Source organism: Geotrypetes seraphini, chromosome 6 (genome assembly GCF_902459505.1).
Source record: "Geotrypetes seraphini chromosome 6, aGeoSer1.1, whole genome shotgun sequence".
NCBI lineage: Eukaryota > Metazoa > Chordata > Amphibia > Gymnophiona > Dermophiidae > Geotrypetes > Geotrypetes seraphini.
This window is the reverse complement of record NC_047089.1, coordinates 79,255,812-79,327,900: the sequence shown is the minus strand read 5'-3', so window position 1 is coordinate 79,327,900 and position 72,089 is coordinate 79,255,812.

The following is a 72,089-nucleotide window of genomic DNA, read 5'->3' as shown; positions in this document are numbered from 1 at the left end:
CACCGTTGTCTATGAACCGGAAGGAAGAGACTAACAAGAAGATGAGGAAAGCAGAAACCAGAGTAGACAAAGGTAGAAGAAACATTTTCTATTTATTTATTGCTTTAGGAGACATGTGTCACTGTTTCTGTGGTATTGCATTGTATGCAGAGTCCAGCTTCTTGCTAGTTCAATTTAACCTTTGTCTATGTATTTCTATTTTATCCCCCTTTTACAAAACTGTGGAGCGTTTTATTAGCGCCAGCCGTGGTGGTAGCAGCTCTGTTGTTCAGAATTCTATGAGCTTCAGAGCTGTTACCACCGTGGCTAAAATCCACACTACAGTTTTGTAAAAGGGGGAGGGGTAAGTTTGTGATGACATTCCATACTAGGCGAAGGTGTTTTCTGTGTTCTGTGTGTTCAAAAGACTTGGTTTTCTGTTAGGATTGACTGCAGGATTGATCTGTACTAGTCTGGCTTGTTAGTTTTACAATGGGTGTATTGCTGTTGTACTTCTCACTGCAATATGTAAGATGCTGCCTTTTCCTAGGTACTCATGTGTGACGTGTGGCTTGTTACTAAAAATCATGTTTTTCGTACAGATGGGGGGGGTGCCAAAAAATGATGGGCCCAAGATGTCACACATGCTAGGTACGCCACTGTGCTAAGGCCCTCTTTTGCAACAGTTTTAGCCACTGTGGAAACAGGATTCTGAGATAGATGGACTGGTCTGACCCAGTATGTCCATTCTTATGTTCTTATGTTATTTGACCCTTTAGAAAGCTCTGTTGCAACTCATTCTTACTAGTATGGCGCTAAGCACAATTCTGTAAAAGTTAGGTGCACCTTTTATTGAATTGAGTTTAGCGCCATACTAGTTAGTGTCTAATTTTTAGGCTCCATATATAGAATTGGGCCCTTAGAAGCCAAGTTAACTATCATTACAGCAAGGAAGTTAAGGGGTCCTTTTACTAAGGCAAGCTAATCGATTTAGCATGCGCTAAATCAGTTAGCACATGCTAAATTGATCAGTGTGCCTTAGTAAAAGGACCCCTAATGCCAAATAGGCATGTAACTTTTGTGGACACTATAGAATGAGTGGGGAAATGTATAGAGAAGAGGCAATGCTTCAAACATGATAAACATGAAAGCTCTATTTGAAGACAAGCAGCCAGCAGGCGGGAAGTGATTTTTAAAAAGAATCTACTGCAGGAGAGGTGCTTCTTAGAGTACATTCGATTCTTCATTCCTTTTCAAAAGAGACTAGAAGTACTGGTAGGTGTTTTCCTTTTTACCAATAACAAAAGATGAATGGATATGATGATTTGAACTGAGAAAGTTGCACAAGTTTTATTGGCTGCTTTAGAACACAGCCCAGAGATGTGGGGGAAGGTAAAGGGCTGTATTAAGTCACCTGCAAAAGTGATATGCACTACAGCCAGAAAACTTCTTACAAATATCTGTGGGAATTGAGAAAGAATAGAAGAAAAAACAGAACTGTCATAGCTGGGTTATGATACTCAGTGGCGTACCTAGAAGGGAGCGGGGGGGAGGTTTGCTCCGGGTGCACGCCCCAAGGGGGTGCACAAGACAGACCTGAACGGGGATGACGGGGGACCCACAGGGTTAAATACAACTCAAGCCGCGCGGCTCGTCTTCTGTTCTTACCTGCCCTGCCGCGCACACAGACCCGACCGGAAGTCTTCCCAGATGTCAGCGCTGACGTCGGAGGGCAGGCTTTGCTTAAGCCCTCCCTATGATGTCAACGCTGACATCGGGGAAAACTTCCGGTCGGGTCTGTGTGCGCGGCAGGGCAGGTAAGAACAGAAGACGAGCCTCGCGGCTCGAGTTACACCCAAACCCGGAAATAAGGCAATACATGGGTTGTTGGGGTTTTTTTTTCCCAATCCTTCCCTCAACCGGTCAAGACTTTAGGATGTCCACAACAAATCGGTACAAGATAACTTTTGATTGCATTTATGTAGTTTTCTTATATTATATGCATATAACTTGTTGTTTTTAATGTTTTGCATTGTTTGTATTTTAATTGATTGTTGTGAACTGCCTAGAACTTTTTGGGTATGGCGGTATATAAAATTAAATTATTATTTATATGCAGATGATTTATATAGCTATTCATTGTGGATATCCCGGCTGTAGAGAACCCCCCTCCCCATAGAGTTTAAGAAGCTCTGCCCTAGTGGGTTGCAATAAAAACAAATGAGGGATAAATACAGCCCAGGCATTTCACAAACTGCCGGTCCCAGGACGCGAGTTCAAATCGTGCCCCCGGTCTCTGCCAGGGAGGGTGCAGGTCACGCCACCCCAGTGGAAGCTAAGGCTGCGCCCCAGATGAGGTGGTGCGACGAAGGCTGGAGGAGGAGGAGGGACGGCCGGATGGCTGAGAAAGTTGCTAAGATGAGGGCTAGGAGGCAAACATGGTACACAAAAGGGGGGGAGGGAGTGCATTTTTGGACATAAGGCATGAAATTGGGAGAGAGGATGGAGGAAGGGAGGGAAAGAGATGGGGGAGGGAGTGCATTTTTGGACACAGAAGGCATGGACTTGGGAGAGAGGAAGGGAGGGAAAGAGATGCTGAGCTGGGGGAGGGAATGTGTTTTTGGACACAGAAGGCATGGACTTGGGAGAGAGGAAGGGAGGGAAAGAGATGGTTGTGTACACGGGGAATATAAGAAAAGAGAATTTTTGGTCATAGGGAGGGAGTGAGGTACAGACAGTGGCATACCAAGGTGGGGGGGACGGTCCACCCCGGGTTTACGCCCCAAGGGGTGCACAGCTGGCCACACTCCAGTGTTCTCCCTAGGCCGGAAAACTGCGGCTCTTTAGCCATTTGAGTGCCACCACCGCCATTGGGAACATACGCTGAGAGATTGGAGAAACTGGGTCTCTTTTCCCTGGAGAAGAGGAGACTTAGAGGGGATATGATAGAGACTTATAAGATCATGAAGGGCAAAGAGAGAGTAGAGAGGAACAGATTCTTCAAACTTTCTAAAAATAAAAGAACAAGAGGGCACTCGGAAAAGTTGAAAGGGGACAGATTCAAAACGAATGCTAGGAAGTTCTTCTTTACCCAACGAGTGGTGGACAACTGGAATGCGCTTCCAGAGGGTGTAATAGGGCAGAGTACAGTACTGGGGTTTAAGAAAGGATTGGACAATTTCCTGCTGGAAAAGGGGATAGAAGGGTATAAATAGAGGATTACTGCACAGGTCCTGGACCTGTTGGGCCGCCGCGTGAGCGGACTTCTGGGCATGATGGACCTCAGGTCTGACCCAGGAGAGGCATTGCTTATGTTGCTTATGTTAACAGGCCGGCGCCGAGTTCTCCTTGCTTTTCCCTTTGGGGCTGACCAACTCTAGCCGCCCGCGTCAATTCTGACATCGGAGAGGACGTTCTGGGACAGCCAATCGCTGCCTGGCTGGCACAGAACGTCCTCTCCGACGTTAGAATTGACGTCGGGCGGTGAGAATTGGTCGGCCCCGCGGGGAAGAGAAGCAGGGTGAACTCAGCGCTGGCCTGTTCCCGATGGCGGCAGTGGCAGCGTTTTCCCAATGGTGGTGGCATGGGGGAGGGAAGGGGAAGGTAGGGAGAAAGAAAGAAAGGGGGGACAGGGAGCCAAAAAGAAAGAAAGGGAGCAGGGTGAAACAAAGAAAAATGGGGCACGGAGAGAGAGAGAGAGAAAGACAGACATAGAGAACGAAAGAGGGCATGGAGAGAGAAAGAAAGAAGGGGGCAGGGTGAAAGAAATAAATGGGGCACGAAGAGAGAGAGAAAGACAGACATACAGAAAGAAAGGAGGTATGGAGAGAGAGAAAAAGAAAGAAGGGGCAGGGTGAAACAAAGAAAAAGTTTGGTGAGGGAATGAGATATGGAGGAGAGGAAGCATACAGGAGGCTGAAAGAAGGGAAGAAATATTGGATGCACAGTCAGAAGAATAAAGTGCAACAACCAGAGACTGATGAAATTACCAAAGGTAAGAAAAATGATTTTATTTTCAATTTAGTGATCAAAATGTGTCCTTTTTGAGAATTTATATATGCTGTCTAATTTTGCACTGTGACCCCCTTTTACTAAACTGCAATAGCGGTTTTTAGCGCAGGGAGCCTATGAGCGTCGAGAGTAGTGTGGGGCATTCAGCGCAGCTCCCTGTGCTAAAAACCACTATCGCGGTTTAGTAAAAAGGGAGGGGGTATATTTGTCTATTTTTGTATAGTTGTTACTGAGATGACATTGCATAAAGTCATCTGCCTTGACTCTTTGAAAATCCCCGGAATATAAATAATTAACATTTTTTCTGCCTACAGTGTGCTTTGTGTTTTTAAAATTTTATTGTTGGTAGATCATTTTGACTTGGCCACAAAGGTAAGGGGGAGGGAGGGGAGCTGCTGAAAGACATCTAGTAATCCTTGCAGGCTTGGCTTTGCAGGGAATTATTTTTGTAAAATCATGTTTTGTTATGTGACTGGCATTATTTAGACTTTAATTTCTATGAATGAATAGAATGAAAATGATATAAAATTACTTGCTTGTTTTTATGTGCGTGCACTGAAGGAAAGTGGAGAGAGAGTGGGCTGAGGACGCTGAAGGGAAATGGGGAAGAGAGAGTGGGGAGAAGACGCTGATTTATAAATTGACAATTGTACAGAATATTGTTTCTTTTTATACTTTAATATAATAAGTTCAATATAAAACAATTCAAGGCTTGTGTGGATGGAATCAGGTGGTTTGCGGGGATGGGGACCGAGCTTACGGGGATTAGTCCAATAAAACGGTATTTTTTAATTTCTCGTTATTTGTTTTATTTTTATTTGCTAATTTGTAAAGTGGTGATTGTTATGTATCAGTTTTTTCAAATTTACATCTACTGTCTTTATATTTTGCACTGTATTAGAGGACATGTGTTACTGTTTTTGTGGTGTCGTGTTGCATTGTATGCAGAGTCTGGTTTCTTGGTGGTTTAGTTTAACTTTTGTCTACATATTTCTATTTTTAGCTTGTAATTATTCCATATTGGGTGAGAGTGTATCTCTGTTCTGTGTGTATGAAAAGAACATAGTTTTCAGTTGGCACTGACTGCAGGATCAATTGACTGTGCGGGTTCTGGCTTGTTTAGTTTTACAATGTATGTGTTGGTGTTCTAGTGCTCACTGCAGTGTTTAAGATGCTGCCTTTTCCTAGGTACACTCTTGTTGTGCGATATGTGGATTGTTACTAAAAATCATATTTTTCATTTAGATGGGGGGGTGTCAAAAAATGATGGGCCTCGGGTGTCACATATGCTAGGTACGCCACTGATGATACTGGAAAGCATACTAGAGACTCTGAAAAAGTAGAGGAGTAGCCTAATGGTTAATGCAGTAACCTGAGTACCAGGTTTGATTTCCATTACAGCTCCTTGTGACTCTGGGCAAGTCACTGCCCCAGGTATAAAATACAGTGGTACCTTGGTTTGCAAGCATGATTCATTACAGAAGCATGCTCGTAATCCAAAGCGCTTGTATATCAAAGCACATTTCCCCATAGGAAATAATGGAAACTTGGAAAATTTGTTCCACATCCCAAAAACTTTAAGAGAAAATACAGTACTGTACGTACTTGTATTGCAAGATCTCACTCGTTTTGAACCATCACTACTCTGCAGGTGAATTGGGCATGATGCTTTTATTACGTTCAGCCGCGCTCAGCGTGAGATGTGCATATTTTGTGCGTGCTTGAACTGCAGGTGCATGTATTATATTCAGACACGATCAGTGATGCGACACGTTCAAGTTCAAGTTCAGGTTTATTTTGATTAATCGCCTATATAAAACTTTCTAGGCGATGTACAATAAAATACAAGTTATAAAAAACATAATATCGTATTAGTATTACAAAACATCCAAAACATCATCACAAGTAATTATTAATTAATTAAATAAAATAGAGAAGATTTCTCTTTACCTAAAAATTAACAAAACATAACAGGAGGAAAGGAGGGAAAGGGTTACAATATTTCTCTTAATAAAGGGGAAGAACATATGGAAGGGAAAGACAATATAAAGGAGGGAGAAAAGAAAGGAAATTAATCATTAAAAGCGTCGTTAAATAAAAAAGTTTTCAACAATTTTTTAAAAGAAATAAGATATTTTTCCTTTCTGATAAAAAGAGGCAAGGTGTTCCAGAGTTGGGGAGCTAGTACAGAGAACATATCATTTCTCCTTGTTCCAACAATTTTTAGTGAAGGGACCAATAATAAGTCTTGCTGGGAAGATCGAAGGAGTCGAGTTGTACAATAAGGGGTTATCATTCTAGATATGAATAATGGCGTATTGAACAATAGTACCTTGAAAACTAAGAAAGCTATTTTAAATGTTATCCGATGATTGATGGGCAGCCAATGCGACTTGATAAGAAGAGGAGTAACATGATCATATTTTTTACGTATATATTGTGTGACACGTATATATATTTGACGTGATGCACATATATGTGCTCGTACTACAAGACAACGCTCGTTTATCGAGTTAAAATTTAAGAAAATGTTTTGCTCGTCTTGCAAAACACTCGTAAACCACGTTACTCGCTATCCAAGGTTTGACTGTAAGTACCTGTATTTAATATGTAAACCACTTTGAAAATCACAAAAATGTGGTATATCAATTCTCATCTCTTAAGCGAGTTATTTGAAAAGTCTTTATCCCAAAGAAATGCTTGCACTGTGTTTTCCTGTCACTTTGTATAAACTGTGACCTGGATTTTCCCTAGGAGTGAATGAGACTCCACAGAATAAAGAGACAGAAATACCTGTGAGGGATTCCTTGGAGCTGAGTAAAAACTGTGAACTTAAATTGCCTTGAGTGTGCCCTGAATGCTGTAGAATAAAAAGAGCAGTAGAAGCTGGAACCATCCTAAGTGCATTTGACTCTCATGCCTGTTACAAAGTAGAGAATGACACGAGGACAAATTTTCTCCAGCCCCAAGGGAACTCATCTTCCCGTCCCAAAGAGTTCTTTTCCTGTCCCTGTCCCATTCCTGCAAGCTCTGTCCTCACCTGCACAAGCCTCAAACACTTTAATATCATAAGTGTTTGAGGCTTGTGTGGTTAAGGCAGAGCTTACAGGATTGGGGCAGGGACAGGGACATCGACAAAACTTGCGGGTATGGGACGGGAAAATTGAGTTCCTGCAGGGATGGAGAAAAATTAGCCTCCCTGTCATTCTCTATTACAAAGTACAAGTAAGGCTGATATGAGAAGGAGCCTAACTACTGCTTCAGACCTTAGAGAAAAAGAGCAATTAGCCAAATCAATCACATCTGTCTTATTTTCCATTGAGAATGTTTAGGAAATATAATTACTCATTTTCAGTTTCTTATTGCATAAAAGTCTCTTGGGATGAATACACCATTCAGCGAGATGTTGCATTCTGCTTTCTCGGCCATCACTTTCATTCAGAAATGACCTCTTTTGAGGTTTAATTTGTCAAAATCAGGAATGTGAGATTGGAGGCAATTCAATAAAAAAACACAAAAAGTTAGGCATAAGGCCCTGATTCTGCCTAAAGTTAGTCGCTGATATAGGACTGAGGGGCTGATTCTCCGAATGGCATCCATCTCGCCAGCCAAGGCGGAGCATGGGTATGGTTTCATCTGGAAGTAGCCTTGGGCAGGCTTAAGTGGTGGTAAGTGTCTTTTTGGAGGAGCAGTGATCAGGTACTCAAGCATTTTCCATGTCTGTCCCGCTGGGCTCACAATCTAACCTACCTGGGGCTATGGAGGACTGAGTGATTTGCCCAGGGTCACAAGGAGCAATACGGGATTTAAACCCACAACCCCAGGGTGTTGAGGCTGTAGCTCCAACCACTGCGCCACACACTCCTCCAGACAGTCAATAATAGGGTTGTGGTTTAAAAAAAAAAAAAAAAAGTATGGCTGGGATATATTTGTGTGTGAAACCACCACAGGTGGTGAGACCATTGGTGAGACCGGCCAACACCACAGGTCTCAAGGAGAGCAAGAATTTGGATTAATATTGAGTGTAAAGAAATTGATCGAATTGGGACAGATAGCTAGGTCGTTACTGACTAGCTGTCAGAGTATGTGGTTGGAAGAGGCTGCGCTGGAATAATGGGAAAGTAAAATTGTAATTTCAAATTGTTGTAATTGTAATTTAATTTGAAGTGTTTAATAAAGCTGCAGCCAAATGGTTCTATCCACATTTAAATTGTTAATACTGTTATAGGAGGTGTGGTTATGATTTTGTTAAGGGAAGCGATAGAAGCAATGTGAGTGCCAAATGTTAAACCTTTCATTTATTTTTGGAACAAACACAATAACATTTAAAAACCAGGTATTATGCTCACAATTTAGAAATTTTGACAAATATGTACAATTAAACAAAACTACAATAACATATCACAAAAAGATATAGATTAGCAAAGAAAAATGTTCTGATTCCAGTATACAACACAAGAATATTATGCAAAACCTGTAAAAGTGAGGAACAAAAAAACAAAAATACTGTAAAATACCACTTATATAGAACAATACACATCAGTATTGTTAATCCCTTACACTGTAGGGCTTACTCTGCGGCCTCAGAGATGGAGCCTACGCACAGCAATACAGTCACAAGCTGAGACGATCCGCGTAGATGTAATACTCCTGCTCCAATCATTGGCCAATAAATACTTTTTATACTTTTTTTGTGCTATTTTTTTAAAATTACATCTTCAGTAGTGATTGGTGAAGGGTTTATAGTAGCTCTAAGATAAACACTATATTTAAAAAAATAGCACAAAAAAAGTATAAAAAGTATTTATTGGCCAATGATTGGAGCAGGAGTATTACATCTACGTGGGTCATCTCAGCTTGTGACTGTATTGCTGTGCGTAGGCTCCATCTCTGAGGCCGCAGAGTAAGCCCTACAGTGTAAGGGATTAACAATACTGATGTGTATTGTTCTATATAAGTGGTATTTTACAGTATTTTTGTGATTGTGACATATACCGCTGGGTTGTATGATTATAGGGAACAAAAAAACAAACCATAAAACAACAACTTTGCAAAATTATGTCAAGTTACTAAAACATTCTAGGGCTCATATTCTATAAATGGCACCTTAAGTTAGGCCTCACAAGTTGAAAACGTCACTTAAAAAATAGAAAAAAATGTAGGCACCTACTGGCACCTTTGAACATGGCACCTGCTTTGCACCTATGGAGGCACTTTACAACATCTAACACCATTGTATGCATCATAAAGTGCCTCCATAGAGGCGATTTATATAAAAGGTGCCAGAAATGTAGGCTTTGAAAACCTTGGCCTACATTTCCGGTTCCTATCTTTTCTAAAGCTGCAATTCTATAAACAACATCGTAGCGTAACTGATATGGGATCGGAGGCCATTTTTAAGGCGGCCACTGACAACGACACTATTTATAGAATCTGGGCCTAGATGGTTTTCAAAGTTGATTACTTATTACAAATTACAAAAATGTTTGTCTAACATTGTATGGATTCTACAAAACATGCAAAAAAAAAAAAAAAGTGCAATTTTCACAGCTATGCTGTTTTGCAGTATGAACTGGAGTAGAGAAGTAGTTTAGTGGTTAGAGCACCAGGCTTGATATCCAGGAGTGCCTTGTGATCTCAGGCATATAACTTAACCTCCTATTGTCTTAAGTATAACATTAGTTTATGAGCCCCATAGATAGGGTTACCAGATTTTATTATTGTAAAATCCAGACTCATGACCCTGCCTGCCAGGCCTGCCCAGTTCCATCCAACCCTGCCCTGTTCCACCCATCATGCCCCATTCTGTCCAAGGCCTGTCCCCCTCCAACTTCTTATTGTGCTCAGAGCCATGTCAGGAGGGCATCTGAGCATGCACAAGTGTGATGTGATGATGTCACATGCATGAGCACATGCATGTGATGTCATCAAGTTGCATCCGCATATTCACAGATGCCATCCCGATTTCAAAACCTGGAAAAAGTGCCGGGTTTTGAAAAGCCATCAGGATGCCTGGACAGTCCTCTGAAAAGAGGACATGTCCAGGTAAATCCAGATGTCTGGCAACTCTACCCTCATGGGTTGTGCTACTGGGGATAAAGGTAAGAGCAAAATAAACAAACATTTTTGCATCCCAGTGCTAAATATTTTGCATCCACAAAGAGCTCTTCAACAACAAATACAAGTATTTTTTGCTTTATAAGCCGCACCCGACCATAAGACATACCCACCTGTAGAGGAGGAAATCCCAAGAAAAAAAATTCCCACCGCCCTGCCCTGTACCCCCTCTTGTAGTCTAGTGGTGGGCTGGGACAGGGTCTTATACAGTACAGTGAAAAACCCATAGGCAGCGTAGGTACTCCCCCATAGGCAGTACAGGCACCCCCCTGTAGGCAGCACAGGCACCCCCTGTAGGTAGCATAGGCATCCCCCTAGGCAGCACAGGTACCTCCCCTGTAGGCAACACATGCACCCCCCCCCTTAGGCAGCTGCCCCGATACCTTTATTAAGTCCATTGGAGCTTTCCGCGCACCTGCCTGTCTCCCTCGCTGGACAGCTGTTCTTCTGTTTTGGCAGAGTGGTGCAGAAGGCATGCACAAGCTGTTCATGTTCCTGCCTAGTCCAGCGCCGCTCCCTGAATGGCTGCCGTCAGTTCTCTCCATTCAGGGAGTGGCGCCATTTAGGGAGTGACACTGGACCAGGGAGGAACAAGAACAGCTCGCGCCTGCCTTCTGCACCACTCTGCCTGAACAGAACAGCCATCCAGCAAGGGAGACAGGCAGGAGCGCGGAATGCTCCTGCTGATATAGCGCTGGACCCAATGGACTTTTAAAAAAGGTACGGGGTGGGGGGGGAGTTATTCGCTCCATAAGATGCACCCTTATTTTCATCCACTTTTTTTGAGGAAAAAAGTGTGTCTTATGGAGCAAAAAATACAGTATATCTAACTGGAACACGACTGATAACATCCTTTTCCTCAACGTGAACTCTATTGCCTTCTATTCAACAAGTTCCTATGCAAGTCAGTCTCTTTAGGACCCATAACAAGAACACTCATTTTATTTATTAGTTATTTATGTCGCATCATATCAAATATTTTGTTAAAATCTAACTACATCACCACATATGACAAGAGTCCATTCAGGAACATATGGAACATTCCTGGTTTTGAAATCCAGGGTTTTGGCCAGTGGAGCAAGTTTCTTTTTATGTTTTCCCTGTAGATGTATTTTGCATTTTCAGGGTAAACAATATATATATTTTTATTATTCTCATCTGGAGAAATTTCTATTGGAACATGAAAAAGGTAATTAAAATCAGCAGGGTATGAAGAATATAAGGGTCTTAATTTTGTTTGTTGGGTAGTTAACCTGTTATTTTCTAATAGAATTAATTTCTTTAGATGTTCTCTCACAATCTCTCCATGATGTAGACTTTAGAAATAATTTTGTTTTTGGTCATTGCTTTTGAAAATGATTTTGTCCATTTTTCTTTCCTTGTACATGCATACTTTTGTAATTATATAATAATAATAGAGATTAAAAAAAAAAAAATATCATATCTAGCACTCTTCCTCGATCCAACTCTGTGGTCACCCAGCCAAGGAAATTAATCAGATTTGACTGATAAGACCTTCCTCTAGTGAAACCATCTTGGTTCAGGTCCTGTAATCCATTTATTTCCAGAACCATAGCTCCTACTGGCGGGGCAGAACAAGGGATGAGGTCAGACAAAGGGTGGGAGATAGAAAGAAGAATAGAGGGTAAAAGTCAAAGTAACATACGCAGAAGAAGCATGAAGCAATAAATAGAGGAGGTAATACGTGGGCGCTTATCATTGAAGAAGGGCCTGGATGCTACAGAAGTTCAAAAGATAGACCCCCCCTCCCTTTTACAAAAATACAATAACGATTTTTAGCGCAGGCCGGCACACTGAATGCTCTGCGTTGCTCCTGACACTCATAGAGTTCCTATGAGCGTCGGGAGCAGCCCAGAGCATTCAGCTCATCGGCCTCTGCTAAAAAACGCTATTGTGAGGGGGGGGGAGGGGGCAGGAGGACAGTTCAAAGCAAAGCAAGCCAAAACCATAGTAATGCTACTTAATTCCCTCCCCCTCCCCAAAAAATAAAAAATAAAAATTATTGTAGCAGGAACAATAACAGTATAGCAGTCCAAGTAAAGGTGATTGTTCTTTTTGAATCAGTGGAAATCATCCACTTCTAACCCATAAGAAGAGCAGCTGACCAGCAGAAATGTATACAAAGCATGCAAATAATGTGGCATCTGTGTCTTTATGCAGCTGTGCAATACACAGAAAATGACTAAATTCAAACACATTGTGGTGTTCAATTGGTGGCCTGCTAAGGGTATCGCTGCCTTTTTTTTCTTTCCTCTTTTCTTGTCCTGATGTGATGTCCCTTCTGCTTCTATTTCCTATCTCCCCTTTTTTTCAACCTTTCAAAGTCCTTTAGACCATTGTAGTCTTATTAGAATGTTTATTTTCTTATTTTTTTCTCATCTATCTCTATTTTATTTTTTCATTACTCTACTAATTGTCATTTTTCTAGGTACTTTAGTTAGATTGTGAGCCTTCGGGACAGTAAGGGAATATCTAAGTACCTATTTTACTTATATTTTACTTATAATTTTAATGCACCCTTATTGTCTGTTTTTTTCTGTAAACCGCTTAGAATCCTAACGGAGTTTAGCGGTATATAAGAAATAAATTACATTACATTACATTACATTACATATTAGCTCACTGAGTTAGGGGCAGCTTGTTTGAGGAAGAGGCAATGTATCCCCCAAACTATGCCCATGGAAAAACACCGTCAATTTGAGTCATTTATCTAATTTGTATTTTTGTGCACTGTGATATAAGCAAAATATTATACATGCTACTCTACTCTGGTATAACTAAAGTATGAATGGTGAACAAAGAGACCATTATGTTTATGCAAACATTGAACTATAATAACTTGAAGCCTCTAAGAGACTCAACACCATTTCGGGATTTTAAAAGAAGGAAAATTAATCCTAAATGCAGTCCTATTGAAAAAGTACTAGTCAAATTAGTTTGGGGTCCATTGACGTCTTTTGTACATTTGCTATAGTTGTCCTTTATCTTTATTTTCCGTTGTTTTTCACCCACACATCCAGGGGGGGTGGGAACGGGAAGGGGGTATAACATTTGTTTTGGTATTTTTCCTGATGGTAATGATGGATGGGGGAGGGAATTTTTATCTTTTGTATAGATACTGATTGATTATAAGTGCTTGGTTGATTATCATTATTTGTATATAAATTGTATTGCACTTTTTGTTGGCATTAAAAACTAAATAAAGTTAAAAAAAAAAAAGAAAAGAAAAAATACTAGTCCATACTTTCCTGGGAAATGCAGGTATTCCCATCAGATTACTTTTTTTTTTCTTTTTTCACTGGTAAGATAATACTTTTTATAGCTGTCTGCTTTTATTACAGTTGCAAATAGCTCGCTGTCTGAGGTCTCTAGAACAAGATAACATCTGACAGTTCTCTCTCACAGAGTCTTCAGCTTCACAGAGATAATGTTCATACTGAGCTGGTCTGCTAGATTCTGACCTACCACTTACAGCCAACAAAAGGTATTTTTGTAAATCTCTTGAAATTCTGATTCAAAACACCTGAGGCTAGATGAGTTGCAGTATCGGAATACCTGCTTCCAAGAACTCTACCCCAGGGACCATTCTGAAATGGAATTCTTTCAGTCAAACTACTTAGCATACTTCTCACTGGGGCTAGCCCACTGTGTCTACTAATATGGGCTTCTTTAAAGTTACAGTAACTCTTGGCTACCTGTTTCAATATAAAATATGTGTTTATACATAAATTTGTGGAACATATGCAGTATATTTTTCCCACAAATATACAGTATGCATGGTATGATTTTTATACTCTACACAGAAAAAACAGAGTGAAGATTTAGTATAAATCTTAACAAGCCCATATACAGTATATTATAAAACTTGTAATTCAAATGAAAATAATGTGAAAGCATTAATCAAAATTCTGATTCTCTTAATTTAAGAAATGAAGGAATTTGTTTGAAGAGATTAAATGCTTATAAAAAATCTTCCGCATAACCCTTCTGAATGGAAGTATTGCAAGCACTGATTTCTTGTGAATTTAATAATGAAATGGAAATGAATACTTGGCATAACATGCAAATTAAAAAGAAAATAAGCTCTCTGCATACCTTTGTAAAAAAAAAGTATATGATGTGATACCTGTCAGGCATCTCAGGCATAACACTCTAAACTTACCCAAAGGGCCTATGGTAACTCAAGACTATTTCTACTTCAGTGTATAGGGCTCCTAATTTTGTTATTTTGATGGACAGAAGGGATATTGGTGGTCTGTCGACCAGCCTAGCCCATTGCTTCTGACCCAATGGTTAGAGTGGCTTATGGGTCTGGGTCCTCCTCTCTATGGTTCACTAGCCCATCCCCCCAGGCTACTTAAGACACCTGTATGCAGCTCTACTAAGTTTTCCTATACCAGGTGCTGATGTTCCGGAGATAGGTATGTACGTTTTTATTCTATTTGTGGCATTGTGAGGGGATCAGTGATCACTGGGGAAGTGTGTGTGTGTGTGTGGGGGGGGGGGTCTTTACGTTGTCTCTGCAGTGGTTATGTGGTCACTTTGGATACCTTTTGGGCACTTATATCTGCTTTTACATTGACTAACTCACAATATATAAGTTTCATCCAGGATGGATACCTTTTGGGCACTTATATCTGCTTTTACATTGACTAACTCACAATGTATAAGTTTCATCCAGGAAGTCTTGTGAAATCATGATGTGAACTGGAACCCCAGCATTGACTCCACAGAGCAATTATTTGGAGAGATCACACTTAGCCCAGACCAGAGAGTGATCCCTTTGCAGCTGCAGGCCCAGAGTTCCCCTGTTTCAGCACTGGTAGCAGAGATGCGAGAAGATGCTGCAGTTTTAGGAAGGAGCTCAATTTTGAGAACTAGGCTGCCTGGAGAAAATGAAGTAATCCGGATGATATTTACCCTAGCTGAGAAAATCCCTGAGCAGGATTTATGTTGGTAAATTGTTGGTTAACAGTTTGCCAGAAGGTGATAGCTGGATTTTAAGAACTAGTACAAACCCTCAAATGGGTTCCAAAGTTTGGCTGTTCCAAGCTTAATTTTGCTTGACCCACCGTTGTTAATCTAGAAACAATTTGGGATGCTATGAGTTAACAAAACTTTTACTCAGAAGGTTAAGAAACTGGATGCTATCACAGTTCAATATACTTTTGGATTATCTCAGATTTCACCAAAGTCAACACTATGGACGTTTGTGCAACCTCTTAAAAACATGCAGGCAACTTTGATTACAGCTAATTGACTTGAAAATGAATCTTTGGAGAAATCTGCTCAAAGTTGTAATCTTTGTTAAATTTTCCTAAAACGCCTTACTCCCTCTTCTACGAAACTGTGCTAGATGTTTTTAGTGCAGAGAGCTGCGCTGAATGGCACGCGCTGCTCCTGACGCTCATAGAAACTCAATGAGCATTGGGAGCAGCGTGGGCCATTCAGCGGGCCTCTCTGCACTAAAAAACGCTAGCGTGGTTTCATAGAAGAGGGGGTTAGTTTCATTAAAGGAAGCATTCAAGAAATATTTGCAAGAAGTACTGAAACTTCCAGAATCCAATTTTCCACTCATTGCCCAAATTTATTATTTGCCATGTAAGAAAATAGAATCACATCAATAAGATTTAAAATTGACATTATTGACATTATTTTCAGACAATCACACCTTAAGTTGTTCTTTAGAAATAGAAGTTATTTTTATCATTTAATATATGCATGGGGTCCTTTTATTAATACTGAGGCCAAAGTGGCCTTAGCATGCTTTTTATACATCTTTCCCGCGTGCCAAGGCCACTTTTGCTGTGAATATAAAATGTCTGACATTTCTATTTTTCCAAGCAATGGCCATGCGCTGATTATGCCCATGTATGCCCCTACTGACACCTATTTTATAGGCGGTAAGGGCCCATGCACTACTAACTCCATGCTAATCCATTAGTTTTGCAGCAGTACCTCACAAGCTAATTGATTAATACTGTCACACCCACTCTCCACCCTCAAACATTCCCCCTTAATGAAAATTCAGAAAAATATTTTTAGTGCATGGTATATGTGCACAGACAGGAAAACCCACAGTAAGCCTGTTCAACACAGTTTAGTAAAAGGTCCCCTATGTTTCCTGATATAGCTAGGGAACTCAATTTCACCAAATTTTGTCGCTGTCCCTGTCTCAATCCTATAAGCTCTGCCTTAACCACACAAAATTTGAGACAATATTAAAAGGTGCCTATCTGTTTGGGTGACCATGACATGGGGTGCTGATAAAAGAGATAAATAAAATACTTGCACGACAAAAACTCATCAAGCCAAGAAGACAGATATACCCAATATCTAAGATTATCATAGATGTAACAAAATAGAAAAGGTTGGCAGAGAATGGTTATATTGTAAAGCCAAATCCTCAAACCCCCTGAAAGGGTGCACAGCAGAGACAGCAAGCCCAAATACCAAAGGCAAAGTGCCAAGATCCCACAAACGCAAAAAGGAGTGTCCAAAAACACACAAAGTGGAACCAGATCTTGGACCCAGGAAAGGGATATTAAAATTGCTTATTTATCCATATAAAGTAAAACATACTCTATTGAGCAGTCCAATAATCCAAATAGACAAGCTGTAACCTAAATCCTACACGAGCCATGTTTTGGCAAGAAAATTTTCTTTATCAGGTGTCCTTTTATCCATTGAAAACTAGCAAAAAGTTATTTGAGAAATCTGAAACTCCTGTTCAGTTTTGAAGCCTCTTACAAGAACTAATTGAAAAAAAAAAATCCTATTCCTGGGTCTAAGATCTGGTTCCACTTTGTGTGTTTTTGGACATTTCTATATTATAAAGCCAAACATACTACATCTTCCCAAATTAATTTCTGGTGTTTAGCAATGGATCTGATTTGATCACACTTTGAATATAGGGATTATTTGTGCTTAAACCCTGTTTTCTTGAAGTTAGCCACCATTTCTGATTCCACCACCTCCTTTAGGAGTCAAGTCCATGCAGTCACCACTCTTTTCTGTTTCTACTCTGTGAATAGAGAAGATATTGCTGTTTTGTTCATTGTTGGAACTATTTATTTTAAAAATATGTAAACCATTTAAACCTAAACAGTTTACATATCATTAGATACATAATTCAATAAAACAAATAAAATCAAACAAACATGAACATAATCCTCAGAAAAATCATAAAAAGCCCAGCAGAAGAACAAGCATGAAAATCAATTTCTAGAAAAATGCATTAACAAATAACTGCATTTTTAGTAGTTTTCTGAAATTTCCCTTGTCATTACATATTGTCACAACCCTAGCCCTAAAGCTCGGCTTGTGCCAGGGAAGTCATCTGCTAACCCCAAGATTACACTAAAGAGGGCCAATCAATGTGACCAGGTAAACTCTAATGCTCAGCTAGGAACAGAGTTTCAATTGAGACACCAGGTTACTGAGCCCTGGGGAGGGCAGGAAGAAGGTGAGAACAGCCCAGAGCAGCAGGAGGGACATCACATAAAAGAACAGCCTAGGAGACAAACTCCTAGGACAGGTAGTGCACAGCTGCAAGCACTGATTAAAGCCCCAAAGAAAACTCAGTGTAGGCAACAAACCGCACTACCCCCTTTCAGGTTAGGGTGTGGTCAGTTGCACGCTTTAGTGATTGCACTGAGGAAGTCTAGGACAGTCTATCCTGGCTCTGACCAGGAAAGATCCTCCCAGGACCGGGCTCCTGACTCAGCCCTAGGACAGGATGTTGAAATGCCAGAGGCAGCTCCAGTCCCTGAAGCCAGCCAAACAGCCAACCCAGAACCCATGGAATTTCTGGAGACTGCTGTGGAACCACAAGACTGCTTAATGGATGAAAGTTAAGTGCATTAACTTTATTTTTTTTTCTTGTGGTGATTTTCGTTGTTTCTGAATTGCTACAAACTCCATGGTGAAGATAGGTGAACTGTGCTGAGCTCACAGCCACAAGGGAACTTGTTTTTGGACTTTAAAAGCCCAGTATATTTTGTTTGGCAAGTTTTTGTGTTCTGCCTTTTTGCAGAGTGTTGGAGACTTATTGAGTGCTGATTGTGTGAAGGAACAGTAGCAGGGAGAATCCACTATCCATCCTTGGGTTGGGATTGTGGGGCCAATTTTTGGCAAGCTGACTAAAGGCTAATTTAAGGTGGATTCAGCTACTCCCATCCCCCACCTGTGTGCATAGCTGGTTGGGCAGGCCAGTTACCAACCAGGCCTCTGCAACGTTTGCTCTCAAACCTAGGAGCAACCTTAGAAAGAACTCTGAACAAAAGAACTGGACAATTTTTTAACTGTAGGCTGTTTTCTTTTATTTGCTCAGACATTGGGACTACTAGAACTGAGCTATTAAGTACTGTACAGGATACTTACCTGCTTCTACCTGCCCCGAAGGTGAGAGCTACATTTTGAAAGCCCAGGTTTATTTTTATTTTTTTGTTTCTTTGAAGTGGACAAAATAACCACAGATAAAGTGTTTCCTTATCAATAAAGTGAGGCACCATTTGATGCAAGGACTTTATTAATCCTGACCAATTGATTATTTTCTTATTTTTAGCCAGCAGGACCTTCAACTTATTTTGAAGGCACGTATAAGTCGGTCGTGGCTGAGCGGCACCGGCAACGGCACAATATGCACGACAGAAGAGCGGGGCTTGGGTGTGATTGTGTGTGATTGTATGTGATGATCTTAAGATAGCCAATAAGGTTGAAAAAGTGACAGCGAAAGCTAGAAGGATGCTAGGGTGCATAGGAAGAGGTATGGCCAGTAGGAAAAAGGAAGTGTAACTTTGTCAGCCAATTGGAGTCTTTCACCAGGATTTTCTTCTGTGAACATAGAATACAAGTATTTGTTTAGCGCATTTGCTTTTTTCTCATCACTCTCCAAATAGTGGTTCATAACTCCTTTCAGTCTTGCAATTCCATTTTTCATCTTCCTTCTTTAACTAATATACCTGAAAAAAAAATTGGCTCCCTTTTTTATATTTCTAGCCATTTGTTCTTCTGTTTACGCTTTCGCCAGATGTATCTTTTTCTTGGCTTCTTTCATTTTCATTCAGTATTCCTTTCTGTGTTCCCCTTCATGATTAGTTTTATATTTCACAGATGCAAGGCCTTTTGCCTTTATTTTCTCTGTAACTAGTTTGGAGAACCATATTGGTTTTCTTTTTCTTTTCTTTTTCTTTATTTTCCTCACATAAAGGTTGGTAGCCATTTTTATTGTTCCATTCAGCTTTGACCACTATCTTTCCACTTCTCTTATGTCCTCCCATCCAATTAGCTCTTTCTTCAGATACTCCTCCATTTTACTAAAGTCCACACATTTTAAATCCAGAACACTGAATTTTGTGTGGCCTCCCTCCATTTTAGTTGTGAGATCAAATCAAATTGTTTGATGCTCACTACCACCCAGTTAGACACCCACTCGGACATTAGAGACCCATTCCCCTTTATGAGCACCAGATCCAGTACTGCTTTTTCCCTCATTGGTTCCATCACCATTTGTCTGAGCAGAGCCCCTTGTAGAGCATCCACAGATAGAACTTTACAATTCATATCCAGCAGGTTGAAATTACCCAGCAATAGCACCTCTCCTTTCTTTCCAAACTTTTGGATATCTGCAACAAGATCTTTATCAATTTGCTCCACCTTTTTAACCATCTCTGTCCTTCCAAAAAAAAGATTATAGCCTGGTATGTTGACATCCCATCCATGGAAATTACTGAACTAACCCTATATATGTGCACTGTCTTTTAAGTTAACCAGTTATCTCGGTGTACTACCCAATTAAATGCTGCTGAATATCTGTGACTTGCCAGCTTAGTGTAATTAACCAGACAAGAACCTCTCTTGCTTGGTTATCCCGTCCCCTCCCCCCCCTTTTACTAAGACACAGTAGAGGTAAATGTGCCAACACTCATAGAATTCCTATGAGCGTCGGAGCAGTGCCAGAGCATTTAGCGCTCTGGGATGTGGTAGAAATCTCTACCACTGCTTAGTAAAAGAGAGTCTATATTAGGACAAAATGTGTAATATATTTTCTAAAAACTTAATAGTACAATGAAATAGGTTTTGGACTTAATTCTATAAATGGTGACTAACAATTTTTTTTAATTAGTTCATTTGGCGCTGTTAATTGAACTACCTACACCTACCTGAGCCTACCTTAAAAAAGGCATGGTCAGGGGCAGAGTTTGAGTGGAGATTACCTTAGGTGCCAGTAGGCATCTATATTATGCAGAAGTAAATTAGGACAGGAAATGCCTGGCCTCATATACTGGTGCCTAACATTATAATGCCTACCAACACCTAAATCAAGTTAGGCGCCACGAGGTGTGATTCTACAAACGGTGCCTAACGGATGATTGACAACCGAGTCTAGTGGTTAAGTGCCGCTAGGTGCTGTTTTTAGAGTCAGGGCTTTTGTTCTTTGAAAATTAAAAGTTCAGCTTCTACAAAATAACTATAGGAGTCCAACCATTTCTTATCATCTGCTTGATTCTTTTTTTTTTTCATTCAGCTTGCCTTTTAATTTGTAGAATAAGGTAAGGTATATTCAGATACAGTCAATATTTTCCTGTCCCCAGATGTCTTTCAATCTAAGGATCTCAGTTACAAACTTATGTTACAAATTTCACACCAAATTCTATGAAAGGCATGGAAATTTCTGCTTCCAAAATCGCATGCTACTCTGAGATATACATGCAATGAAATTGGCTAATGAGCCAATCAGCGTCCATAAATGGGTGATAACAATTATTGGCATTAATTGGCAACAATTTGGATTTGCACACACATCTTGCTAAGCATTATTCTATAAAGATTCATGCATAAATCTTATAGCCAGGAGTATTCACTAAAGATGCACACAGTATTACTGAATATGAGGGATCTGAATTTAAATTGCACTCCAGAATTTGCACCTTGTTTCAGTTGATATAAATGCTCACACTCAAATTTTGGTAACAAAATTGTCTCTAAGTGCTATTCTTTAAATGGTGCTTAACTCAGAGAATTGTTTATAGAATAGCGCTCAATTTTTTTCAGTCTTCTTCAAAGAAGGACTTTTCAAGCTAAAAAAGAATCTTAACACATTATTTTATACAAATGTTCTAGGAAGATTCAATGAATAGCCAAAAATGTGAATTCAAGCATCCAGAGATCAGCATTTTGACTTATTCCTCTTCTAGGTGATCCAGCAAAAAAAAAAAGGAACACAGTTATTTTTCATAAGAATTGCATTAAAACAGTAGGAAACAGCTCTGTCAGAGACCACTTATTGATTTATGCATGTGCTCCTTTATTTAATTACTTCTTAAAAAGGAAAGTTTGAACTAAATTATAAACTCACAATTAAACTAAGAGTGTACAGTACAAGCATTGTATTTGAGATACAATGATTAAACTTATTTCTAGAGATTTATATGCATAATAAATGTTGGATATGCATCCTGCTGCTTTTCATTTCTTATCAGCTGATCTATTAAAAATCTGATATGAATATATATGTATGTACCTTATTGCTTTGCTACCAATTACTACATATGTTTTTTTTACCCCAAACTTTACTCAGAAAGTGTTTCATGGTGTAATTTTGGGAGCTAGGGGTTGCATTTCTCCATCAAATACTGCAGAAGAGTGTCTCCCTCTTCCTTCCCTTGTCTGCATGATCCAGGATCTTGCCCCTCTCTCTTCTTCTTCCTCTTTAAGCATTGCTGTTTTTGCCCCCCTCCTCCCATGGCAGTTGGCACAAAGCCTCTTGCTCAAACACTCAGACAGGATCTGCTGGTCCCACTTCCACAGCAGCTGGAAATGTGTGTCAAAAGAGGTAGTACTGGAAAAGCCTGGCTGAATATTTGAGCAGGAGACTGTCAACATTTCAAAAAGCAGCCAGTATAGTCATGGCAATGGGACGGAGCAGTGAGAGGAGGACAGATTTGAGGGTGGGGGCAAAAAGGAGCAAAATATTGGATCACATGGGGAAGAAAAATGCTAGACCATTTTGGGGTGGGAGAGGGGAGATACTAGGCACTGGTGAGGCAGGAATAGGAAGAGAGACAGGATATGCTAAATTTGGGGGGGAACAGGGGGAAGAGTCAACAGTCTGACAGAGACAAATGGTACATTGGGGAAGGTGACTGGGAGGAGGTTGACTGGCATAGTTAGGGGATGGAAGAAGAGGATGGGATGCTTGAGCTGAAGGTTGAGATGGGATAGAGGCTGATTTAGAGAGAAGGGTCAACTGGTGGAGGAGAAGGGAGCTGAAGACTTATGCTGAGTTTCTATACTGATGGTAAAAGAGGTTTGGGGCTGATGCTGGCCCTGCGAAGACTGAAGGCTGGCATAAGCAGTAGGCACTGAGTTGAGAGAAAGGGGTTGATTTAGAGAAAAGGGTCTGATGACTGGAAGAGCTGACACAGGGGTCTATGCCCCCTTTTTTATTTTCTCCCTTTTATTTTTAATTTTAGATATGTTTAATTTTTAATTTATTTTAAAACTCTTTTTATTATAAACCGTTTAGGTACCTGTTTGATAAACAGTATATCAAAGAATAAAGAAACTTGGAAACTTATGGATTGCGTTGAGAGAATGGGTTTCTGGAAGAGAGGAGGAGAAGACTAGCAGGTAAGTAACAGAATGGGGTTAATGCTGGAGGAGTGAGAAAGAAAAGGAGAATAGACAGTGTAGCTGGGATGTAGCAAAGCATATGTAGTGAAGATGGAGAAGGAGGAGCATAGGGATAGATACTGGGGTAAGTATGAAAGACAGGGTAAATGAATATGGGAGGAAGAGGTAGGAGGAAGAATGTTGGGGAAAAGCTAAGGAGGAAGATATGTAAAATGGATGCTAGTGATGGGGGTAAAGACAGGACAAAGGATGTTGTGGAAAGAAGAGAAAAAGATAGAGGATAAAATACAAAGAAAATGGTGATGTTTTTGTAGGAGGCGATAGAAGATGGAAATGGGGAAATAAAGGAAGGGCAAATGGGAACCTATATAATAGAGTAAGATATTTAAAAAAATGACTGGGCACGAAGGAGGGATGAGTGACAGAGAAAAAAGGGGTTGGTGAGGAGATAAGAAGCAGAAGTAGCTGAGATAGGGTAGGGTATGAGTATAGTAAGTGAAAGTATGGAAATAGAAGGTACACAAAAGATGGGAATGAGAGTCACAGGTAGAAATGAGAGGACTAGAAAAGTAAGCATATGAAGTAGAGGGATTTATCACTAGATGGGGGAAAGGAGAACTAACATCTAGCTAAAAGTGAACAAAAAAAGACTGCAACAGGAATCAGTCCGATTCATTTTCAATCTGGAAAAATCAGATCATGTCACTCCTTAGTAGCAAAGATGACATTGGTTACCAGTCAAGACCAGAGTTTGGTTGTATATGCTTTAAAGTCTTACATGTTTTAGCATCCAATTATCTTGTGGATCCGTTTTTATTCATTAATTCACAATGACCAAGATGTAATTGTCATTTGTTTGCTTTTACATCGGTAAAGGGTCATTTATACAATGCTTTTTTCAATGACTCCTACCTTTTCAGGCAGTTTCTTGTGATAAAGAGTTTATAAATTTGTTAGTTAGTTCTGTCCCTTGTCTACCCAGTGATACAGAAGGAGAAATTTGGTTCTTACCTGCTAATTTTCTTTCTGTTAGCTTGTAGACTGGTATAGTATAGGGAATTATTGAAAACCTACTTATTTAAGAACTTTTTGTAATTTCTAGGTCATTTTTATTGTAATTGTTTCATTTTTCTTTGGTAAACCACATAGAACTCCTAAGGTACTACAGTTTATAAATAAATGTTTATGTTATGTTATGTTATATTATGTTGAGAATGACACAGGGACAAAATTTGTCCCTATACCTGTGGATAACCATGGGAAACCATCCCATGTCATTCTTTAGTGTCTATCTCAACCTCAGTCCTTCTACACCAACATTCTTCATTGCAAGACTTGAGAGTCAGTGACTATGCCCATTTGCACACTGATTCTTTTCTCTCTCCTTAAAAATGACATGGGGATGGTTTCTCATGGTTAACTTCAGGGATGGGGATGGTGACACATTTTGCCCCTGTGTCATTCTCTTTATAGGGTGGCAGGTCTCACCAAATAACCAACTACCAAGTCATCAAGTACCAGTTCCTCTGCCCCCAGCTATATTACTAGCTGGCTCCTAAGTAATGTTCAGATTACTGGTCCTTGCCATGTTTCTAGCTAAGGACCACTTGAGACTAGCCTGGCATCCCTCTGAGCCAGTGATCTTTTTATCTCTCAACTATGAAGACTACCACCTGAAGGCTGCTCTTTGGCTATTTAGCTCCTTCAGCTGTCATGCTTGGATTAGGCAACCCATCTCCACACAATCCACTTTCCCCACAATCAAACCCAAATATCACACTCATCCAGACCCATCCCTCTCAACTCCTCCCAAACTGAGGCAAGGAATCCTGGTCTAGGCTCCAAATTATTTCCACCTTTCAGGACTGCATGCTCCCAGCCCTCTCCGTATTCGGAGGGGATGTGGGCAGAACATAGCCGTGAATACCGAAAAACTGCAAATAACTTTTTTCATGTTATTCATGTTTTTTGGGTAAAATAGACCTGAAAAAGATAATAAACCATGAATAACCCGACCTGCAATTTGCTCCGTACAATGCTGGGAGCAGCGATTTCTTACAGGAACCACCAGGAGCAGCGTCGGGTTTAGTGATGAAAATTAGGGGGCGGAGTCAGCAGCCCAAAAAATAATGAATAAATGAATCCACAGATACGGAAACTGCAGATACGGAGGGAGAAGTATATACATGCAGATACATAGTTACCCAGATATTCAATCCCAGGGCTGTATCTGGCCACCGGCATTGAATATCCAGGTTAAAATCAGCCACCAAAGTGTTAGCTGGCAAAGTCATCAGTTGGGTGGCTATGTGTAGCAGCCAAAGATAGACCTGCTTTTTAAGTGGGGGGTCTATCAGCTATTATCCTTAGATGGTCAGCCAATGAATATTGGTAGTTACAGTCTATGTCACATGCATAGCCAGTCACCGGCCAATCCATTCACTGGGATATTCAATGGGAGATAACCAGCTATCTTCCACTGAATATCGGTGGTTAGCAAGCTTAGTGGTATTTGGCAGGCCAGAAGCTGTTCCCAACCAACTAAATACTGCTGAATATCGAGTGGACTGTCTTTAGTCTCATGATTCATATCCTGCTCTCTGAAAACCACGATATGTTTAGTGATCATATGCTATGATGAAATTACAGTTAGTTAAGTGACTGCTTAAAATTATTGCTATGAAAATATTAATCCTAGAAATTATATAGTTACACTGGTTTTGCTAAAGAATTCAATGCTTGGAACAATTTGGCCTCATTGTTCTCATACAACATAAATTATCATTACAGCATAATCAATATAGAGTTTACCAGTACACACATGACAATGATCTATATTGTAGTTCATACTTTATGCCTCTTAATTAATTTCACTAGAACACACTTGGGACCACTTAATTGGCCGTCTAAAACGAATTAGTTCCGTAGCAATGAATGCACCCAGACTTTGACAAGATCTCATAATAGCAAAGTACTCCTGTTACAGAGTATCTTGTAAGTGTCCAGTTTACATATTACAAATATCACAGATACTATTTGCAAAACAAAAAAGTCGGCTTTCTCAGAGCAACCTTATTTTTACATTTACTAAACCAAGGTGTCCTTTTACTAGAGCACATAAAATTTTACAGTTATTACAGTTATCATGTATTAATACCGGAAATTAATATGTGCTAAGTTCAAATTTACTTCCCCTTTTACAAAACCGCGCAAAAGATTTTTAGTGCTGGCTGGCATGCTGAATGCTCTGAGCTGCTCCAACCCTCATAGGAACTCTATGACCGTCGGAGCAGCACAGAGCATTCAGCATGCCGGCTGGCGGTAAAAACCTCTTTTGCGATTTTGTAAAAGTGGAGGTTAATGTGGCACCTATTAGGGGAGTGTCCTGCATTTTTTTGGCAAGTTGCATGTTAATATATCTAATAGCACAATCTACCCTACCCACACCCCACCAGCCACCTCTTTTCCCCACCCCTCCTATCTGCTTGTTGTCTTTCACCAACGGTCTACTGTTTGTACCCTTCCAGTCAGTCACCATGCCCTATTTGCTGCCTTGTCTCTCTGTCTGTGTGTGTGTGTGCACATGTTTTATTCTTTTGATATCTGACCAGGTTCTTGTGACCTGGATTGGCCATTGTTTGAAACAGGATAATGGGCTTGAGGCACCTTTGGTCTGTCCCAGTATGGCAACAAAGACACTCAATGAAGTTACATGGAAAAACCTTTATAACAAACAAAAGGAAATATTTTTAACTCAAAGAATAGTTTAGCTCTGGAACTCATTGCCAGAGGATATCTATTCTGTTACTCCCTCTGTAATTCCCTACCCCAAATTGTCCTGTTTGATTAGATTCTAAGATCTGTCAAGCAGGGATTGTCTTTCACATGGTTAATGTAATGCACAGTTGGTACAGGCATATGGCAGAGCTATAGAAATGATAAGTAGTAGTACGTGGTAACAGTAGTTAGTTGAGCTGGGTTTAAAAACAGTTTGAATAAGTTCTTGGGGAAATAATGACTTGGATAGGTCTTCCAAGGGGTAGATTTAGGGTGGGATTCCCTCATATTGTTGAAGCTTCAGAATGGGGGCACTTGTATTAGACAAGGTTTGAATAGAGAAGGGTTCCTTAGGAGGGGTTCTTTGTGGGATTGCTTAGGCAGGGGTTTACTTTGGGGTAACTTTGACCAGCCCCTTATGATGTGGCTCAGAAGCATCAGGCCACAGCTTTGCAGCCTGATGTTCATAGAATAATGATGTTGATAGAATATTTGCAAAGCGGCTCTCAAGCAGCTTTATGTATATATCTGTGGAATTAGAAACATGGGGTATTGAGTATCATAGGTTAGTTACTCCCATGGTAAATCAGGGTACAGTAAAAGCCCAACTGTTACCCCCCACCTTATTAATTTCTCCCCTACAGGGAGGCGTGCAAGAGGAAAATAGCAGAATTTTATTCCAAACATTTTATGGATTGCCACTATGTGAAAGTGGTAATAGTTATCTTATGTTGTATTATTCCATTCCTCCTTCTTTATGTGTCTCATAAGTCAATGCATACTGATTCTTAAGTTTTATGTATGATTTATTATTATTAGTAGTAATGATTTTATCATGTATTATTATTTCCTTTTATCTTATTTATTATGGCCCAGATTCTATAAACGGTGCCAGTATCGGTAGCTGCTTAAGAAATGGCCGCCAATCACGTGTCAATCATGCACTGGTGCTGTTTGTAGGATCATGGCTGTTTTTTAACACAGGCACCTTAAATGTAGGCCAGCATTTAAAGGCATTTAAGGCATTGGTCTCACTCCTATAGAGGCATATAGGGATGCCTATGGACGCCTAAGGCCACGGTACAAACCATGCCTCTGCTGGCCCTAGGAATCCATAGGCATCCTTATGCACCTCTATATATATGGGACTGGTGTCTTAGAATGGCACCTTCAGTTATTTTTAGAAATGTGCCCCCTGATTGGTCAGTTAGGCGGCAGTAGGGCACCTACTGTCACCCAACTGCAGTACATCCTGTATATAATTTTGGCTTATGTATTTAGTGATGTTTATTTTTGTGTTTAAGAGCTGTCCCTGATGCAGCCATATAGTCAAAATGTGGACATGTTGAGCTCTGATTACATTTGTTTGTTTATTTATTTATTCATTCATTCAATTTTCTATACTGCTCTCCCAGTGGAGCTCAAAACAGTTTATATGAATTTGTTCAGGTACTCAAGCATTTTTCCCTATCTGTCCCAGTGGGCTCACAATTTATCTAATGCACCTGAGCAGTAGGCTATCAAGTGGCCTGCTCACGGTCATAGGGGACAATGTAGGCCTGAACCCACAATCACAGGGTGCTGAGTCTGTAGTTATAATCTCTGGACCATACTCTCAGACAATACTTTGTTGACATGCAGCCAGTGGACAGCACACAATGCTGGTACGATCGGGTCTTGTATGTGAAGATTCTTCAGGAGTCGGATGGCGGCATTTTGTGTTTGAAGTTGATGGATATTTTGCCCCGTGAACCCATTTAGGATTAAAGTGTTGAATTGAATTAAAGTCTTGAAATTTACCTCCACTATATCTACTCGTCTTCTATTGCTCTAAAGTAAATACATCATTCATTTTTGTTGTTTAACAAATCAATTTCTTATAAGATCTTAAGAATTAATGAATGTGCATTTGTATAACTGAACATAAACCAAAGATAATTTATAACCTGAACAGATAAGGCATTTAAGTAATAAAGAAAATTTCCTATTAAAGTAACCTAATAATTTTATTATCTATCTACTTTAAGCAGCCATGTGGAAGTGTGAATTCACTAACAGAAATTCAAAAGCCAAAGTGATAGCAAATAAGACCAACCCGGTAAACTTCTGGTGTGCTCATATACACTTACTTTTCCTAACCGCAGTAGACCTTCATACTGCGGGCCGGCAAGGTAAATGCTTCAATGTTCCTAGGAATTGAATGAGCGTTGGAGCATTTACCTTGCTGGCCTGCAGTAAAAAGTTCTACTGTGGTTTAGTAAAAGGAACCCATAATGGCATATATGCAGTATCAGTTTATTGCAGTTTCTTAAAAGTCTGTGGTCAGGTAAAATAGTTTAACATCTCTACCTCTTCTCCTAGACACAAGTTACTATAGGATTGCCTTAAGGCTAAAGAAAGAGTTCCTCAATATTTTCATCATCTTATCTTGGAAGGTTCTACCTTGACTATTCTTCTAGTGATTTAAAAATAGAATGAAAAAAAAAAAGAAAACAGGGAGCAGAGTTGTCAATTAATCTTCAGTACTGTCTTCTGCAAGTACACCAGCATAATGAACCTTGCCATGATACTGAACTACAATATACTGTACTTGACATCTGTCATGCTGTAAAATTCATGCAATTCATATCTGTCTTCCATTAAAAAAAAATCATCCTACAAAGATGTTCTCTCCTGTAAAAGTGTCACACAAATCATTGACATAGTGTCAAGGTACCTCAGCTAACATCACATAAAAAATAGTAATTAATTAATTTGTTTTTTTTTTCCTATTTTTCTTAATCTTTTGGGTCATTTATTAAATAAAAATAAATCCTTTGAAAAATCTTTTTTTTTTTAAACATATGTTTATTGAAAGTGAAAAGGGTCACAAGCGGACAGATTATAAACTCAGAAAAAATACAAAATACAAAAGAATCCAGAAAGAGGAAGTGTTCAACAAAAGCATTGAGTCCCACAAAAGAGCCACCCAGTCAGGAGACCCAGAATTGCAGTATGACAAAAGGGAAAAACAGGGCCCTGCGCTAGCTGCTAATACAAAATAGAAAGGGAAAGAATCAGAAACAGCAATTGGAGGATTGTCATTTACTAACAGAAATGTAGACAACTTCCAATACATGGCAATGCCATAAATTAAGAAATGAAACTATTTGGTTTAATTGCAGGATATTGGAACAAGACTATGGGCTCCTTTTATGAAGCCGCGTTGGCGGCTTTAGCGCGTGTGACTTTTAATCACGCGCTATCCCCCGCACTAGCTGAAAAACTATCGCCTGCTCAAGAGGAGGCGGTAGTGGCTAGTGCATCCGGCAGTTTAGCGTGTGTTATTACGTGCATTAAACCGCTAATGCGGCTTCGTAAAAAGAGCCCTATATATTGTAAGTGCAACAGAAAGATTTTTTAAAATATTTCACTTCAGTAAGGGGACTTATTTACTAAATCACATTAACTGTCAATGAGGCTTTAGTTTGTACTAATATTTAATGTAAGTGTTGCTGTTAAAAGTTAACCGGGCACTGTAGCAGTTAGATTCATATTCCACGAGGGCCAATCAAAAATTAAAAGCAATTGTTAAATTATGCAATAACCGGAACAGAAATAGTGAAATGCAACATGTGTACTTGCACATTGCCTGTTTGATAGTTCGTCCACCCACAGTGCAGCGCTCGACTTTTAGTTGTGTGGCAGCCATGAGGTCAGAAACATAGACACTTCATTGCAAGATTGCACCATCGAAGAATAACGTGCAGTAGTGTGGTTTCCTTGTGCAGAGGGAGTGAAACCTGTGGAAATTCACCATCTGATATTGACTCGGTATGGACATAGCACCATGAATCAACGAAAGGTTTATAAGTGGGTAAAAAAAAAAATGTTAAAGCGGGAAGAACAGATGTAACAGATTAAGATCGTTCTGGTTGCCCATCAACATCATGCACACAAGAGCATATTGACAGTCTGAATGCCTTGATTAGAGAAGACCGACAGATAACAGAGTCTCAACTGCCTGCAAATTTGGATATCAGCTATGCATCTGCATTTGCCACATAATGCATGACTTGGGATACAGGAAAGTCTGTTTATGATGGGTTCCCAAACTTACTGATCTGCACAAGCAACAACGTATGGACATTGCTATGCAACATAACATAACTGCATTTATATGCAGCAAAACCAGGTGGATCCTTATGGTTGACAATTAATTAAGAAGGCTGGACATCAGACAGCAGATTATAAAATAGAGTATGTATTGTCAGTTATTAAAAAAAATTCATATAAGTTCCTGAGATGGTATTCTGGAGATAACCGTCATCGGCGATGAGACATGGGTACATCACTGTGACCCAGAAAGCAAAATCAAAGCCTGATGAAGTAAAGGAAACTCATGTGGCTTTGGGAGGAGCCAAAAAAACTTATCCTCTGCAGAAATGTAGAAGTTAGTGAAACAATACAATAAATGTGACATCTTGCAAGGGGACTATGCGGAAAAATGATATGTTCATTGCTAACAGTTATTTCTGTTAAGCTGTTAAATGTATTTTGTCTTTACTTTTTTATTTACCCCTGTATATACTGTATGTCTCCTAAAAAATTGGCACCGACTAGTGTGTCACTAAGCGTGATTCTATAAAATTAATGTGCAAGTTAAATAATCACGCAGCACTGTGTGATAATTTTTAAGCACACTTTTTTAGGCCAAGTTTTTCTTGGCCTAAATGCGTGTGCCTAAGGGCTCCTTTTACTAAGATGCGCTGGCGTTTTTAGCACGCGCTGCATTGCCACGTGTGCAAACCCCGCGCTAAGTGCCAAGAACTAACACCAGCTCAATGCTGGTATTAGCATCTAGCGCGCGTGCTAAAACCGCTAGCGCAGCTTAGTAAAAGGAGCCCTAAGTTGTGCGCCCATCAGCGCATATTCCATAAACTTGCACATAACTTAAAACAAAACCCATGATCACACCCTTTTCATAACCTTTTAAGGTACATGCGCTGAAACTGGTATATACTTTCTGAATTATGAGCGCAACTTTTCATTAATGCTAATTAGTGTCAATTACGATGTATTAATTGCCGATTACTGGTGCCAATTAGGCCACTTCTTGTAATCAATTTAGTTGTGCACATTTATTAGCTAGGTGCACCATTTCTAGAATTTGGGGGTTAGTGCACATCAATTTCCTTGTTAATATCCTAACAAGTATCTAAATGAATAACGTTATCTGCCATTCCCCCCCCCCCCAGTTAGAGGATGTAAACTCAAAAAACACCATCAACACCTTCTTTCACATAAGAACATAAGAACATAAGCAATGCCTCCGCTGGGTCAGACCCGAGGTCCATCGTGCCCAGCAGTCCGCTCATGCGGCGGCCCAACAGGTCCAGGACCTGTGCAGTAATCCTCTATCTATACCCCTCTATCCCCTTTTCCAGCAGGAAATTGTCCAATCCTTTCTTAAACCCCAGTACCGTACTTATATATACTTTTTACCCTTTAGTAGCTGACAGGGGAGGGGGACATTTTTATACATTTGGTGGTCCTGTCATTGTACTAAATTATTTTTGATTCGTGTCACAGCATCTGTTGGACTGGATTGCAAGCCCAGTAGTACTCCCCAAGTTGCTTATTGGGCCTAACAAATGCAAGGCCCTTGCAGTGGCAGAGTCGATTACTTCACCAAGTATTATCGGCAGCTAAACGTTCAATTGTGGACAAAAAAATTTGACCACGTAACTCCTCTTCTGATAAAAGCCCATTGGCTTCCCATTTATCACCGTGTCATTTATAAAACTCTATTATTGATTTTTAAAACAAGAAACACTGGACAGCTAGAATTCATTAATAAATTTTTGATACCGTACTCTACATCGCGTTTTCTTCGTTACTCGGAGCAAAATTTATTAGCAATCCCATCCTTGAACCATATTAACACTAGAAGAAACATTATCTTTTCAGTAGTTGCCCCAACCCTCTGGAATTTGGCACCAAATATTCTAAGAGAGATAACCAATCTTGAGAAATTTAAATCTTTTCTTAAGACATTCCTTATCAAAGATGCCTTTCAAGTGTAAATGTCCTTTTAATTTTCATTAGGCAGCATTATGGGTAAACGATCTAGAACAATTGCTTTCGCCCACTACTTATGAGGAATTCAGGAAGTGCCTAAAAACATATCTGTTCCTGAAGAATCTAGACAACTAACCTGTATGACTCTTTCTCTTCAATAACGGTTCCCTTGACCTATTAACCACTTTCTTTCACCTCTGGTAAGTTCAATCAATTTGTACCATCTTTTAATCTTTGTAAACCGCATAGAACTTCACGGTCCTGCGGTATATAAACTGTTATTATTATTATTATTATGATAACAAATAGTAAAAAACTTTTCTCAGTGGTAACAGAATGGCAAAATATTGGTAAAACCCCAAAGGTTAACACAGCAGTTTTAGGTTTCTATACATTAAGGGATTCTTAGGCTAAATCGTAGCATTCGCTGATATTAACACGTACTAAACGCTGCATGTCCTATTTTATGCCTGTGGGCCACGTGACATTTATAACATGATAAACCCCCTCCTTTACAAAGCTGCACTAGCGTTTTTAGCGCCGGTCGTAGTGGTAACAGCTCAGATGCTCATAGGAATTCCATGAGCCTTGGAGCTGTTACCATGGCGGCTGGCACTAAAAATACTTGCACGGCTTTGTAAAGGAGGGGGAAAATGAAATAACATGCACTATGCTTTTGTAAAAGGCCTTCAAAGTTGGGGATTAACCTGCCTTAACCTCCCCCCCCCCCATTTTACACATGAGGTTTTTAGCACTTGCCAGCATGCTGAATGCTCTGATGGTCACAGAGTTCCTATGAGCGTCGGAGCAGCACACAGCATTCAGCGTGCTGGCTGGCGCTAAAATCCTCTTGTGTGCTAAAATCCACACACAGCATACAACATTATATCTCTCTTAGTTATTTCCCCACAATCAATGACCACCTGGAAGGAACCCCTCCCAATTTTCAGAAAGCTACGACCCCCAAAACCCCTTTTCCCCCAACCCACCCACATAACACAAATATCCCATCAGAGAAAATCACTCCCAAAGCCCAACTGCAAACAGAGCCAAACAATCCCCCCCCCCCCCCCCCACACACACATTTGCTACAAAGACCCAGTAGAACATAGGGAAGGGCAGGTAAAACTGAATGCCATAAACTACCTTTTATTTCCTCTTTCGCTACAGCTCCTCTTACTGCCTACCCTCCTCACACCCCAACCTCCCACCCACAATCTCCACCCAATTCTCCCGCCTGAATCAACCAATCACAGCCCCTTTCACTCCCTCCAATCACACATAACTTAAGCTTTGTTTCCAACCCTTCCACCTTACTTCTACCAATCCATTCATTCCTTTTGTCACCTAACTCCTAATACCCTGTCCACTTATCCTAACTCCCCCTCCCCTCCCCCGTCAAAATTAACCTTTCTCCTGCTGTGCTCATCCAATATAAGATCAAAGGGCTTTCCATAACGAATCTTAATGCTGCATAATATTTTATTCATAAATGATGTGTACTATTTTGCAAAAGAGCATAGTAGTGGGGGTGGGGGGTGGAAGACACTTTGGGGTTAATTTTTAAAAGGGAAAAACATCCCCAAAATGGTATAAAGTGTCATTTGGACATTTTGTTTGCTGAAATGTCCAAGTTCCCAATTTCAAAATACATTTTTAGATGTTTCTTTATGCTGTTTATCTGCAGTGCATCTAAATATCAAAAGGGCATGTTGGGGGGCATGTTTTGGGCAGGATTAGGGTAGACTTATAATTTTAATGTTTTTCTGCAATAATGGAAAATTGCAGAAAACATCCAGGTCAAAACTTGGATGTTTGAGGCTAGACCTGTTTCAATAACAAATAAGTACTAACAAGATGGCTAAACTGATCAGATGACCACTGGAGGCATGAAAGCATGACCCCCCTTACTCCTCTAGTAGTCACTGACCCTCTCCCACCCCCTAAATATGTGAATGAAACAGAACATAACAGCCTGTGTGACAGCTGTAGATGTTATAGCCAGTGCTATTAGAGCAAGCAGGAGTAGTCTAATTGTCAGTTCAGTGGAACACGGAGAAAATGGCTCAGGCCGATATCCCACTCTAACTAGTATAGTTGTGGTAGAAAGTGTGAGTGCTCCAAAACCTATGGTACTAACATATAGGTGAAATCTGCAGGCATAAGGGCTATTAGAGTGGTATAAAGTTGGGCACATTAGGTTTTGTGTGGGTTTTGAAGGGTTTCCTATACAATGTAAGGGGATTATAGTGAGATATGTACCTGGAATTTTTTATGTGAAGTCCATTGCAGTGCTCCCTAGGGTACTCCACTGCTCTGCAGGGATGTCTATATGACCAGTCTATTAGGAATGCTGGCCCTTCCTATATCCTAATAGCTGTTTTTTTGTGTTTTTCATTTAGACTTTTTTTTTTTTTTCAAAAATGTTTCAAAAAGATAGATACATTGAGGACAAAGACATCTAGGAAATGACCATTTTCAAAACAAACAAAAAATAGACATGTTCCTGTTTTGAAAATGGTCATATCTGCATCTGGATTTTTGGACATTTTCTACAAAACGTCTATACTCAGATTTGAGTATTATATCGCAAATGCCCCTCTTTATCTTTTCTCTGTCATTTTGGGTTAAAAATGATATGAACCAGCATGGAAAATGTAATTTCAAATAATGCAGATCCTAAATATATATTGTCAAAAAGGAAATTAAATAATAATTCATAATAGATTGGATATCTATATTATGTTAGGTGCCATCATGTTTGATCCCTATTGACTTGATGGATATCAAGTTTTATGTGGCAGGATACAGAAGAAGCTTACTGGGCCATTCTTCTGCAAAGTACAACTTCAATGTTGTAGCACACATGATCTCCCACTTCCAAAATTGCCCATTTACAGCTGCTCAGATGGGTTTTCATCATTAGTATGGCATCTCCACTGAAATCTGTCTGCCTTGGGAGGTCCTGCTGGTAGTGAAACTACTGACACCATAGCTTTCAGAAGCCCCAGTGGCATGACAAGCCCATGTACTATTACTGGGGGACCTATGTTATACATGAATTGATATGTCTGGTAAAAAAACAACAACCCAAAAACAGTGAAATTAAAATGAACTATTTTATCGCTTACAGTATGAGAATGAAATATACCATTACCACATAATAAAAACATATGAACAATATAAGGACATAATAATAGTCATATTGAGTCAGACCAATGGTCCATCTAGCCCAGTATCCTTTTTCAAACAGTTTCAGGCTTATTAAAAGCTTGATATACCACCTTATCAAATATCAAAGTGGTTTTACAGAGTAAAATTCAAAATAATAATAATAAAAAGGCATTAAAAGCATAGTCATAAACCTCAACAGAGAGACAAAATAACAGACATGACTTACTGGAACGAAAGGAAACGGGACAGAACTACAATATTTAGATAGGAAAGATCAGGAAGGAAAAAAAAAAACAAGGAGAGGGTTGAGAGCACATCAACCAAGAAATCCAGGCTAATGAAGGCTAAAAATTTTTTTCCATAACACATCCCTACCTTTTACAAAACTGCACAAGAGGTTTTTAGCACTGGCCAGTGCACTGATTAATCTGTGCTGCTCCGATGGTCATAGAGTTCCTATGAGTGTCAGAACAGTGTAGAGCATTCAGCGTGCTGGCTGGCACTAAAAAAAACCTCTTGTGCAGTTTTGTAAAAGGGGGAAAATATTCCATGCTACCAGTCCCAGACCAAGCAGTGGCTTCTCCCATGTCTGTTTCAATAGCCGACTATGGACTTTTCCTCAAGGACTTGTCCAAGCTTTTTAAACCCAGCTATGCTAACCCCTGTTACATCATCTGGCAATGAGTTCTAGAGTAGAGAGTTACGCGGGGACATAAATCCCACCCGTCCCCGCCAAAGTCTCACCCGTCCCCACCCGTCCCCGTGAGGAATCCCACCCGTCCCCACCCATCCCCGTGAGGAATCCCTCCGTCCCCGCCCGTCCCCGTGAGGAATCCCCTCCGTCCCCGCCCGTCCCTATAAACTTCAGAAATAGTTATTTCATTTAATTATGCTACTGAATTAAAGGCTCTGGTAGAAACCCATTTACAAATAAGCAAAGAGACTTTATTAATTTGGAAATATTAATTGGGAAGAATACATACTTTGTAAACGGGTTTCTACCAGAGCCTCTAATGTTTATAAATTTTTATCACTAAATGTGTCAGGGAATTCAATCGTAACGTTCTATGAAACATAGGACTTGTGTTCTAATTTGGTTTGTTATCAGCTGGAGTTTAGCCTATCACGCATCACGTTTCTGTGAAAACGTCAAGTCGCCCGGTTCGTTCGTCTTTTTGTTCGAGCCGGGCACATCTCGCAGTCCCAGAACCATTTTGAGAGGAGCCAGCTTTACATTTGTTGCGTTGGAAGAAGCGGGAGACTTTTGGACATTGGATTCTTCCCCTGAAGTAGCCTTTTAGGCGAAACAGAAAGACTTTTCATGTAGGGACAAGGAATTGAGAATATTTTGAGTCACTTACATCTTCAGATGAGTGGATGTTTTTCTCTTACTTTTGTTCTAAACCCCACGCTTCAACAATTGCTTATACCCGTAAAGTTGAGCTGTAGCCCTCGCTAATTTTTTAGTTAGTTTGGGATTCTGTTCATGCCGTAGATATGTTCTAATATATTGAACTCTGCTTATATTGCTCACACAAAAAAACCCTTGAAAAAAATCTTTGAAAAATCCTAACTGTGCATGAATGAAAACTACTTATTTAAATGTACACGGAGTTTTTTTTATAAATCAGTGATGATGAGAGTTGGCTCGGGTACTTGTGTTGTCCCGGCCTCTCACAATTGAGGTTTATTTTTCTCCATTGTTTTATACTTTGTTATATTGTTGGTGTGACGCTAAGAGTTTCTGTTAATGTGGTATGAATGATTCCCTGCTACTTAACACTATTCTCAATACGTTTCATATACATTCTAATATAAATTTTTATCAACACAACTAATATACTACTTTATCCTGAAGCAAAAAAAAAAAAGAAATAGAATTCTTTTCCTACCTTTGTTGCCTGGTTTCTGCTTTCCTCATGTTCTCATTCAGTTCCTTCCATCTACTGTCTCTCTTCCTTCTGCGTCTTCAATTTGCTCTGTTACTGTGCCTCTCCCTTTCTCCCCCCTTCCAAATTGGTCTGGCACCCATCTTCTTCCCTCCGCTCCCCCCATAGTCTAGCATCTCTGTCTTCTTCCCTGCCAGCGTCTTCTCCCCACTCTCTCTTCCCCATTTCCTTTCAGCGTCCTTCTCCCCCCCCATCTTTCCCATGTCCTGTCAGCGTCCTTCTCCCCCCTCTGTCTTCCCCATGTCCTTTCAGCATCTTTCTCCCTCTCTGTCTTCCCCATGTCCTTTCAGCGTCCTTCTCCACCCCTTTGTCTTCCCCAGTGCTTTCAGCGTCCTTCTCCCCCCTCCTTCTCTCCCGCTCCGGGTGCAGCATAGCCGGCCAGGTCCCCTTACTTTTGTGGCGCTTCCCCGACCGACCGACAACAGCCCCGGTCTGACAAACCTCCCTGCCCTTAACCGCGAATCTAAATTTCCTTCTTACAGCTGCTATAAGAAGGTAATTTAGATTTGCGGTTAAGGGCAGGGAGGTTTGTCGGACCAGGACTGTTGTCGGTCGGGGAAGCGCCACAAAAGTAAGGGGACCTGGCCGGCTGTGCTGCAACCGGGGCGAGGCGGACCGCCCCCCTCCCTTGGTAGCCACTCGAGCCGCGAGGCTACTCCTCCTTACCTACCCTGCCTGCAGCACAGAGCCGAACTGAAGTCTTCCCGACATCAGCGCTGACATCGGAGGGAGGGAGGGCTTTGTTTAAGCCCTCCCTCCCATCCGACGTCAGCGCTGACTTCGGGAAGACTTCCGTTCAGCTCTGTGCTGCAAGCAGAGCAGGTAGGGAGAAAAGCCGCGCGACTTAGTACATCCAGCCCCGCAGGACCCCGCTACCCTCGGAGGCGTCCCCACGGGATTCCCGCGACCCTAGGCGTCCCCACGGGATCCCCGTGACCCGAAGGGGGAACCTGCGGGTCCCATGGGATTCCCGTCATCCCCGTTCCCATGCAGCTCTCTATTCTACAGCTTAGCTATTCTTAGACTGAAAATTATTTCCTTTTTTGTTTTAAAAGTATTTCCATGTAATTTCATTGAGTATACATACTCTGGTCTTTGTATTTTTTGAACGTGTGAAAAATAGATTCATTTTTACCAGTTCTACACCACTCAGGATTTTGTAGACCTCAGTCATATCCCCCCCTCAGCCATCTTTTTTTCCAAGCTGAAATACCCTAACCACATTAGTTTTTCCACTTATGAGACAAGTTCCATTAGCAAGATTTTAACAATATTTTTTTAAAAAAACAACATTTATCAATTTGAATTACTGTGCTGAAAGAAGCAGCTCAGATATAATGATAGAATGGCAATGTACTGTCTTTTGCTAACATACGAGTATGTCAGTGTTTGACCTTTATTCACTCTCTTCTTGTATTTTACATTTCAAATGCTGACAAATGATATAGATTGCTTTTACATCTTTCCTACAATGTTTCTTTGCCAGAAGATCATTTCTGTTTTAATGTCTCACTTGTTGATTTTACTATGTTATTTTTCTACCTTTATTTAATGCCATTCTATTTTATCAGTTCATATGAATCAATTTCTGTTTGTTTGGAAAGAGTTGTAAGGGAAGCTTCTAATCTATGAAGGAAGGCAGACACAGTAATTAATATGAGGGGATGCTGAAAAGTCCTCAGCCCAACCAAGAAGAGTATGACGTGGATATGGTTCACTCAGTCATAGAATTTCATTTCTGCAAATTGGCACTTAATGAAATAAGATAACACTCTTTTCAGCTCCAGTGGCAAACTAACGCACAGAATTTAGGAAGTTGGTTGGTTGGGCTGAGAACTTTTCAGCACCCCCTGTATATCTTGCCTTCTCAATATCACAGGACATCACAATAATGTTTACATTATTTTAAGATAAAATTCTATAGCACACTAATATATAGTTTAAAAAAAGCAATATATAATTTATACTTTCAAAAAATAAACAAAACAATCATTAGCCCTATAGTATAAAATGCAGATAAATAAGACACATTTTAGACCTTTATTTATTTATTTATTTTCAAACTGAATAACCTACCAAATCACCAGGGGTATTTACAAGGTACAGTCAAGCACTTATAACCAAATGGTCTTTACACAATAAATAATAAAATAGGCAGCAGAAACTATCACAAAAACTAATAGGAATATGCCCTTCTAAATAAATGGGACTTTAAAGACTTGCAAATATCAAGGAAATCATACACGCCACATAATCCCTCAAACCCCATACATGGTATTATTGCGCCTTGGTCTCATCCTGAGATTCACTGCCTACCCGGAAAATGTAGACTGAGTTAATGTCACACTTGATCATATCTTGTCACTCTCTGGTTCCTCTCACTTTCTCTGGGCACTCAGGTCGCCGCTAGTCACTAAGGGCTCCATTTACGAAGGTGCGCTAGCGTTTTTAGGGCTCCTTTTATCAAGGTGCGGTAGGTGGTTAACGCGCAGAATACTGCACTTTCAACCGCCTGCCGTGCTAGTCGCTAACGCGTCCATTGATGAAGCGTTAGTTTTTAGGCTTGCCGCGGGGGTTAGCGCGTGATGAAATGTCCGACGCGCTAACCCCCGTAGCGCACCTTGATAAAAGGAGCCCTTAGTGCATGCACTGGATTAACATGTGCTATAGCGCGCGCTAGCTGAAAAACGACTGCCTGCTCAAGAGGAGGCAGTAGCGGCTAGTGCGTGCAGCATTTTAGCGTGCACTGTTCCACACGTTAAGGTCCTAACGCACCTTCGTAAAAGGAGCCCTAAGGCTCAGATTCTATAAATGGTGGTGGTATCGGTGCCCCCCCCCATAATACACCTCAGGCACCCCCCATCAAACTTTGATGCACAAGGGGAAATTCTATAAGAGGTACCTAAAGTTAGGTGCCTAACATAGGGGTCCTTTTATTAAGGTGTGCTAACCAATTTAGCACATGCTAAAGATTAGTATGCCCTAAATGCTAATGCGCCCATAGAATATAATGGATGCTAAATTGATTAGCATGACTTAATAAAAGGAGCCCTTAATTAGTAAATTGGCTTCAATAATAAGCTTAGTACTTCGACATCTTGTGGTGAAAATTGAACCTTTCCCAAGACATCCAGGATGGAACTTAACCTTCCAAAGCTAGACCTGTTTTAAAAGCGTCTAGCAATTTTTAAAAACGGGATTATACAGTTGAAGGAGATTTTTGAACTTGATATGATTTTTAACATTTTGCTGTATGTGGAGTTTTTATTGACCTATGATAGAAAGTCAGCCTGCAATATTAAATCAACTGCTATTTTTTTTAGTACTTTGATTTTATTAAGATTTTTTTCTCCACAAATTTATTAATTACATTTTCGAGTTCTTCCCTCCTTTGATAATTAGTAGGATTTCTTAAATTTTGATTTTCAATGATTTTACTTACCCCCAATATTAACTGGGCAAATATAACAGCAGGGTATGCTAGGAAGGTCAAATTCTTTATGGAGAAGCTGATTCAGGAACAAGCAAGAGGGGAAACAATTCCAGACTTAGGGGTCCTTTTATCAAGCTGCGGTAGGGGTTTAACATGCGTTAAACCGCCTGCCACGCTAGCCGCTAATGCCTGCATTGAGCAGGCGTTAGTTTTTTAGCCGGCCGCGGTGATTAGCATGTGATGAAATGTCCGACATGCTAACCCCGCTAGCGCGGCTTGATAAAAGGACCCCTTAGTCCTTAGTGGAGCACATGATTTGGTGCAGGAGATAATGGTGCTTGGGCCGCTTGAGAAGAGTGATCATAGTATGATAAGATTTTATATAATTTCTGGAGTATGTACACATAGGAAATTCAATACGTTAGAATTTAACTTTCATATAAAGAATGGTAGAAAATGAAAAAATTAGAGGAGCAATTGTGAAGGTCAAAAATGTATATATCATTCTGGAAGTCCAGATCAGATATATTCCATGTATTAAAAAGAGGAAGGAAGTCCAAATGACAGCCAGCATAGTTAATAAGTGAGATGAAGGAATCTAACAAACCTAAAAGAATCTCCTTCAAAGAAAGTGGAAGGATCCAACTGAAAATAATAGGAAACAGCCAGTGGCGTAGTAAAAGGATGGGTGTTGTCTGTGGGAGCGCCGGTGCCTTCCCTCCTCTCTCCATGCGTACCTTTTTACACGTTCACTGACGCATGCAGCATCTTCCACTTGCTTGCACCGGCCTTGGCTCCCTTCTGACATCACTTCCTGATCATGGGACCAGAAGATTACGACAGAAGGGAGCCTAGGCCAGCATGAGGAACAGATGGCAGATGCTGATTGCGCCAGCAAACATTTCAAGAGCTACGCAGGGGCAGAGGAGCATTTGGCAAGGTGGGGAAGAGTATGGGGTACATGGCACGGCAGTACTGGGCACCACTACCCCTGGCACCAACCTATCTTGTTACGCCACTGGAAACAGCATAAAGAACGACTGATAAGGAAGACAAAGAGAACTTGAAAATAAGGTTGTGTTGGAGGCAAAAACACAACATAAAAAAACTTTTTAAGTATATTAGAAGCAATGAATTGGTAAATAATCAATTCAATTGTTAGATGACCAAGGAGTAAAAGGGGCACTCATGGAAGACAAGGCCATAGTGAAGAGATTAAATGAATTCTTTGCTTCGGTCTTCACCGGGGAAGATGTGGGGGAAATATTAGCACCAGAAATGGTATTCAATGCTGATATGTAAGAGAAACTGAAAGAAATCTCTGTAAACCTAGAAGATGTAATGGGGCAATTTGACAAACTGAAGAGTTGTAAATTGCCTGAAATGGATGGTATACATCCAAGATAGAATTGAAAAATGAACTTGCAGAACTATTGTTAGTAATATGTAATTTATCTTTAAAATCCAGCATGGTACCAGAACATTGAAGGGTGGCCAATGCAATGACAATTTTTGAACAGTTTCCAGAGGTGTTCCGAGACTGAGAGACATATTATGAAAAACAGGGGTAATCACACAGGAAATTTAAGGGTTGCAGGTGCCATAAACAGACATAAAGATGACAAGCAAATAATGGAATAGACATAAAGATGGCAAGTAAATAACAGTACAAGAAATAACACAAAGTCTTAGAAGTCTTAATTTTGTTAATGTCTGTAAAAATACTTTTGTATAACATGCTTGCTGATATGTATTACATATTTTTCTAACCTATGTAAATTAGTGGGATATATCATGACTCTATAAGATGCTCCAGAGTTTTCTCTGCTTTGACATGCAGCTCCTGATTGGATAAGGCCCGACTTAGTGCAGGAAGAGGTGGTCGGAGCATACCGCGAGTGATTTCCTGCACTCGCGGCGCTCCGGTTGCTCTCCTGCTGCCCTGTCCCGCTGCCCTCTTCAGGCTCCCCCATGAAAAACCAAATTTGCAGTTTTTTGAGATTTGCGGGGGGTTCCTGGAACGGAACCCCCATGAATCTCGGAGGAGTACTATATTGTATATACTCTTTTGTTAAGTTTGTTGTTCAGATACCTTCAGGTTTGGGAGGTTTGTTGGGTTGTAATGATTTCCATTGTTAATCTATTCTGATGCATTTGTGCATGCGTTCTCTGTGCCACTCTCAATAAAAACACTTAGGGTTCCTTTTACTGAGCTGCACTAGCGGTTTTAGCGTGTGCTTAGCATGTGCTACATTGCCACATGTGCTAGACGCTAATGCCACCATTGAACTGGCGTTAGTTATAGCTGCATAGTGTGGGGTTAGCACGCGTTACATTGCCATGCACGCTAAAAACGATAGCGCAGCTTAGTAAAAGGAGCCCCCTAAGTTAGGCACAGGCGGGTACAATCTAGGTGCCTACCAGTGCTTAACTTTGGGTGGCTTTTTTTTAGAATCCGGCCCTCACTGCCTACAAATTAGCTGACAGATGCACTAATTTTTATTAATGGCAGAACAGTGATAACAACACTAATGCATGGCCATTAAATCAGAAAATGGAAAACTGTCCATTTTCTCACATGGCAAGAAGTGGCTTTAGCATGCAGAGAAGACCCACATAAGTATATGCTAAGGTCACATTTTGCTGCATCTTATTAAAAAGATCCCTAAGAAAGTTATCTTGCAGCTGGAGTCTAATGAAATGTTCCTCTTGGATGCTGAGTACAGGGATACCCCAAGGTGGAAACTTTTTCAATATATTTGGGAACCTTACTTAGAGACACTCACACTTAGAGAACAAAGTATGATTTTAAATTGTTGATTTATGCGGTTTTTAATATCATTCCTGTTGGAACTTCATCTGACATCTTAATATGTGAATTTCTACTTCAGTTTTATTGTTTCTCAGGAGATTATATGGATAGTCGGGTCAAGAAAGGGGAGAAAAATAGATAAGCAGCAGCTGGTATTAAGCAATTTTGTCCTACATGTTCATATTGAAAGAATATTGAATGTTCTTTACTATCATTCATGTTTTCTTATAGTAGAAACTGTATTGGTCTTATTACATCCCTGATATTAGATATGATGGTGTGCAGATAAGAAACTACTGTACATTTCCTATTGACTTGATAATTTGTCATTCGTGAAAGTAACAGTTTCTTTTCCAAGATGTAAGACCTTGAATCACTTCAGTATAGAGAAATTCAGTACCACAGAAATTATAAAATGGATGGAACATAAGAACATAAGAATTGCCGCTGCTGGGTCAGACCAGTGGTCCATCGTGCCCAGCAGTCCGCTCACACGGCGGCCCTCTGGTCAAAGACCAGCATCCTAACTGAGACTAGCCCTACCTGCGTACGTTCCAGTTCAGCAGGAACTTGTCTAACTTTGTCTTGAATCCCTGGAGGGTATTTTCCCCTATGAAGAAAATGAGAATATATTAGGGCATTTCAGCTAAGAGAAGGGGCAATTTAAGAGAGATATATTGGAAATTTTCCTTATTGCTACAGGTGGCACCTATATGGCAGTATAGTAGAGTTTAGGAGGGCTCATAGTTTCCACCATAAATATAGTGGTTAGAGTGGCTTTTGGGCTTGGTCTCTCTTCTCTATGATTCACTAGCTCACCACCTGGCTACTTAAGACACCTGTGTGATACTCTACTTGGGTTCCCTATACCAAATGCTGCTATTCTAGAGACAAGTATATACTGTTTAATATGGATGTTTGGGCAGTTGAAGGGGGTATATGACCACTGGGGGAGTGTATGGGGTCATTACGTAATCCTTTCAGTGGTCATCTGGTCAGTTTGGGTACCTTTTTGGCACTTAGTTGCTTCTAAAACAGGTCTAGCCTAAAACATCCAGGATGTCTTGCAAAAGGTTTGATTATTACTGCAATACGTCCAAATCTAAAGTACCACAAAGCCCGCCCAAAACACGCCTCTAACATGCCCCTTTACCATAAAACATCTACTTTTTTGTTTCAAAATTTGGCATTAGGATATTTTAGTGAGAAAAATGTCCAAGTGCCAACTTATTCGAGGTTTTGGACATTTGGGAATTTTAAAAATGACTCTAATAGTCTCATAAATGTTGTTATACAAGGGTCCCATTAGTTTAGACTGGTGGGACAATAACATTAGATGAGCATGGTCATTGGAAGAGGTTAGGGATTAGGTGGGGGGGGGGAAGAAGATAGGACGAAGTAAGAGTGTGTGGAAAGAAGAAAGGGAAAAGGGGATTTAATGGTGATCGGGGCTGTGAGGGTATGGTGTAAAGAAGTATGATTGGATAAAAGGGGGAAGGTTGATTGGTGGAGAGCGTGAGGAGTTTGGGCGGGAGTCTCATTTTTGGGAATTGAGGGGAGGTGGGAGGTTTGTTTGGTGGGTGGTGGAAAGAATTTTTCCCGCCCTGCCCACCCGTTTTGATGGATAGTGGGGGGATTCTTGGTGAAGGGTATGGGGGTAAAGATGTATATGGTTACGGGAATAGGGGTTAGGAAGGGAGGGCGGTCGCAGCTTGATGGTGGGAATGTGGGGCCGAATGGGGAGAAAACAAATAGTATGAAATGCGGCTGGGGGATTGAATTAATATATGTTGAAGGGGGAATTGAAATGGATAACTCATGGGCGACACCGCCATGAGGTGGGGAATCAATGGGGAGCACTCATGGGCAGCACCGCCATGAGATGGGTGGGGGCGGTGATCTGACAATACCGTAGGTCATCATAGGGATGCAGTTGGAGGGGGTTGATAAGAGGAAAGAGCTACATTTGTTACCGAATAGCTCATGGGAAAATGGGGCTTGGGGGATTGCCGCATTGGGAATTGTGAAATGTTCAAATTTAAAGTATTGAGTTGTGAGCATTGTTTAAATTATTAAATAAAGCTGTGGCCAGTTATTTATGCCACAAGAAGAGGTTGTATGTGTTTTTTATTGAATGTAATAGACAATGTGTAAGATGACTAATTGCGAATTCTAATGTTAAATTGTCCATTTCTCACAATCTATTATCTAAAAAGCACAGTCCAAAATGGATTAACCTAGTAGTTTATATCACTGGTCTACTCAACGTTCTTCTTGCTATCAATGTAAAATAATTATTAAAAAATAATGTTTAGGATTAGGGTGGAGGGATGGGGTATTATCTGTAATCTATTTAAATAATTCTTGTAAATAGTTTCCATTTGAAAATTCAAATCATCATCAAACTATGACCATACTGTATTATATTAATCTTATTATTAAACTGGTTAGGTCATGGGCAGGGGTGATGATCTACATTTTCAGTGCCTATCTTTCATGAAGTCACAATTCTAGAAACAGTGCCATTGTGTGATGGGCATGCGATCAGTGGTTGTTTTTAAGTGGTCGCTGACAATGGCGCCATTTATAGAATCCAGCCCATAATGTATTGCAGTTATTATCTTCTTATTGTTAAAGAATGTTTTAAAGGATGATTTAGAAAAGAAAGCAAAAGGTGGAACCAAGTTCTGGACTTACAGGAGTTAAAATATCAATGTTTATGGGTGTATATTAAAAATACAATACAATGTCATAAAAATCATATTATAAAAATCTGATTGATGCCAACTGTTATATAACATGAAAAAAAATAGTGTTATTTGTAAAATAAACAGTAGTCTGATCAATGTCCCTTTTCCACTTCCTTGTTTTGTTTTTATGTTTATCTCATGGGTAGTAGAAAAATTGCAAAGAATAAGTGTGCACTATATCTCCAGTAGAGACGTTGTACATATAATGAGACCATTTTCAAAACAAGAAAGTAAATTGCTAGTCAGGCAACCTCTAAGTTGTCCAGTGTTTAAATTGCATTTCAGTGCATTTAACAGCTTTTATAATCCATCTTTCTAATTAAAATCAAGATTTCATTTATTGACACATTTATCCCAAATTTTCCAGAAACAAGTTCAGTTCAGTGTGGATTACATTTGCATCAAACAAAAGAATTGACAATTGCTTCAGAAAGGTCATACATCTTGCAATTCAGTTAACAAAAAAAAAAAACCCCACTGAAAAAGCTATCTCAGATGCTAGAAGCAGTAAACAATCATTAAAGATCAATAGCATATGAGAAGTAAACTAATGAATCTATATATGGAATATCAAGTCAATCAGCTAATTATATGGTATTACATTCTGATCAGATTTTCAATATATTCATAACCACGATATATTTAAATAGCCTGTTTTTATCAGAAATGTATTACAATAGGGGTGCTGAAAAGTACTCAGCCCAACCAACCAACTTCCTCAATTCTTAGCATTATTTTGCCACTGTAGCATAAAGGAGTGTTATCTTATTTCATGAAGTGCAGAAACAAAATTCAATGCTTTGACATTGTTTCAGATCATCGATTGAACCATTCTCTTCTTGGCTGAGCTGAGAACTTTTCAGCACCCCCTCCTATACAGCTACACATAAAAATTCTAGTACTGAGATCTTAAAAGATGGTGTGGCTATAGGAGCAGCATGGGCAGGTAATGGCTCTAAGAATTTGCCCGGATTGTTACCAAATATACAATATATGATCCGATTCTAATTTAGGTTTCAGTTGGTTTAAATTATTGCACCTAAAAGTTAGGCATGGATCCCAGGTAGGTGCTACTCTATAAAGAGCATCAATCTGGAATGTTGTTTATAGAATAACATTTATTGTTGTTGTTTTTTGTGTCATATATAGAATTTGGTCTACAGTATAGCATAAACTCTTTTAAAAGAGTGCACACTCAACAACTTTGCTCCCATGGTGACCCAATGACCAAAAGAAAACAATACAATGAAAAGTGGAAACAAATTACATACCAACCAGCAAAAAGAAGAAAGCACCAAGCAGGGCAGGATTAATTCTTTGAGGGCCCCTAGGCACACAAGTACACTGGGCCCCCTGGCCCTGCCCCGCCCATGTCCCTCCCCCATTTATCTGTTTTCCTTTTTACTTCTTTATTTCCACTTGTATTTCTTTTTCAAAAAAAAAATTCAAAACAAACAAAGATTAGTATACCAGTGCACAGTTTTTCTTCTATGCAATCCCCAAACATCTCTGAACAAATCCCCCTTCCTTCCCTTCCCACCTACTTACCCAGGAATTTAACTCGGAACCCTTTCCATGCATATATGAAAGTGTTCAAATATTTGTAAAGCAGTAATACTATCCGAAATATAAGTCTATATTAATAACCAAGTTTACAACGCCTCTCAACTGCCTCACTCTATATCAACCAACTGTAACCCATATGTATGTATAAACAACCAAATCTGTAACTCCTCTAGTACGTTCCACTCCATGTATGTTAATTTGCAATGAAACAATAAGGCAAGCAGTCCACCAAAGAATCCAACGTGAAACAAAAGAAGATTGGCAGAAAATAAGGAGATTCAAATCAGGTTAATTCAAGGTGCTCCCAAGAAACATGCCTGATGCATTTCTCCAAACAAGGCTAGTCAACGCTAACAAAAAACCATGTCTTTCATACAAACAGAACACAGAAAACACCTTCCCCTAGTATGGAATAAGTAATCACAAACTAACCTCTCCCCCTTTTACAAAACTGTTGTATGGATTTTAGCCAAAGCCAGCGCTGAAAAAATGCTCTACAGTTTTGTAAAAGGGGGGATAAAATAGAAATACGTAGACAAAGGTTAAATAAAACCACCATGACGCTGGACTCTGCATACAATGCAACACCACAGAAACAGCAATGCATGTCCCCTAAAGCAAAAAAATAAATAAATAGAAATTTTTTTTCTACCTTTGCGTTGTCTGGTTTCAACTCTCCTCATCTTCTTGTCACTCTCTTCCTTTCATCTTCTGTCCTATGCCACTTCCAGAAACTGTATGCCTCCTCTTCCATCTTTCCCTTCACTCCCATTGGTCTGGAATCCATCTTCTTCCATTCCCTCCTCCAATGGTCTGGCATCTCTCTCCTCTCCTCTTCTTCCCTTCCCTTCCCTCTCCCACACCCACACCCCCATGATCTGGAATTTCACTCTCTCCTCTCTCTTCCCCCCACTTCCATCAGCATCAGCCCCCTTTCTTTTCCTCTAACCCAATTGCAACCAGCATCCTTCCCCCTTATGTTTTCCCCCTTTCCCTGCACCCCAATTCTATCAGCATCTGCCCCCTTTCTTTCACTCCAACCCAATTCCATCCAGTATCCTTCCCCTTATATCTCTTCCCTTCCACTGCACACCAATTCCTTCAGCATCTGCCCCTTTCTCTCCTTCCACCACCCTTCCATACCACCCTGCCCCCTTTCTTTCTCTCCACCACCCTTGTAGGGCAGAGGGGGCCCGCTGAAGAAACAGAGGACCAGGTGGGTTTTTTCCTTTGCAACACGGGCCCCCCGGGAAAGATCGGCAGCGCTGGGCCCATCCTGGGAGATTGACAACACCGCCCTCCCCCGGCTTCGCCATCAACAAACTTGAATAAGTGACGTCAGAGGGGGTGAATCGGCAGATGCAAAGAGTTGCTGCAAGGTCCCGCTATGACTGCGTCTGCTGGTCCAACCCCTCCGACGTCAGTTACCTCTTCACTGAGCAGAGCCGGCAGATGCAGTCATCAGAGGACCTTGCAGCAACTCTTTGCATCTGTCGGTCCACCCCCTCTGATGTCACTTATTCAGGTTGGTTGATGGCGATGCCGGGGGAGGGCGGTATTGTCGATCTCCTGGGGGGGCCCAGCGCTGCCAATCTTTATGGGGGGGCCAAGCGCTGCCGATCTTTCCCAGGGGGCCTGCATTGCCAAGGGAAAAAAAAAACCACAAAATGTGTTTCATCGGGCCCCCATGACAACTTCGGGCCCTAGGCACGTGCCTAGTTGGCCTATTGGTTAATCCTGCCCTGGCACCAAGGGCCTCATAGAATGGGACCATGAAATTATTTTTATTAATTGACCCAACATGGCAAAATTTCAGTGCAAATGCCTATATCAGGAGTATGTTTGAAGTAACCATATATACTGTAAATAATTAATCCCCCTTTTATGAAGCCCCTTTTATGGTCTAGCCCCTAGATACATAACTGACCTTTTCTCCTTCTCAGCCAACACACTTAAGAGAAGTTCACATTTGAACTTCATTTCCCCTCCAGTTAGAGGATGTAAACTCAAAAGACACCATCAACACCTTTTCTCACATCAGGCAACATTATGGGGTAAAGATCTAAAACAATTGCTTATGCCTACTACATATGGGGAATTCCTGAGATATCTAGACAGCTGACCCATACAACTCTTTCTCCTCAATAACTGATCCCTTGAGCTGTTAATTACTAGCTTCCACCATGTTAAGTTCAATCTATTTGTACCATCTTTTAATCTTTGTAAACCACTTAGAACTTCACGGTCCTGCGGTATATAGACTGTTATTATTATTATGCTTTTTTATTGCCAGTCATAGAGGTATTAGCTCCGATGCTCATAGGAATTCTATGAGTGTCGGAGCTAATACCACTGTGACCAGTGATAAAAAAACAAAAACAAAAAAAAAACTAATGCAGCTTCATAAATGGAGGGGGGGGGGGATAAGACAGTTAAAATATGAACATAGTAATAACAAATATATGCTGGGTTTTACTAAGCCGTTGTAGAGGTTTCTACCATGACCCAGAGCACTAAATGCTCTGACACTCATAGAATTCCTATGAGTATCAGAGCATACTTTATAGCATTCTAAAACCTCTACCATGGCTTAGTAAAAGGAGTCCATATTGAATAATACTTGTGCAAATTCATAATTAAAAAAATATATAGTACATGTATAATATGACATGGCTTAGGGAGGGGTGCTGAAAAGTTCTCAGCCCGAACAAGAAGAGAATGGTGTGAATACGGTCAATCACTGATCTGAAGCAATGTCAAAATATAAAATTTTGTTTTTGCAAATTGGCACTTAAAATAAGATAACACTCTTTTCAGCTACAGTGGCAAAATAAAAGGGCCAAGCAGCTTAAGCTGGGTGGTCAATACTGGGCAAGTCAAAGCCAAGGTTAGGAGAAGAAAAGATGGGGGAGGGGAATCGGGATAAGGTGAAGTGTTAGGCTGGCAACAGGGAAAGGAGGATTCTGTTTGGTGGCTGTGGGAAAGCGAGAATTGGTGAAAGGAGGAGATGAGGGTTAGAGGCAGAAGGATGTGAGGAGAATCGCTGGGCAATATAATTTTAGGTGAAAGTAAAAAAGAAGGAAGGATGGAAGGGACTGGTGTTACCCTCCCACTAAATTATGTAAACAGAGGAGAGAATCCTGCATTCACCGTGGACCTCATCTGGGGCAGCCTCCTTGGAGCGGCTGGGGCATGGGCAGTGTGTCTGGGAGGGAATGCATGGATGGGAGAACATCGCAGGGGAGGAGACATAGGCATCCTGGGACTGTCGGCCAGAAGAAGCCCTTTCTGGATACGTCAATCGCTCCTCCTAAACTTACTTGCTCCACTTCATCACTGACGCTGACCCATTCTGCTTCTATTCCTTTCTCTCCTCTCTTCTACCTTCCAAAGTATTTAGATCAATGCTGTCTTTTTAAAATGTTTATTTTATTTTTATTTTTCCTCTAACTCTACTTTTCACTTCACTATTACCCTCCAGGTACTTTAGTTAGATTGTGAGCCTTCGGGACAGTAAGGGAATTTTCCAAGTACCTTTCTTATTTCTAATCTTAATGTATATTTTCTGTAAACCGCTTAGAACCTAACGGATGTAGCGGTATATAAGAAATAAATTACATTACATTACATAAACTAAGGAAAGAAGGGCAATTTAAATCTAATAAATATCTCAAACACAACCCCACACAGAACAAACAAACCTGCTCAGCAACGCTACAAGGCTTAAACATACATACACCCAACCATCCACAGCAGGAGAAACACTCAATCAAACAGAAAAAAACAAAAAAAGAAGTGGAGAAAAAGCCTCAGTTCAGCTTCATTTGGCAAAAAACTCCACTTCACATACACTCCTATACTCCTACACTTTCTTCACCCTACCGGTTTGTTTGTGTAGGAGTGTATGTGAAGTGGAGTTTTTTGCCAAATGAAGCTGAACTGAGGCTTTTTCTCCACTTCTTTTTTTGTTTTTTCTGTTTGATTGAGTGTTTCTCCTGCTGTGGATGGTTGGGTGTATGTATGTTTAAGCCTTGTAGCGTTGCTGAGCAGGTTCGTTTGTTCTGTGTGGGGTTGTTACCCTCCCACCCCATTGGGATTTGGGTGAAGGGGAGTTGATTGCATGTAGCAGGCAGGGGATAACATTTCAGGGGTGCAGCATTTGGGGTTGGGGGCGGTCATAGCTGAGATATGGGGATGGCCTAGGGGAGAATAATTATCAGAGGCAGAATTGAAGTTTAAGACATATAATATGTGAGTTTGCAATATGTGCTTGTGGGTGGCATCGCCACGAGTTTAGGTGGCTTGACGACACCATAAGTCACCGGAAGGTATAAGAGAAAGTTTTATGGGGATAATGGAGCTAGTTTTGGCACCGAATAGCTCCAAGAGATAGATTCACCAAAAGATTGAAAACTTGTTGGTATTTGTTTTATTTATAAGAATGTTTTATGTAAGGGAACATTACATTACATTAGTGACTTCTATTCCGCCCTTACCTTGCAGTTCTAGGTGGATTACAAAAGAAGCTAACTGGAACATATCCAGGAAAGTTACAATTATGGATTTAGGATTACAAATAGATAAATGGACATTTCCAGGAGAATTACAATTTAGGGAGCTGTTTACATGGTTGAGACTTTGAAGAGAAAAATTGCAAGAGTAGAAGAGACTTTGAGGCGCAATCAAAATGTCCTCCTAAACTCATTGATACCATGATTGTGACTGCTCTCATGCACATTCTGAAAAATTGGAAATCATTTTCATTATTAGATTATACGTTTTGGTGGAACTCACTATGTATGTATCATAGACTTGAATCATATGCATATGAGAGTAAAATCACACTCCGAATCTCCATAAATTTAAAAAGCAAGAAATCACCCTGGTCATTTTTAGATTCATATGTACGCTCTGCTTTGTAGACACTCCTGTCTTCCCTTCCTTTTCTCCACCTTTCCTCTTTCTTTCCTTTCTCTTTTTATTTTTACTCTGTCTTCTTTCATCTTTTTCTCATACAGTCTTCACAAACAACTCCATTACTCTGAGCTTTTCTTAATACTATGGTCCTTTATAATTAATTTTATATTTATAGATCATATATATACAAAACGTTATCTTATTCTTATGTATTTGAATTGCTCCTTGTATTTTTCAAAATACTCAATAAAAATTTATTGAACTTAAAAAAAAAAAGGAAAAAAAAAAGAAAAAAGGAAGAGACATTGAGGGGGAATTTTCAAGGGGGGGAATGACAAGGGGAAGCGTTAAGATATCTGGATAAATTTTTTGAATAGCAGAGTTTTGATTTCTTTTCAAAAAGATTTGAAGTCGCTTGTTGATGTCAGCAAGTTGGAGATGGAGTGGTCTAGTTTCACTGCTTGCGTCGCTAGTAGGTGGTCAAACATCTTCTTGCGCTGACTGCCTTTGAATGGGGGGTAGGTAAATGGGGTCTGAGTTCTCCTTTGTCTATTAGTAAGATTCTGATATAAGCGGTTGTTTAGGTAAGTGGGGGCAGTGCCATTTATTGCTTTGAATAAAAGACAGTATAATTTGAATTGAATTTATGCTTGTATAGGTAACCAGTGTGAGTCTAGGTAGGCAGTGGTGATGTGGTCAAATTTTCTTAGTGAGTAGATCAATATGAGAGCTGTGGCTGAATGATGTTACATCTAGGTTATCAAGAGTGGTTCCAAGGGAGGATATAAAGAGGTTGAAGAGCATAGGTGACAGTGGTGACCCTTGTGGAACTCCACAGGGGTTAGACCAGGGTTCTGATTTGAGATCATTTGACTTTACTCTGTATGTTCTTGATTTAAGGAATCCTTGGAACCAGTTGTGAACCCTGCCTGAGATCCCTATGGCTTCAAGTATCTGTAGTAGAATGAAGTGGTCAACCAGGTCAAATGCAGCTGAGAGGTCTTCGACAAAGAGCAATATAGGCTCATAGTCCAATTCCTTGTGTTGGGTCTAGTGGGCTATTGCAACATCCTCTACGTACCATGCACTGCAAACATGATAAAACAATTACAGACTGTACAAAACACAGCTCTCAGATTGATCTACTCACTAAGAAAATTTGACCACATCACCACTGCCTACCTAGACTCACACTGGTTACCTCTACAAGCACAAATTCAATTCAAATTATACTGTTTTTTATTCAAAGCAATAAACAGCACTGCCCCCACTTACCTAAACAACCGCCTATATCAAAACCTTACTACTAGACAAAGGAGAACTCAGACCCCATTTACCTACCCCCCATTCAAAGGCACTCATCGCAAGAAGATGTTTGACCACCTACTAGCGACGCAAGCAGCAAAACCAGACCACTCCATCTCCAACTTGCTGACATCAATGAGCGACTTCAAATCTTTTTGAAAAGAAATCAAAACCCTGCTATTCAAAAAATTTTTCCAGATATCTTGATGCTTCCCCTTGTCATCCCCCCCCCTTGTAAATTCCCCCTCAAAGTCTCTTCTACTCTTGCAATTTTTCTCTTCAAAGTCTCAACCATGTAAACAGCTCCCTAAATTGTAATTCTCCTGGAAATGTCCATTTATCTTTTTGTAATCCTAAATCCATAATTGTAACTTTCCTGGATATGTTCCAGTTAGCTTCTTTTGTAATCCGCCTAGAACTGCAAAGTATGGGTGGAATAGAAGTCACTAATATAATGTAATGTAATGTGTCAATAGGTGTACAAGAAATATAAATCCAATCTTACCAAAAGAGATTAGACCTTCATTATATTGAATATATGAAGGAAATGAATACTATAATGGGACCCTGCAAAAATGGATTAAAAAAACTGGTTATTGAAAAAATACATGTAAAATCCTATAACATTGGACAACAAAGTTTTTGCTTCTTCAACACTTTCGGGTATATCTTACAGATTTTTGGCTGCTGGTCACGAAAATCACATTTAAAAGTTTGTATCAAATACCGTTTTAACAGAAGCTGCTTCTGGCCTTGGTAGAAACCTCTATTGCAGCTTAGAAAAAGGAGTGGCGAGGGGGGATTATCACTTACAAAGCATCAAAGAAAGGGAAATCAAACTGAAGATGCCAAAAAAATCTTATGCGCTCATTTAAGTCAAAGGTTTGACAGAGTCTGCTAACTACACCAAAACACAATTTGATTCAAACAGAGACCTTCCAGTTAGTTGAGGCAGGGCAGACGATCATCCCAAACACAAGCCAAGGGGCAGTGCTATTTACTAAAGGACAAAATGACATTGCAAAAAAGACACCTTGGGATAATTCTATACAGGTTGCCTACCCATGAATTCTATAAAAAAAAGTAAAGTTACATGCAGAAATTTGGGTGTGCACTGAATTTTGTGTGTAATATAATGAAATAATGAGCCAATTAATGCTGAGAATTGGGATCTTAACAAATAATTATTGGTGATAATTAGATAAAATTAAATTTTATGTTTGTAAATTTAGGCGCAGAAACCATGCCTACATTTTACATGTGGTTCCAAAAAGGGGGGCATATCCATGGAAGGGTCATGGGTGAATCAGGGGTGTTCTTGCAATTGATGTGTACAGGTATAGAATATGGAGAGAATTGTGCCTAATTTAGGCATGAGGATTTATTTGAACCCCAAATCTGTCAGGTTATCAAACTTGATCAAATAGATAATTCCAATCAGTCTGGTTTTCTGGACATGGTTCTCTGAAAGCAGGGAACTAAGGAAACCATTGTGTATTTCTGGGTTTTCAGTATTAACAAAAATGCTGTTTTTAAACCTGAACTCACTTCAGGCATTTTTAAGCAATGGAAAGCCAGTGAAATTGACTCAGTGAAGACACTATTATCTTCTGACAAAAAATCTATCTGTTGTGTTCTGGAGTTGAAAAGTCAATATTCCTTACAAAACAAAGATTTTTTTTTTTTTTAAACTTTCCATCAAGTTCATCATTATTTAGAGTCAATACCATATAAGGACAAAAATGCCTTTTCCATAGCATATTTTGACAAACTGTTTATATTGGCACGGTCTACTTCCTTTCAGTTTACCCAATTATATTAAAGGTTGAGTGAGGCCACCTGCCACCACCACTAAATAGAGGATGCTATATTCATGATTATTTCAGCACTTAGAATAATGGGTGTAGTGTTTAATATGGGCTACCTTTAAGATTTGCTATTTTAGCACTCGTTTGTGCTGTTTTAGCATAGGCAACAAAACCTAGGGGCTCTTATACTATTCTGTAGTAAGCACTAATACGTGCTTACTACAGATTTAAAAAAAAAACAAAAAACACCACAAGGCATGCAGTTGTTTTGAGTTCAGCGTGTGCTACCAACACACTAAAAAAAAAACAAATTTTATTAGTGTTTTTATTTATTTTTAGTATTTATATATCACTTATAGCCTAAGTGGTTTATATTCAGGTACTCAGGTATTTTCCCCTATCTGTTCAGGTGGAAATGTACCTGGGGCAATGGGGGATTAAGTGACTTGCCTAGGGTCACAAGGAGCAGTATGGGATTTGAACCCATGGCCTCAGGGTATTGAGGCTGTAGCTCTAACCACTATGCCACACACTCCCATGTGAGAGCATGTTTGGGGAGGGGCAGAGATCAGGTATGGTTAGCATGGGAGTCCTTACTACCTAGTAAACAGACATCAGTAATGTTCTAATGGTCATGCTCTAATTGGGGGAAATAGGAATTGTGGCCTTTTATAGCCATGCTAAAAGTAGCTTCAGTTCACAGGAAATCCCTGTGTAACTGATATTGCAGGCCAAGTTTTAACACAGCTTAATAAAAGGGTCCCCTAGTTGCTAATAATTGGGGTTAACAGTAAAAAAAAACAACACATCTTTTAAAAAAAAAATATTTTATTTATTTCATATCTTGAATCAAGTACAATAAATACAAATATCAATTTCACTTCCAAATACACTTGACATCTTATAAACAACCCTTATAAAATATAATAATATCCCCCATCCTTTTATAATTATGAAAAATATATTCTTCAATTATAATCAAAAAATACCTCCCTCCCCCTTATTTTCTTAAACTTTTTAATTCAGGGAAGAATAATTTTTAATCTTTACAAAAATCCATCAATGGCCTCCACACATCCTTAAATTTGTTATAATTCCCTTTTTGGAAAAACACATCTTAAAGGTAGATCTGTTAAAAACTTCCCCTCTTATATGCCTTAAAATGACCAACTTTGATAACTTCCCCCAATGCTTTTACTTTTGTTAGAGGTGATTTACATAGTGCATCACATTACCTAGAAACTTGTACTGTATCATCTATTTTTATCATTTCAGAACAAATACTGATGTCAGGACTGCATGACCCTTTCTTGTGCTGGTCTTTTAGTTGGATGTGTATATGTGCTCTCCAGCTTCAGTTCTGTAATTGCCCCTGATGCAGACATCTGTATGCTGAAACACGTTGTGGTAATGAATATACCTTCACTGCCTTTTAGTATCTATACTTTTGAAATAAAATTGGCTGAGTTGACTGGTTTACCCACTGCCCGTTTGTTGTTTGAGGTCAAAGAGAGACTATAGGACAGATTTATACAACAGTCAATGCACTGAGCAGATGCTTTCACAGAGTTAGAAAAATAACAACCACATTCCCTTGTGAAACCTCAAGTCATGTTAATGAGTGGAATACATTTTTAAAGAATTAGAGCTTTCAGAATTGGTATTATCCAGATGGAGAAATGTAACTGAAGTTCAGAGATGCTTTCTCAGTGTCTATTATTCAAAAACGTTAAAAAAATATCTGCAGAAGTGTACATGTATTTTTTGGCATGGGCAGTTGGAGCAGCTATTTAACAAAAATACAGAACACAGACCTAGTAACTTCCACAAGGAGTTCTAGGCACATACAGGATAAGGAAAAACATAACAAAGTAACCCCTAGAGCAGGGGTGTCAAAGTCCCTCCTCGAGGGCCGTAATCCAGTCGGGTTTTCAGGATTTCCCCAATGAATATGCATTGAAAGCAGTGCATGCACATAGATCTCATGCATATTCATTGGGGAAATCCTGAAAACCCGACTGGATTCCGGCCCTCGAGGACCGACTTTGACACCTGTGCCCTAGAGGGTTTTTTTGCTACTTTCTCAGCAAATGTTTGGGATTTCAAAGTGAAATTTTACAGCTTTATTTGTTACGTTCTATGCCTATTTGTCAAGCGGCATGAGATCATCTTTAAATACAATGAAGTTACAGGCATTTTAGCATGACCCCACAGTAAGTTTCACATGTTCCAAAATGTTTTTAAAACCTTGATAAACTGATTATCTTCACCACATTCTCCAGAAATGAATTCCAGTGTGAGTGAAGAAATATTTTCTCTGGTTTGTTTTAAATCTACTATTTAATAGCTTCACGGTGTACCCCTTAGCCCTATTATAGTTGGAAAGAGTAAACAAGCAATTCACATCTACCCATTCGACTCCACTCAATATTTTATAGACCGCTATCGTATCTCCCCTGGGCCATCTTTTCTCCAGGCAGAAAAGCCCTCATAAGAAAGTCTTCCTATCCCTTGTATCATTTTCATCACCATTCTCTGTACCTTTCCTAATTCCTCTATGTCTTTTTTAGATGTGGTAAACAGAATTACACAAAGTATTCGAGGTACAGCCTCAACATGGCGCGATAGAACAGCATTCACCTTTGTTTTCCATTTGTTTCCTGATAATTCTGAATATTCTATTTGCTTTCTTAGCTTAGCTTAGCACACTGAGCTGGGTTTTTCAACTTATCTTCAACAAGGACACCTGAATCTTTTTCCTAGGCTGCGACTCCTAACTCTATATCAAGTATTTATCATTTAGTGTTCCTCTTTCTACGTGCATCACTTTGCACTTTCTCACATTAAATGCTGTTTGCCATGTTGATGCCTAGTCTCCCAGTCTCACAAGGTACTCTTGGAATTTTTCACAATCCTCTTGCAATTTAACAACTTTGAACAACTTTATGTCATCAGCAAATTTAATTATTTCAGTAGTTATTCCCATCTCTAGATTATTGATAAATATGTTAAAAACAGCAGTCCTAGTACAGACCCTTGGGGAACTCCACTATTTACATCAAGAAGCTATGAACCTTTTGAGAGAAATGAGGCAGGGAACTTATATCCAACTACTTATAGGAGGAAAGGCCTATTAGGGAAGGTGCCCTTCTCTAACTAGAGAGGGTAGATAACTTCATTGGCCAGAAAACCTCATTACAAGCTATTTATAAAGCAGACAGTTCCAGAGTAGTGAAGACACAGGGGGATTGCGAAGATCTGCAATGTGACATAATCAGGCTCAAGGAATAGGCATCAACATGGCAGATAAGTGTAAAGTGATGCATGTCGGTAACAAAAATCTCATGCATGAATACAGGATGTCCGTGGCGGTACTTGGAGAAACCTCCCAGGAAAGAGACTTGGGAGTTCTGATCGACAAGTTGATGAAGCCATCCACGCAATGCGTGGCAGCAGCGAAAAGGGCGAACAGAATGCTAGGAATGATAAAGAAGGGGATCATGAACAGATCGGAGAAGGTTATCATGCCACTGTACTGGGCCATGGTGCACCCTCACCTGGAGTACTTCATCCAGCACTGGTCGCCGTACATGAAGAAGGGTCCAGAGAAGAGCGAATAAGATGGTTAAGGGGCTAGAGGAGTTGCCATACAGTGAAAGATTACAGAAACTGGGCCTCTTCTCCCTCGAACAGAGGAGATTGAGAGGGGACATGATTAAAACATTCAAGGTACTGAAGGGAATAGCCTTAGTAGATAAGGACAGGTTGTTCAGCCTCCCCAAGGTAGGACGAACAAGAGGGCACTCTCTAAAATTGAAAGGGGATAGATTCCATACAAACGTAAGGAAGTTCTTCTTCACCCAGAGAGTGGTAGAAAACTGGAACACTCTTCTGGAGTCTGTCATAGTGGAAAACACCCTCCAGGGATTCAAGACAAAGTTAGACAAGTTCCTGCTGAACCAGAACGTCCGCAGGTAAGGCTAGTCTCAGGGCACTGGTCTTTGACCAGAGGGCTGCCACTTGAGCGGACTGCTGGGCACGATGAACCACTGGTCTGAACCAGCCTTGGCAATTCTTATGTAGCAGTTCTACAGGTTGGTAGCAGTTACAAGCCATAAGTAACAATTTCAACGGTCCTACAAATTATTAGCAGTTACAAGTCATTAGTATGCAAACAAAGAACTTATCTTCAGTGTGGTCTGGCACGGGCTTCCATCTAGACCGACAATGCCAAAAATTTTGGCCCTCTTTTACTAAGGTGCGCTAACCTTTTACTAAGGTGTGATATACGCTAACACATGTATGTTAGTCTATGGACACGTTAGCTTTTAGCACGCACTAATCGGTTACCGCACCTTAGTAAAAGAGGGAGTTTGTCTCATGGATGCTTCAGGGAAAAGGGAGGGTAGAGCCTGAGAAAAGATATAAAGTTATGTTATTACTTGCTGATATAAGTTGCCAAATCCAAACTACTCATTTCCTCTTTCAAATCGGCACCTCAATGCTCACAAGTGCCCATGCAGACTTTGCAACTGTTGGAAATACAGGGCAGTGCTAGATGTGTGTTAATTTTTGAATTTGCCTCATCCCTGATGAAAGTTACTGAAACGGATATCTTGTTGGAAGAGGTGTTGTTGCAAAGCTAAGGAATCTTTTATGAATTATTTACATGTTCAGAAATTGCTTTGAATCATTTTTCACCGAATACTACAATTTGATATTTATGAACACAAGATTTATTTAAAAATAATAATTTGACATTTTGAACTTTTGAAAATGAATAGCATATGGATCAATGACGAGTCCAGCCAACTAGAGTTATACTACTCTGCTGGTATTCTGAAGATCCAGCTAAATACAGTTGCAGTTCAGTGTGCACTTTGTAACTGATTAGGTTGAATTGTTGTTTCATGGAAAGATGGGGCATCTCTGTAATTTATATGCATATACTGTATAGCTATATAATAAGGAGTGACCAATGTATAATTTAGGTGTGAGGATTAATGCCACATTATAATTGGTGTAAATGGTTGCATCTAAAGTGCTCAGGGCTTTTCTATAAATGACATCTGACTTTGAGCACCATTTTCAGAACAGTATTTGGTACCTCTTTTTTTTCTAGTTAATATTTTTAAGAGCCAGTTATGAAATTTAGGCCCATAGGAAGACTTAGGAGTAATATTAGGAAATTATTTTTCATGGAGAAGGTGGTGGATGCTTGGAATGCCTTCCCAAAGGAGGTGGTGGAGAGGATAACAGTGATGAAATTTTAAAAAGTGCGGGATAAACACAGAAGATCTCTAATTAGAAAACAAATGGTATAAATGAAAGAACTAAGGCCATTATTAGACAGACGTGTACGGTTTGTGTCCCATATATTGTGATTCGGTGTAGGATGAACTTGGGAGGGCATCATTGAGAGCTCTACTATCTTGGAACATGAGAACATTACTGGCCAGACCTTATGGTAGATATCCTGCAAACAATGGGATGGTTGGGGTGAGCTTAAATGTTGGGGTGAGCTTAAATGGCAACTTCAACAGTTGGAACTTAGCACAATACCAGGTGGACTTTAGTCTATGGCCCAGAAATATCAAAGAAGAGACAAGATAATGTAATCATATATTTTTAATGAGAATAACTAATGGGCAGACTGGATGGATCGTTCAGGTTTTTATCTGACGTCATTTACTATGTTGATCTTGAATTATGTGGTGCCTGCATAGCATGAGGCATGAAGAATGATTTGCTTTCTGATCTGCAGTAGTAATAGAACTTCCCATAATTTTGAAGACCACACCTACTAAAAGCCATTTTTAGGGTAGAGGCAATTTAAATGAACACAGCATGTGTAATATAATCCTTACATAAAAAGATGTAAAGAGCTAAAGCTAAACTCTCAAAGACAATGAGAAAAAAGAGGATCACTTAACTATATAGAAGACTTCTTTAACATATCAGAAGGTAGCATTGTCTGTTGAATGATAGGCTCAACATTAATGGAGATGATATTAAATTGAAGGAAGAGAGTTTTGAAAAAGAATATGTTACAGAAAGGGTTGTATGCATCAAGAACAGACTACCAGTTGAGGTGGTAGGAATCAAAACAGTGACTAAATTCTAACTTACTGAGAGAGACTCAAAATGACCCAAGTCAAGCCATAAGTGGAACAATGGCAGAGCTCGAGTAGAACGTATGTCAACATATTAGTGAGGTACAAGTAAACAGACTGGATGGACCAAGTATTATTTATCTGCTTGACATTTTCATGCTAAATTTATGATGCAGATTAGAACTGATGCAAAATAAATACTAAGTGAGAAGACACAGATAATGGCTTTTAAGATGTTCCAGTCATTTTTAATGGACTGGAGGACATAGCAATGAACAGAAAATTAATGAAGATTGATCTCAATTTGGCAACATACTAAATAGAAGTGAAAAAACTATGACTATATGATATATTATACTATATGACATAATATAAAATTTAAAAAATCAATAAAGCCTTAAATGTGATGGAATGTGTTTCAACAAGAAAAGGTCATATAGAAAGTCAATAGAATGGAGCTAACATATCTGAACTAGGTAAGTCAAGTCTGCATTGTATAATAGCTGTAGCAAATTATAAAGGGAAATGGTAAAACCAGAGGGCATAATCTGAGGTTGAGGGGGTGGTAAACTCAAGAGTAATGTAAGGAAATTCTTCTTTACAGAAAGGGTGGTTGATGCCTAGAATGCGCTCCCAAGGGAGGTGGTGGAGAGGAAAATGGTGATAGAGAAGATCTCTAATCAGAAAATACTGGTACTGTATATATTGAAGCAATTGTGCCTGATCTGATTAAATATGCTTTGTTTCAACCACATTAGATACCAATTATTGATCACTATCAAACTGAAAATTCTGAACTAATAGAAAGAGCAGATCACCGTAAGATATATCAGTTTTTAACAAATTGATTATTTGGATCTTCTACAGCCTTACAATTGGGACTACAGAAGGGCTATCTTGCTGAATCTGCCCTAGTTTAGCAACTATTCATATGGTGGGGATGTTGTTTACATGTCAGTGATAGGTACCCGTATCATTCAGTATGAGGAACATTTTATAAGACATTTCTGCATATTAAGCAGTCTTTTATACATGGAAACAGATTCTAAAAAAAACTGCCTTTTTATGTGCACATAAAGCAATATGGGCTGGATTCTCTAAATGGCGTTATTGTTGGCAGCCATCTTAAAAACAGCTGCCGACCGCGGTGACATCATTTAGAGCAATGTTTTTCAACCTTTTTACACCTATGGACCGGCAGAAATAAAATAATTATTCTGTGGACCAGCATCGGTCCATGGACCGGCAGTTGAAGAATACTGGGCTAAGTCATGGGCCAGACACCGCCCATCTCTACCCAATCTCCACCCCAGACCCCGCCCCCATAATAGTACTAATTGCACCTTGCATGTCCTGTGCCTCATCTGGAAGCCTTCCCTCTGATGTTGCAACGTCAGAGAGAAGGCTTCTGGTTCAGGCACAGGATGCCCGTAGGAGTCACTGCCCATGGCTTTGTGCACTGAATCAGTTAGGAAGAAGGAGCTGGCTCGAAGATAATGCCGCATCGATTGCACCGTGGACCGGTGGTTGAAGAACACTGTTTTGGGCCTGATGCCCGTGCTGGCCCTGTGGACCGGCAGGAATTTTCTGTGGACTGGCACTGGTCCATGGACCGGTGGTTGAAGAACACTGATTTAGAGAATTCTCCCTCTGGCAAAGATAGGTGCTGGAAATGTAGGCTTGGGTTTTTAAGGCCTACATTTCCAGGGCCTACCTTTGATGTGAATCATGCCTCCATAGGCATCTACCGGCACCTAATGCCACTTCTGGTATTAGCCACGCCTCCAGTGGTGCCTCCAGTGGTACGATTCTGGTTCCTTTTTTAAGGTACTGGTAGGAGCCTTGAAATTGTATTAAAGTAGCATTTTAAATTGTATTTTTTACTTAACTTAGGCACCGTTTAGAGAATATGGACCTGCCTTTATATTCTGTACACCTCACTTTACCTGAATTGAGTGGTCATTCCATGAAACAAGTTAGGCAAGGGGTTTGCATATATATATATATATATATATATATATATATTATTTTTTTTTTTTTTTTAATGCATTTGTATCTGTAAGAAAATATGTGTGTGCTGAAAAGCATGTACAAATATAAGCACAAAAATCCCATGGGTCATTTTCGTTAGAGCTTTGGTACTGGAGAAGGATTTTAGGCATGCCATGGACTGTCAGAACTAACAAATTGATTCTGGAAGAGATCAAAATGGCTATGTCACTCATATCCCAAATGATGAAGTTATGACTGTCTTATTTTGGTCACGCCATCAGAAGAGAGAGAGATCACTGGAGAAGGATATCCTGTTTGGAAAGATCGCAGGAACCAGGTCAAGAGGGCGACCTGCAATCAGATGGCTGGACATGTTGAAAATAACCATGGGGATGATGCTGGAGGACCTTTCCGGACTAGCACAAAACCAATTTCTTTTTCGATCTGCAATTCATCAAGTATGTGGTAATGTTCCTTTTTCCCTTCAGGGAACTGTTTTAGAGATGGAGTATACTAGGGACTCTAACAACAGTCAAAAGGTGGGGAAGATGTAATATATTTAGACCCCTTCTTGAAGGAGAAAAAAAAAAGTGATAATTACATGGGCAAAAACTCCCTCCTTTTCTTACCCCAAAAGGCTTCTAAGATTTTGAGCACTGCTAAACAGTGGCAGTATTCCAGAAGTCACCAGAACAGCAGGAAGAGGTAAATAGGATGGTGAAGGAGAAGAAAAAGTTTTTAAAGTTGTGATTGTATGGGTAAGAAGTCCCTCTTGTTCCAAGGTTCTGAGCACTGTACAGTAGTGACAGTGTTCCAGAAGTCACCAAAACAGTCAGGAAGGGGTAAATAGGATGGTGAGCTCTCACAGTTCTTTTTTTTTTTTTTTTTAATCTTTATTTTCATTTTATAGTATTGACATAATATTAGTCAAAACTAGAAAATAATACAAATCAGTTCAAAGATTAAAATGAGACAATAGGTAATAATGAACATTTACAATTGAAATAGAGGAATCAAGGCAAAATTTTTCCCTTTCTCATACGGCATAACATTAAACACAAAATAAATTTTTACTGGTTTTTATCGTTAGACCTCATTCCATGGGGGAGAAAGCTTTAAAATTGCTGAAATCTTAATCATATAGTACAAAGAAAAATGAAAATGGTAGCGGGAGAGAACATAACCAAAAACCTTATACTTGAGCAGGTTGAGACTGAACTTCTCTCAAGAATTTAAGTTTGCTCTTTAGCAGAAATAAATTTTGTCAACTGCTGAGGTTCAAAGAAAATAAATCTATTCCCTTGATAGGTCATTACACATTTACAGGGGAATCTGAGTACAAACGTCGCACCTCAACTGCAGAACCCTTGGTCTCAAAATAAGAAATTGTTTTCTTCTCTTTTGGGTCATTCGTGACACGTCTGGATACATTCTCACTATTTTAGTCATAAATGGAACATCTTTAAACTTGAAAAACAATTTAAGCATCCATTCCCTGTCAGCATCTATAGCAAATTGTACAAATAACGTAGCAGTTGCCGGTATCTCTTCACCTGACCTCTCCAGGAAATTTGTCAAATCCAAACTATCAGCAGATAAATTCTGCTGGTTTGGTTTTTGAACAGATGCTCTGGTTGGTAAATAATAAATTTTAGTGAGAGGCGGATAGGAGGTTTCGGAAACTTTCAAAACTTCTTTCAAATATTTTTTAAATGTATCCTGCGCTGAAATAAGTGGTAATTTTGGGAAGTTAATAATCCGAAGATTACTTCTTCTAGTCATATTTTCCAACATTTCCACCTTAAAATTAAGATTTCCACTGTCTTTTACCCAGACCGAAGCCTGGGACTCCACTGTTTTTAATCTAGTTTCATATCCATCCACTTTATTTTCAACGCTGGATATCCTATTTTTCATTTCCAAATTTTCAGACACAACAGAGGTATAACGTGTAGTAAGTTGCTGCATTTGAGTTCCCAAAGAGATTTGCAAACTAGATATTGCTTCCCAAATTGTCTCCATATTGAAAACCTTGGGCCTCTGCATTGGTGTCAGTTCAGCACCCAGAACCTCTGGTGAAAAAGTACCTGGAACTTCAGCAGGTGATGAAGTTAATGTCAGGAAATCCTGAGGAAGTTTCTGTCCCAGCTCCTCCGAATGCACAGATAATAGTGGCTTCACTCCTCCTCCTACTGAGCCGACTTCCGAACTCAGCATGCCTGAAGAGCAAACACCCTGGTGCATTTCCTCCACCGTCGACTGGCCAAACGCCCCCAAGCAACTCGGAGGACTTGGAGGACTTTGATCTTCAGTCAATCGGACAAACGCCCCCAGGCGACTCGGAGGACTCCGCTCTTCCGGGGTCAGAGATGTTGCCTCGAGGGAGAGCTGCGACGCTTCAGCCAGCGTGTCTCTCCCAGCCGAGAAAGCCTCCGGCTGTGTTGGCGTCCCTCGCTGAAGGAAGGCGTCCATCGGGCCCGTTGCTGCTGGTAAGGATTCGTTAGGGAAAATCCGAAGCTTGGATTTTCGTTTCACCATTTCTCCACTTTAGAAAAAGAAACAGCAGTCAGGGAACATCCGTGGCGTCTAGCTCCAGACTCCCGCAGCCATCTTCCTTAGGCCACTCCCCCCTCACAGTTCTTTGTGGCTGAGGAACTGGTGAGTACTGCCTGTGAATGACTTGAAGGGCATGTTTTGCATATAAAATAATTTTTGGTCATATACCTTTATGTTTAACAGGGTTAATTATATTGCTATATCTTATGAAAAAAGATCTCAAATGATCAATTGTCACCTATTAGGTTTCCCAAGTTTCAAAGTATTTGTTTTAATAGAATTTTGACAATACCCCTATTTTTCTTTTTGTAAAAGTTTGAAAATGCATTTATTTCAGAACTATTATGCCTGTAAGTAGAACTTGTTAAAGATTTTAATTAGTTCTTAGTGTACTATTTGTTACTATGTAGAAATCTTTGTATAGTATAAATTTAGCATAGGTATGGACTATGTCCCCAGTTGTGGTACATGAGCTTGTTGTGCAACTGGGGCTTGCGCACATCTGAGAAGCTGAAAGCTATGCCATCAGTAGTTTCACTACCAACAGAGCTTCCCAAGTCAGCAGGTTTCAGCGGAGATATCAGACTAATAATGTACCACCTATCTGGGCAGCAGCAGCAGATGGACAGTGTTGGAAGCGGAGGATTGCATTTGATGAGCCAACAGCAACAACATTAAATTTATACCGCACAAAAGAGAGGCCTGGCAATCTACTTCTGTATTCTGCGATGAAAACATGATGATGTTCATCATCAATAGAACTCGATGGTACCAAACAACATGGACTATGATTGTATACCACTTTGAACCTATTGGTTCAAAGTGTCCATCTGTTGCTGCCCAGAGGGTTGTATTCGTGAGGAGCTAGCTAAAATAAAGGTAGACAAAGCGATGGGGCCGGATGGTGTATATCCTAGGGTGCTGAAGGAACTTATGTAAATTCTGGTAACTCCACTGACTGATTTTTTCAATGAATCTCTAGAGTCAGGAGAGGTACTAGAGGACTGGTGAAGGGCTAATGTGGTCTCTCTTCACAAAAGTAGAAGTAATAAAGAAGTAAGGAATTACAGGCCGGTAAGTCTGACTTCTGTGGTAAGCAAATTGATGGAAACACATAAAATAGAGAATGGTCAAGTTTCTAGAATCCTGTGGATTACAGGACCAGAGGTAATATGGATTCACTAGAGATAGATCTTGTCAGACAAATCTGATCAATTTCTTTGACTGGGTGACCAAAGAATTGGATAGAGGTTGTGCGCTAGATGTGGTGTATTTAGATTTTAGCAAAGCTTTTAACAGTGTTCCACGCAGACATCTAATAAATAAACTGAGTGCCCTCGGGATGGGTCCTAAAGTGACGGGCAGGGTCAATAATAATAATAATAACTTTATTCTTCTATACCACCATAGTCAGATGACTTCTAGGTGGTTCACACCAAAGAGAGCTGGACAATCAGCGAATTACAATGTACAAATTATAAAATTGTAAGATTTGTAAGAGTGCAACATATTATACAAGAGAACTGCACGATTAACGAATTACAATGTACAAATTATAAAATTGTAAGATTACAAGAGTGCAACATATTATGCAAGAATAGATATAATAAAATTGTTAGAGTTTAGTGTAGCTTCTGTTTAGGAGATAAATCTATCAAGAACTGGTTGAGTAGAAGGTGACAGAGGGTAGTGATCAATGGAGAAAAGGGAGGAAAGGGATGTTACCAGTGGTGTGCCTCATGGTCCTGTTCTTGGGCCTGTTCTTTTAACATTTTTATAAACAATATTGCTAAAGGGTTGTCGGGTAAGATTTGCCTCTTTGTAGATGATACAAAAATCTGCAATAGAGTAGACATGTTAATAACATGAAGAAAGACCTAGTGAAGCTTGAAGAATGATCTGAAATTTGGCAGCTAAAATTTAATGCTAAGAAATGCAAGGTCATGCATTTGGATTGCAAAGATATGAGGGAACGGTACAGATTAGGGAGTGAAGAGCTTATGTGCACGAGAGAAGAGTGGGACTTGGATGTGATTTTATGTGATGATCTTAAGGTGGTTGAAAAGATAATGGTGAAAACTAGAAGGATGCTAGGTTGTATAAGGAAAGGTATGGCTAGTAGGAAAAAGAAGGTATTGATGCCCCTGTATATGACTTTGGTGAGACCTCATTTAGAATATTGTGTACAATTCTGGAGGCTGCACCTTCAAAAACATATTAAAAGGATGGATTCGATCCAGAGGAAGCCTACTAAAATGCGCGGATCGGAGGAAGGTCGGCACAGAGGTAAGTGAATCCGGCCGGAGGGGAATTTGGTCGCTAAGGGGTTTCAAATCGATCAGTACACGATTGGTTTGCTTTGTGAATCTAGCCCTTTATGAAATAAGATATACATTCTTTTCAGCTACAGTGGCAAAATAATGCCCAGAATTTAGGAAGTTGGTTAGTTAGGCTGAGAACATTTCAGCACCTCTTCGTAAAATTGACATTTCAATGTTCCAATATCTTTGTTCTGGCAGCTTCAGTGAATCATTGAGCTTTATTATAGAGTTTATCTCAAGAAATAATTTAGAAATGAAATTTGTGCTATTAACTAAATCTTCAGGGGATAATCATGATCACCTACAGAGATGAGCACATTGAATAGATCCTTGGGAGAGGAGAGAGGGATGAAGAATGTATATTTGAGTGAAGAGTAGCTAGGCTATCAAGAGGCTAGTTCACATACAATCATAAGCTGAAGATTTACCCCAATTACAGCCATCTAACAGCCATCTGTTTCTAATTTTCCTACTCTCAAATAGTGGATGATGGCCAGATTAGCTGAGAGCAGACAAACTGTGACAGGATTCTTGATACTTTCCAGCAACATTTGTGTTAGTGCTTTAGCCTAAAATCATTAGTTTATGCAGCAAGTTGAAGTTCTTCTCTTGTGGTATATTTAAAAAATAAAATAAGATCCTTTTGCTTGTTTAAAAAGGCATTTAGTTCAAATAAAATCCTTAATAAAATAGCTTTCAGACCAAAAAGACACTTATGCTACATCAACTATCTTCTACACAGAAAAAAAGAGTACAGTGGTGCCTCACACAACGAACTTAATTCGTTCCAGGAGCAAGTTTGTTATGCGAAAAGTTCGTTATGTGAAACGCGTTTTCCCATAACAATACATGTTAAAAAAAATAATTCGTTCTGTAGCATAAAATATGCTAAGGTGACATAAAAAAAGATAAATTTTTGGTTACTATTTTTATTTAGATACATCTAAAAACATAATTGTTTTTTAAAACAACACACATTTTTTAAATTTAAAGACAGACTAAGTAGAGTCTAATTTTACAGTGAGAGAGGGCAGAGTCTCAGCGGCAAAAACTGGGACTTAACTGTTCATTTTTTTTTTTTTTTCTACCGTGTTTCCCCGATGATAAGGCAGGGCCATCAAATAAGACAGCCCCCCCTTTTTAGAAAAAAATGTAAAATAAGGCACACCCCCCCGCAAATAAGCCACCCACCGATACCTGCGCTTACCCGAATCGGGTGGTACGGTGGGTGACTCCGTGTGGTCCCTGGCACCCCCGACACGATCGGGGCAAGAGGGAGCTCAAGCCCTCTTGCCCCCCCCGACTCCCCGACACGATCGGGGCAAGAGGGAGCTCAAGCCCTCTTGCCCCCCCGACTCCCCGACACGATCGGGGCAAAAGGGAGCTCAAGCCCTCTTGCCCCCCCAACTCCCCGACACGATCGGGGCAAAAGGGAGCCCAAGCCCTCTTGCCCCGCCGATTCCCCAACTCCCCGACAATATTGGGCCAGGAGGGAGCCCAAGTCCTCCTGGCCACGGCGACCCCCTAACCCCACCCTGCACTACATTACGGGCAGGAGGGATCCCAGGCCCTCCTGCCCTCGACGCAAACCCCCCCCCCCCCCCAATGACCGCCCCCCCCCCAAGAACCTCCGACCGCCCCCCCAGCCGACCCGCGACCCCCCTGGCCGACCCCCACGACACCCCCAACCCCCTTCCCCGTACCTTTCTGTAGTTGGCCTAAGGCGCCTGGGCCAATCAGAATAGGCCCGGGAGCCTTAGGTCCCTCCTGGGGGCAGGGCCTGAGGCACATGGGCCCAACCCGACCATGTGCCTCAGGCCCTGCCCCCAGGAGGGACCTAAGGCTCCCGGGCCTATTCTGATTGGCCCAGGCGCCTTAGGCCCCACCAGTAGGCGGAGCTTTGGGACGGATGGGCCAATACGGCCTCATTCCGTCGTTGGCTGCCTGCCGGACAGGCGGGTTTGGCTCCCGTCTGTCCGGCCAACTACAGAAAGGTACGGGGAAGGGGGTTGGGGGTGTCGTGGGGGTCAGCCAGGGGGGTCGCGGGTCGGCTGGGGGGGCGGTCGGAGGTTCTTGGGGGGGGCGGTCATTGGGGGGAGGGGGGGTTTGCGTCGAGGGCAGGAGGGCCTGGGATCCCTCCTGCCCGTAATGTAGTGCAGGGTGGGGTTAGGGGGTCGCCGTGGCCAGGAGGACTTGGGCTCCCTCCTGGCCCGATATTGTCGGGGAGTTGGGGAATCGGCGGGGCAAGAGGGCTTGGGCTCCTTTTTGCCCCGATCGTGTCGGGGAGTCGGGGGGGCAAGAGGGAGCCAGGCGGAGAGAGGGCAGTTAAGCGCAGTGCCTGCGCGGAAGGATGCAGCTCGGGCGACTTCGTTGTGTGAAACGAAGTTCGTTGTAGGGAGCAAGACATAAAGTTCGTTGTGCGCAGCGTTCGCTGTGCGAGGCGTTCGTTATGCGAGGCACCACTGTACTAGTTTTTCTAGATTATTATATAATTTGACGCAGTTTGTGTAGTATGCGACCCACATTGCAGGCACAACTTAATTTTTTAACATGCTAATTAGCATTTATATTTGGATATTAACACCTGATAATTGACACTAATTAGAAATTATGCACACAACATTCTAAATGTATTCTATAAATTGGTGTGCTTAAATTCCATAGTGTGAATCTAAGAAAGGGTGTAGCCAGAGGAGGAACATATGAAGATCATGGGTGTTCCTAAAAGTTAAGAATATTATTATAAATATGCATGATCATTGTGCAATTTAGGTGCAGGTATTAAGGTTGAC